At 42.9% G+C, this 70809-nt stretch overlaps 5 protein-coding genes across 6 annotated transcripts; 1 reads left to right on the top strand and 4 right to left on the bottom strand.

Moving 5' to 3' along the window:
* Positions 1-21602: 21602 nt before the first annotated feature.
* hsd11b1la (hydroxysteroid (11-beta) dehydrogenase 1-like a) lies at positions 21603-24758 on the bottom strand. The gene is made up of 6 exons (XM_076153446.1): positions 24674-24758; positions 22843-22973; positions 22483-22686; positions 22290-22383; positions 21893-22058; positions 21603-21798 (listed from the first exon to the last, which is right to left on the bottom strand). Exons 1-6 carry the CDS (start codon positions 24756-24758, stop codon positions 21615-21617), a joined length of 864 nt encoding a protein of 287 aa, XP_076009561.1. The 3' UTR covers positions 21603-21614.
* Positions 24759-25400: 642 nt separating this feature from the next.
* On the top strand, positions 25401-27786 carry micos13 (mitochondrial contact site and cristae organizing system subunit 13). The gene is made up of 4 exons (XM_076153136.1): positions 25401-25568; positions 26250-26406; positions 26640-26697; positions 27285-27786. The coding sequence occupies exons 1-4, from the start codon at positions 25540-25542 to the stop codon at positions 27380-27382; spliced, it is 342 nt and encodes a 113-aa protein (XP_076009251.1). The 5' UTR covers positions 25401-25539; the 3' UTR covers positions 27383-27786.
* A 555-nt stretch (positions 27787-28341) lies between these two features.
* On the bottom strand, positions 28342-35766 carry LOC143002791 (spindlin-1-like). Of its 2 annotated transcripts, none has more exons than XM_076153134.1 (5): positions 35624-35766; positions 34329-34368; positions 32960-33207; positions 32610-32843; positions 28342-29968 (listed from the first exon to the last, which is right to left on the bottom strand). In XM_076153134.1, exons 2-5 carry the CDS (start codon positions 34346-34348, stop codon positions 29763-29765), a joined length of 708 nt encoding a protein of 235 aa, XP_076009249.1. In that variant the 5' UTR covers positions 34349-34368; positions 35624-35766; the 3' UTR covers positions 28342-29762. The 2 variants fall into 2 exon arrangements, with proteins under 2 accessions (XP_076009249.1, XP_076009250.1); XM_076153135.1 differs by lacking the exon at positions 35624-35766 and adding an exon at positions 35489-35617.
* Positions 35767-36206: 440 nt separating this feature from the next.
* On the bottom strand, positions 36207-38641 carry LOC143002882 (serine protease 57-like). The gene is made up of 5 exons (XM_076153270.1): positions 38499-38641; positions 38127-38280; positions 37499-37628; positions 37011-37265; positions 36207-36853 (listed from the first exon to the last, which is right to left on the bottom strand). Exons 1-5 carry the CDS (start codon positions 38542-38544, stop codon positions 36689-36691), a joined length of 750 nt encoding a protein of 249 aa, XP_076009385.1. The 5' UTR covers positions 38545-38641; the 3' UTR covers positions 36207-36688.
* Positions 38642-45809: 7168 nt separating this feature from the next.
* fgf22 (fibroblast growth factor 22) lies at positions 45810-70248 on the bottom strand. The gene is made up of 3 exons (XM_076152841.1): positions 69322-70248; positions 48786-48889; positions 45810-47434 (listed from the first exon to the last, which is right to left on the bottom strand). Exons 1-3 carry the CDS (start codon positions 69692-69694, stop codon positions 47240-47242), a joined length of 672 nt encoding a protein of 223 aa, XP_076008956.1. The 5' UTR covers positions 69695-70248; the 3' UTR covers positions 45810-47239.
* Between the last annotated feature and the right edge of the window lie 561 nt (positions 70249-70809).

Genomic DNA, 70809 nt, shown 5'->3' with positions numbered 1-70809 from the left:
GGGGGAATCGCAGGCAGAGATGGTCCGGCACTGGATGGATCCCATTGTTATGTCTCCCTTTAATGCAAAAATCACTACTGAGTCATTTGTTTATTCTCTTCCTCTCCTCCCTTCCTGCTTGTTTTCTCTTTGGATCATTTTGCACTGGCATGCCTGATAGATGTCTGTCAACTCTGTCATTTATTCCTCACCCCTCCTCCCCAAACACAGCCGCAGGCCCCACACCATGACAAACAGTCCTGCAATAACTGCATGATGATGTATATACACTCCTGTACAGCACTGAATTACAGTTTAGAAGGAGCCGCATTTCCAATTTTGTGTGAGTTTTCCCTCTTCTACATTTCAGCAGTCACTTCTACTAGTGCATCTGATGGCTGTAGTCAGTTGTGTCTTTACAGATACAATCTCTTCTTCACAGCAATTTAAAAAAAAAGGTCATGTTTCAGCACGATGACAGGGTGACTTTTAAATATCATCTAATGAGTTTTGTGGTACTCGGTCGCACCAAACCAGACACATCCAAGCGGTTGGCTAGGTCCAAGATTTGTGTCTGGCGGGTGGAGCATGGGTGACATATGAGGATGGCTGTGGTTTTTCTTTACAGCGCTGTGGCATCCTGCAGTGAACCTGAAAGCATCAGAGCAGATTTTCACCCAAAAGTGACATTCACAAAGAGGTTATTTCACTTTAGACATAGTATATTCCAAAAACAGTCATTGTTTACCTTTACTATCCAAGTAAGGTGGGGGAAAAGTGTTGGCCAATTAAAAAGAAAGGGAGAAAAAAAAAGAGGAAAAAACATTCAAAACTGAAACCAACTCAAAATAGAGACATTCACCATGGATAGAAAAAACCTGAAAAAGGAGGAAAATGGTTAAAAATAAGTCAAATTAGAGACAATTACCTGAAATGGAGGCAATAAATTCAACGTGGAGGTAGCAGCCAATCTCAAGAAAGGGGCAGGGCTACGGAGCACATATATGGAGCAGAGTCAGGGCCAAAACCACCTCGTCCACAAAGAGTGAGGGGAGTGACACAGAACAGAAAAGGGAAGAAATTATATGAAATGGATGTTGAAAATGGAAAGTAGAGACAAAGAAACTGATTTAACAGGACCCACGGGTGAATCTGGCCCAGTGTGGCACAACTGAGGTAGTGAAGAAAGAAGATGTCGCAACAGGGCGAGTTACGGAAAGGAAAGAAAGGGGTCCAGGGATGACATTTGAAGCTTTATTTGCTGTTGTGTTGTTAAAGGGACAGTTACCCTGACCCTAACCTTGAACCCTATCTTAACTTTACCCGTACCTTCAGACCTCTAACCCTAACCCCTAACCTACATCCATACACCAACATGTAAATGAAATGGGCCGGAACTGACCTATATATATTTTTTTGCCTTAATCTCAGTAGGGAGGAATAATCTGCTGATTGCATGTAAACACAGTGACTCAAGCTTTTCACTCTTCCAAAATCCGATTATGATGTTCCTGATAAGACACCTGGATAGTGCTGAATAACCAACCTAAATAACATAAACCACACTTCCTCCCTGCTGAAAATTCATTTAGTTCTTGTAAAAAAATGAATAAGCAAAATAATGAGACACAGCATTTTTCCGTCCCTGGTTGTGAAAACTCAGAGGATCCAATTTCATTCATTATCTCCCTAACTCAATTTCCGCCTGAGCAGCAGATAGTTACAGCCCATAACTTTTAGGTATGATTGCTAATAACCTGTAATCAGTTTCATGTTAGTGGCTGAAAACAGGACCCGAAGGAGAGAGAAGAGAAGAGAAGGGAAGAGAAGAGAAGAGAAGAGAAGAGAAGAGAAGAGAAGAGAAGAGAAGGGAAGAGAAGAGAAGAGAAGAGGAGAGGAGAGGAGAGAAGAGAAGAGAAGAGAAGAGAAGAGAAGAGAAGAGAAGAGAAGAGAAGAGAAGAGAAGAGAAGAGAAGAGAAGAGGAGAGGAGAGAAGAGCTTCATGGACGGAATGTTAAACTGAGTTACAAACATTTGCTTCTCCTTACAGACAATCAGATTGTTTGCCTTCCTTATCTTTTTCTGATACAATAGCTTGTGTTGTCTCCACTTGGAAAATAGATAAGATTGTTTTCTGGAAGTAAATCTATTGATAAAGCAATAAATTAAACCTTCTAATGCGACTGGCTCAGGTGAAGCTGGGAGTCACTGGCTCTTACTCACTAACATTGTGACTTGGCCTCTTCTATATTTCCCATCAGCATTAGTCATGTCTCCAGGTTGAGAATGTATGTGTTAGTAATTTGGAAAACTCGGTTGTGGGGGTTGCCGGTGTCATATCCCACAATGCAATGCTGAATTCCTTTAACATGTGGCGAGCCAGGAAAGGGGTGGTTGACCTATGCCTTCCCATGAGCCCCCTGGGAACAGCCTCGCTCGGCTGCCTAAGAAATCCAGGATCACTGCACAAACTGCTGTGCTGGTTGTGACTGGAATTGTAATCACCTTATTCTACTTTCTCCCCTCCTAACACAACTTTTTACGCTTCCTCTTTCTCTCCTCGCCGGCTTAACGCCACCCCAGAATGCCTTGTTTTTCCTCTCTCTTCTCCCAGCCTGTTACGGAGTTTCCCCTCAGATTTTCTATACACAGCGCCATCTCCACACATGTAGTCCATTACGCCGGGCCGAACTGGGAGAAAGTTAGAGGAAGCTGGAGGTGAAACGTGTTGCTCTACTTACCTCTGTTTCCGGCTTCAGCAGATTTGTGCCGTCTGTGGATTCCTAAAGCGTAATATCACAACCGTACTGTACAGACCAGACGTGACTCTGTGGAGATGCTGCAGCTGGGTTTCTTTTTAAGGGTCTGCATACTAAAGAATATCTGCCTGGGATGCATTTTCTATTGATTTATACCCATAAACATTCATATCTTCAGTCCAAATTGTTGAGTAGACAGACAGATCCTTTGTTTTGTTTTTGGGAGATTTGTTTCTATGATATTTGCTGAATCATTAAACAAACTACTCAATAACTTTCAATCAAATTGTGGCTATTCTGTAAATCACTTTAGGCTCATTAAGGCTGAAACCACAAGGTGCCACATCTACTTCATTAATCAACACACCACATGCATTTCAGCTTAAACAGCCATTTGGACCTTTTTTTGTTTTTTTTTGGCAAAATTGTTTTTCCACCATTCCTCCAGTCTTTCCTCCATTTGGTACAAAATGTTTTCTGGATCTGCCAGAAATAAAGTTATTCATTTGTTTTGAAATCTTGCAGCTGTGGCCTATTTGACACAATGTGCTGTTACTGCCAATGTACTGTTTGCCAAATTTGAGCCTACGGGCGGTGCTTTGTCAACATGAGGCATTTAAATTAGTAAAATAGTCTGATACAATTGATGCCTGTATTGTCCAAAATCCTGATAGACCCACATAGGTTGTAAGTATTCCAACAAAACTCCCAAAGTCATGTTGGATTGGTCTATAACTTCAAGAAATCATTTCATAATCAAATCTGCGGATTATGCAGGATTATTAGAGGATATCTAGCAGTAGTAGATAAAGACAAATGGACTTAATGTTCAGTCTTCAGGTAACAGACATTGATCCTCTGAGAGCTGCTCATACCTTCTATTGATACATCTCCATCATATACTGCATTATACGAGCACTCTACATAATTCTGTTCCAAAGGCTTAATAATGTTCTGTTTTGTTTTCCTGGAGTCGTCTCACCACTGTCCACAGTTAGTTTTAATGGTTTCCAAATGTGAGTATCTGTGAGTCAATACTGTCCATCCACAGCAAAGGTCGAGCCAGTTTAGTCTAACTGCACTTAGATTCCCACTGTGCTCATGCTACACACACTTACAGTTATTGTATACTCTAGTAAGGGAACGGTACTGAGCGAAAGAACATCTCACCATTCACAGGAAATCCAAAGAAAACAGAAAACCCAGAATTGACTTAAATGCCTCCTAGCAATTCCGGATCGGAAAAGGTTTTCCATTTTAGTTTTCATGGCTGTGATAGCACTTTGTGTTCCTCTACGTCATCCTACAGGTGCGTTAATGGAGGCCCGTGGATCCCTAATTGGTGGAACAGCTTTTATCAAAGGGGAACCAGTAACAGATTCAGAGGTCTCGTGGATGTCAGCGAGGCCTCCAGGCGTAAGGGGGCTTGGGGTCAGGGTCATGAGAAGCATGTGTCCCGATGGCTTTATTGTGGCAGTGAAAGGGGCTGTGTTTTGGAGGATGAGGAGCGACTCTGATCTGGTCCGGTAGCGGCAGCGGTGTCGGAAGGCTGAGGAGGGAGGACGGGGGAGTGGGAGAGAGGGGGGGTCCGGGATCGCAACTAGTGGGGAGCAGAGATGGGAGAATGGGAAGTAGACAGCTGCATAGGGGTGAATAGGAGGTCCCTTTGTGTCCTGCCAACAAAAATCTGTGACCAATTATCTGTGTCTGTCTCTCAAGGGGGATTTCGGAACACTTTGGGTGGGTGTATAGAGAGAGGATGCACAAGGGGCAGTTGTGGGGAGAGAGCTTGGATGGGGGGGGGGCTGCATGCATTTGTTGCATTGGAATCTCCTCTTTTTCCATCGGCCCGAGAATGTTTTTCCCCAGGAAACAAACACTTTGCGTTGGAGGGAAAGCACACGACCCCAAACTTTATTTTGTACCCATGAAACCAAAGGATGCATCCATTAAAGAAGTCTATTTCAGGCACAGGAAAATAACAATTTGTCCTACAATTGCTGAATTACGCCTGCCTGTGACTTACCCTCGCCTCACTGAGAGTGCTTCCTATTTGTGTGGTTAGATCTCCAGCTATGTGAAAAGTGCGTCCCACACAGAGGAGGAGAAAGTGGTTTGAGAGAAGGGAAGTTGGGCCCTTGGATGGCTTGTAAGCCATGTGTTAGACATTAAAGGGCTAATTACAGTTTTAAAAGCCCCATGTTTACCGCTGAGAAAAGCCTTGTTAGGTATATTTTACTGTCTCCCCTGAAATTATTCATCCTTGACAAGCTCAATTGACATTATCATAATTACAAATGTGATTACCGCTTAATCGCTCCAACCACAATTTCATCGTTTTAAGTCTCTGCAACGGAAGTCAATAACGCTCAAGTGCTCCGCTCTGACCATTCATCAGCAGACAGGATGCAGGATACAGGAACGCCGTGTTGTTGTAATGGCAGACATGGAAAAGAAAACTCACACAGTGCTGCAGGTTCTGGCAGCAGAGAGGCGAGGAATCAACACAGGGAATAAATACTCGCTTGATTGTGTTGTTGTTGTTCTGTTTGGAATAGGACGAAGGTATGAGGAGTGTGTTGCGTGTGTGTAGAATAGCTCTGCCACCGCTGACCTTAAGGCCACCAATAGTGATGATTCGGGCTGATCGTCACCTGTCAAAGCAAAGCTCCGACTCCCAGCTTGAGGAGAGGAAAGCAAAGCAAAGCAAAGCAAAACCAAACAAGAACCACAACAACATCTCTTTGTCTCTGCCATTAAGGCCCTTAGCTTAACTGAAGAATTTACTACTAAGGAATCATTGTGTAATATATTAGAAGGTAACTTGCAAATAACGTCATAAATTGATAACGTATAGTTTGAGAGAAAGAATAACTGATGATGTAGTGCAAAGAAAACAAAAGAAAGCTGCAGTTTTGGAGATCACAAGCAGCTGTAAATTTCCTAAGGAATTCATTGGAAAGAACTGCAAAATTGGAAAAGTGGAAAAACTGACATAAACCGAGCCGGGGAGAAAAAAATTATATATTTTGGCTGAATTCCGATTATCATTTACAATGACTAAGGACGAGAGACTTTATTTTTTTTAACCTTTGCTTTGTCAGCAGAATGTCTCCAAAATGATTTCAGTGACATTTTGTGAAGAGGAGGGACGAAGATTTTGAGACGAGACAAGAACTTTAATGGCATCCATCATAAGGAAACTTCTAGTTCTGGCATGTGTAACGTTATGACGGACTATCAACAGGTGTAATAAAGCCCAGATGCAGTTATGGATTCAGATATATATTCTGAAAGAGGTCACGTATAGTTTGTCGCAGTATATTAACAAATAAATCCTGAAAGAACCGAATCAGCCAGGGAAACGCTGAATCAGCAGTATTCTTCTTTTTCTTTTTTACATATTTTCAGATACAGATCCAGAAGAGTATCATATCCACGATCTTGCTGAACAATCATTATTTTTTAGACATTTAATTTAAAGGTGATTATAGTAAAGTTTATTTTTTTGGTCTGGGAGGAAACTTGCCTCTATTTTCCTCATAATTCAAGAAATAAGAATCACTTCTGGTTTCCTCTCTGGAAGTGCTAAGGAAACTAAGAAAATAAAGTATTTCCCAAGAATCTCTCTTTTCATCAGGTGTTTCCTTATGAATCGCCTCTGTAAAGATGTCACATGTCTTCTGGGTGAATTATCTGAAAGGCCTAAACCGATTCTTTCAGCACGTTGAGCCGCTTGAAAAGAAGAAAAATGTGACAAGTCCCAATCAATCAATCGGCAGGCAGCAGGAGGTTGGCATTGTTTTGCATTTCTTCAGTTTGTTTCTTCCTGGGATTTTTCTTCTCTTGACAGGAGGTGCCGCAAGCATACCAGCAGTTGAAAGAAGAGCCACATTCTTTCGCCAAAGGTTCCTCCATCCCGCCTTTCTTCAGAGTTTTATGTTTATTTGAGGGGCTTTCCTCACCTTGAACCCTTTTTTTTTTTGCACCTAAGAACGTTTCGAAAAACCTCAGTAGCCACCCGCAAAAGCGACACTTTCATTTGCGGAATCAGAGGAAATGGTCGCTATTACGGAATAAAAACACAACAGAAGTCACTGTCTGTGGTTTCCCTTACAGTGAGGGGTTTTTGTTGTCGTGCTGTCGGGCTGCTATTGGCGTACAAGCGATGTTATTGGCTTTTCACGATTCCTCTTATCATGTGGTTTCTGTCAGAGCGAAAGCGCAATGAAAACTTTCCATGCTTGAAGGAGGAATAACTCTAGGACTTGATTAAAGCTGCTTGTCTTAAAGAGAAGCCTCCCTTCTCCTCCGTTCTGCTTGACTGTCGCCCTCCCCCCTCCCCCTCTCCCCCCTCCTGCCACCAATCTTTTCACAATTAAAAGACAAATTTGGCCCCCGGATCCTTTCCCTGGGAGCTCTATTTGTTTAAGTATTGGGGTTAAGAAAATAACGTCACGTCCTCACCTCAGTGGACCCAGGGGTCAGGGGAGTGTTAGGGGGGTGGGGGGGGGGGACATGCATGCAGCTACAGGTCATTGTTACAGTAAAAAAAAAAGAAAAGAAAGAAAGAAAGAAAGCAGCAGGGACGGTCACAAAGGAACTGTGGGGCTAAGCGACTCTGTGTGTTTGCTCACAGTCAGAGAGGATCTACAGAAAGGCTTTTTTTTCCAAACAGAGCAATGGGGGAGAATGTGGAAATGGAGGCTACCTGTTGCATGAAACAGCTCAGGCATTATGCATGCTGCCGGCCTGCCACCCTCAGGGGAGGCAGAGCGCTGGCTGCTGATGGGGACTTGGCCGCCGTTCCTAAAAGCACATCTGGTACACGTTGTGTGGACTTTTACCTTTTAAAGTGCAGATGGTCTCGAATTGTTTTTCAAAAAATCTCTCCGTTCTACAAAAAGAAAAAGAAGGAAAGAACCCAGGGGATCATTTACTTTGCCTTTTTTGGGAGGATTTATACTTGACTGGTTTGGGTTCTTTGGCTGCAGAGGGCCTGAGTGGACGTGAATACTGATAAGAGGTGCTGGGTTGCTTTGTTCTGTAGGTGGATCTTAAAGCTGGAGACGAGAATAAGAACTTTTGTGTGTGTGTGTGCTAGAAGTTAGAGAACCATATTCGGGTTGCCCATTGGCTCTGAGTGGTTATGTAATGAGCCCTATAACAGGTTGATGTATGTGCGGGCAGGACTGCTGTTGATACTGGCCACGCTCTTTCTAGAGGAATGATCTGTGCCTGTCCAGGCCTCGTAGCCCCACCTTCACTCCCTTTCTGTCCAGGTTTCGTTCACTCTCCGCAGCTCAGCTCTTGGCATTCCTCCCCCTGTTCTCAAACCACAAACCAGATACGACCAACTCGGATCAAATCAACACCAACTCCGCACTCCGGACGTTTGTGTGCGATCACAAATGACGAAAAGCAGAGCAAACAAGCGAACCGTCTTACTCGCCCCTCTGCATTAGTCAACACCACATGGAGCATTTCTGGCAGTGCCCGGTGTCTGTTGACTCACCAACATGCACCCTGCCAGCTATTCATACCTTCCTCCCTCTCTTCTTTTATTTCTCCAGCAAATCAGTCAGTTAGCCAACTAACAATCAGCCTGCCAGCAACACAGATGGGAAACTCAAGACAAAAACAACAGCTTTGCCATTGCGCACCAAAAACTCCAGTCTCCATCTATCTATCTATCTATCTATCTATCTATCTATCTATCTATCTATCTATCTATCTATCTATCTATCTATCTATCTATCTATCTATCTATCTATCTATCTATCTATCTATCTATCTATCTATCTACTCTCTCTCTCTCTCTCTCTCTCTCTCTCTCTCTCTCTCTCATATTCTGTCTCTCTGTCTCTCTTTGATATTCTCTCCCTCCTCTCTCTCTCTACCTCTCACTCTCATTAAAAATAAACATTTCTTTCAGGCAGGACCATGACTACTAAACTGATCTCTGACAGGATCCAGTAATGATGTCCTCTGATGTGTCTCTTACTGTCTCGGCACTGAGCGTCTCTGCACGCAGCTCATGGAAAAACAAAGTGCTCCTCGGCCTCTGCGGAGGGGGACAGGCTGTCCACAGATGCCTGTTACAATGGAGACGGCCCCGCGATGATGATGAAGACGATGACAGCCATGCTGACGAGAACTTTGTACATGAGTTCCCCCTGGAGAACCATGGTGGAGCAAAGATGGACCTCTCTCTCTCTCTCTCTCTCCCCCCCAAATCCCTACACACAGCCAGTCCAGGGCCCCCAGTATGAAGCCCCCTGTCTGGAATGCAATCTGCCGGCCATCTGCAGTGCTCTCTGAGTCTCTGAGGCTGTGTTTGATATTCAAACAAACACCTGTCAGAAGTCCATGTCTCATCTCACATCTTGGAAATTGGCGAAAATCTCAACTTCTTCCTCGCTCGCACCAAAACAGAGGGGAAGAGGGGCAAACCTGCTTTTTTTTTGGTGTTTTTTTTTTATTATTCCAACCATCTGCGCGTGTGTTAAATATAGATTTTTATGGAGGGCTCGCAGGACTAGTTCTACTTTCCACTAAAATGTCAAAGAATAATAGGCCATTGAAGGTGCTGCGTTCACTGAGGTGTTTGCACAATAAATTATTTCAAACTCAATTTCTTCCTTAACACCAGCTGGCAACGCAAACTGAGCTGCGGACGTACAGACACAACGTTACCATGCCAAGAGCTTTGGAGGATGTTCTCAGATGAAGGAAGAGTCATGGAGCCTTTGTATGAAATCTATCCTCCTCCTGCCTTTCCTCCTCCCACTCCCTGCTGCTTTCCACATCTCTCACTCTCCCTCCTTTCCTCTCTCTCTTTCTTCTCGCCCTCTCTCTCTCTCTCTCTCTCCCTCTCTCTCCCTCTCTCTCTCTCTCTCTCTCTCTCTCTCTTTCTCTCTCTCTGGGTTCCGCTGTAGGATGATGGGGCTCTACTTGGCAGCCATCCAGGCCCACATCTGCCCGACTGCTGTTCCTCTCTTTCTTTCCTTCTTTCTTTCTTTCTTTTTCTCCCCCCTTAGCCTCCCCAACAGTCCTCTCCCCCCTCCTCCTCCCCCCCCAACAATATTGGTTCAGTTGTCAAGCCATTTCAGGGTCTCGCTCAAGGTCTGCAGATGTGTTTCTCAGTGCAGCAATGATGGACTCTCTCAGAGATCTCATGTGTGAGTGACTAATGGTGCGGAGACATCTCTGAAGGCATTGAGGAATGAATTTATCCTGTGTCGTTTATCACGCCGGCTGTCAGTGCCAATACCAGTGGCTGATGGAAAGCACACGTTCACCTTTCAGTGGAACGGATTCGACAAAAAAATCCGAGACAGTCTAGTGTGATTCACAACATGAAATATGTAGACGAAAGAGCGTACTTCGTTTGAGATTGAAGACACGTTTAGATTGAAGAAACAAGCAGAATTGCGAGTCGTTTTGTTTTAAAGATATAAACACATTCCAACAAGAGTCCAACAATGTCAAGGCCACCTGGTTTCTCCATGTCAGCAGCCATCTGTGGAGGCTGTATAACTCTGAGCCCTGGCTTCTTTACTGCGGGAAGGGTTTTTATAGCGCGCTTGTTGCATCTGCTATCAGCAAGGTTTACACACACACCCGAGTCTCCATTGTGTCATCGTGTCGCGAGGACAACCTTGAATTATTCACTCACACACAGAGATTTATCATAAAAAGTAATGGAACGTAAAGGAACATCCCATTATTCAGCCGCCCTGAATCGAGAATAAAGGCTATTCCTCTTAGTGTGTTTACCCGCCGAGGGAGCGGAAAGTAAGCACATTTGCTCAAGTATTGCACTTAAATACAATTTAGAGGTAGTTGCACTTGTGTGTATCCATATTATGCCAGTAAATCTCACAGAGAATGAAAGTACTTTGTTCTCTACAAGTTTTATCTGGGAGCTGGCGTAAGTATTTACTTTGTAGATTCATATTTCACTTTCAACAGGAGATAAAATCATAATATACCGCTGTTGCTGGGGAAACCGTGTATCTCAGCCTTTTTGTTTGCTTTATGGTCAGATGCATTTCAGATTTTTAAACATTATCCTACAGTATCGCCTCACAGTAAGAAAGGTGGTGAGTTCAAAGACCGGGGGCCCCTCCGTGTGGCGTTTGCTTGCTCTCCAAGTGTTTGCGCGGGCGTGCCAACATTTTGTTGACACTGACATATTGTTTTAAATTCAATAAAGCTTTACGGGAAACTGTTAATGGACAAAGCCAACGGTTTTGTTCAGAGTTAACACCCACGTGGTGGCATCGTTATTTTGCAGACAGAAGACACACAGCAGGTTTCAGAGGTTCAGAAAATAACTTTTGTTACTTGAAAAACATTTGAGAAACACTTGAGAAACATTTTTCACTTGTAGTTTTAATACTTTTAGTTAACTGCTGAAACAGAGCGGTTTTCTCATCTCAATTTATGGGATGTTTCCTCCTGCTTAAACCAGATTAGAGAAAGAATAGTTTGTTCTTTGAAACGTCGAAACTAACGAGTTTTATGTAAAAGATGTAACAAGGGGCGAGGGCTAGGAAGAGAGAAAAAAGGTAACAGAATAAGGAACTGACAATTAGGGACAACTAATCACCGAGTGTGTAGCCAAGCGCATCCCCCCCACACTGGTGCCAGGGCTTGCACTGTGCTTGAACCTGCGCTGAATGCCAACGGCAGATAATTATAAACCCGCAGGGCAGGCCTCCTCTGTGCAGAGGGAGGGATGGAGCCTCAGCAAAGCCTGAACTCCTGACCTTCTTCACACACCAAGCGTCTGTTGTGGGCTTCGGGAGGTGCAAGATGGGTCACATTGAGTCGTGAGGCAACTGGGAGAGAACACGAGGGAGAGGGGAGAGGGGAGAGGGGAGAGGGGGGAGGGGGGAGAGACACAGAGCAAAAGGGGGGAGGGGGGAGGTGCACACTGAAGGGTCACTCTGTAGGCATTCTTTGGGCGACCGCTACTGGCCAATCGGAGGAGAGTTCAAACCACTTGACGAATCCGAGTGAAAGGCTCAGTTAGAGAAATGTCTTTTGTTATGCCTGTTTTGTTATCTCTCTCTCTCACTTTATCTACATTCATTAGGTGGGGAAATGCAGTCTGTGCGATCCTTTTGTGTGGAAAGTGAAGCCTTTGTTTGACCCCAATCCTCTTTTAAGTTCCCTTATCATCACACTCTCACACATAATCAACACTTTTAATTATTCAAATCCTGGATTTTCAGTAATCTGCTCTAATTAATTCCTTAAAGAAGACGATAAAAGTTAGAAGATTATTAAGATAATTTCTGATTAACTACGATGTGTTAAGAGAAATGTTTATGACCGTGATCACGTGTGTGTGTGTGTGTGTGTGTGTGTGTGTGTGTGTGAGCTGATACCAAACTGATTAAACATGGTGTATAATGGTGTATGGCCCCTAAAGCCTGGATCAACTTATCCCCTTGTTAACCCTGATGACCTTTCTAATGACATGTATATTTTGATTCAGCTGTCAATCACATGTTGCAGGATTTGTATTTATCAGGCCGTATCAATTCATTTATTTATCCACATCAAAGCCAGCGTCACTGCCACGCGTGTGAATCAGAAGAGCGAAGAAGAACGTATCTAGGCGTGTGTGGAGTGGGATCACAGTGGTGGCCGATGGTTTTCTCGTCTTCTCTGTGAAGTCAGAGACGTCTGCAGACCACCTCAGCTCATCTGGCATCATGCTCTCATCATGGAGATCTCTCTCGCTTTGCACTCTGCCAATTTCCCATGATTGAATGTAATTGGGACCAGATAACCCCCCTCTCAAACACACACACACACACACATACACCCACCAACCCCCCCTCCCCTCTCTCTCTCCTCAGCCCTCTTTGATCACTTCTGACCTGGCTCCGGCTCAACTCTGACACACTGGCAACCATTTTCTTGGGTGGTTTGTGATTGCTCGCAGGCAGAGAAGCTGAGATTTATAGCGTATTGATCTGCGAGTCCAAAGTCTTAAAAATCCCAACACGCGGCTGTGAATATTTCAATTTCGCTCTCCGGGATCGCTGGCGTTTCTGCGACCGGCTGTCTCACATCTACAACAGTGTGCGAGTTGTGTTTGTGTTGACTGGAGTGGATATGTAGAGCTGTTTATGCATGCGTGTGTGTGTGTGTGTGTGTGTGTGTGTGTGTGTGTGTGTGTGTGTGCTTCATGAGTGATTGTCTTAGAGGGAACAGGACAAGATGTGTACAGAGATTCCTAAATTCAATTCAGGAGATTTGTAAATCCCGTGCAAATTACTGTTGCTCCCCCCTCCCCCCTCCTGCCTCCCCCCTCCCCTCCACCCTCACCCTCAACCCCCCCTCTCCTCTTTGAAACTCGTCTTCTGAGTGAATCACTCCCAGATGTAGAATATTAGACGTAATCACTTCCATTTGCAGGCTCTTTTACTCTCACTGCGAGGTGACACGCCGTCTCCCACTGACATCTCCTCACAATGGACAATTACCCGGCGCTCATCAATCACTTTCAGAGAAGAACTTTGACTCTGGAAATCTGGTTGAAATCATCTCCACTTGATAACCTGGAGAGAGCTCCACAAATCTACATAGATGAACTACTTACGTACACGTTCTCTGTGTGTGTGTGTGTGTGTGTGTGTGTGTGTGTGTGTGTGCGCTGGAGTGTTTGCAGGATCAGCTGAAGCCTTTGCTACCGCGCGTTCTGACCCCCTATCAGTGTTTTTCCGTGCGGTATTTCAAAACTGTCAAAAGCATTCAGAATCACTCTCCTGCGCCCTTTGAGTAGACCGTGGAGCATATACGCTTACAGTACACGCCCAACCAGACGCGTTTGATCTAGCATTTGATACAAATATTGCGTCAAGGGCACTGGCTGAGCTTTAAAAAGACAGCCGGTGTGCTCACAGCGTTTCAATCAATCAATCAAAGCGTATTTGTAAGGGACTTTTCAAGCACTGGGGCGGCTCAAAGGGGTTTCTGTAGAGCCCGCTGACAAAATATCAGGTAGAAATGGAGTCAAGTCAAATTTATTTGTACAGCCCCGTATCACATTTAGTGACATTCTGGGGTCTCAGGGGGATTTACAGGCCGAGCAGCAGACAGATCCAGACCCTGCACAGATCAATCAGTCCATCACAATCGACTATAATGATAGAATAAGTAATAATAATAATTTTGCGAGGATTTATGCCTGGATTTTCAGCTGTCAGTCGTTCTGACGTCTTTAAAAGCGAATGGCATACCCGTGGATTTGTACCTGTCCGTCTCTCTGCTTTCACACTTTCATTTTCTCTTCCTTTATCGCCCCCACGTCTCCCTGTTTTCCATCATCGCTCCATCTTGCCCGGCCTCCCCCTTTCCTCCTCCTCCTCCTCCTCCTCCTTACCATCCCTCTGTCTCTCTCCCTCTCTGTCAATCCTAAATTCTCCCAGACAAACAATAAAGCAAGTTTTCCACGGCTGACCTGCATTTCACCCCGATACCTCCACGCCATCCCAGACCGCAGACAGAGGAGTGAGTTACAGCCCCCAGATACACTGCACTCTGGAACACACAGGCCAGATTTGGGATTCCGCGGGGCATTTTCGGCCCTTTGTGGCCAGACTGCTCCGTTCTGGACCTGCCAGGGTCATCCAGACTCCAGACATGCACGCAAAAACTCAACAACGGCGGTGCTGCTGAGGGTAAATTCCTTTGGATCTGTGAGGAATAATGAACGTGAGATAGAGGAAGAAAAAAAACAACAAATGAGAGGGAAAAGACGGAAAGAGGAAATTCTGCTTCGGCGAGAAAAACAGAGACCTGCAATTGCACTTGTGCAAATTGCGTCGGCTCGCAGGAGTCCTCTTGAGAAAGGAGCAGAGTGAATTTTGACATTCATCTCATTCCAGGCACGTGCTCCTTTCTGCTTTTCTCACGACCCTCATTTGACACAGCCACATCGCTGACCTTTACATCCGCCATTTGGGAAGAAAGAAATTATAGTTCATGTGAATCAGATGTTCCAAAGAGGAGATGGAGTGTTCCTTGCCTGACAGCACAACTAAAGCAGAAGCACCTGTTTCCAAATAAATCTCCAGATATAGACGATACACTATACTGCAGCTTTATTAGACTGAACCACTGCAAATCTGGAAATCTGACCCCTGGTGCGTGCTGGGACTTTTTTTTTCTTTTTAAACTCTTGCATGAATTTTTCATCAAATAGCAAAAGCAAATACTCTATGTTTGTCTTTTGTCTTTCCCTTATCTTTAACTTTAAATCCTGGAATGCTGGATTTAAAGCAGAGCCCAGAGTCACATGTCTTTCCAGGCTTCACCCCAGAGCGTTTTGACCTCGGGGGTCTCCAGGTTGAGGTGGAGGTCCCGGCCAGTCCTCAACTGGTGGATCTTGTCAGCTCGTGTCAGCTCTCTCCCCTCTCTTCCTCCCCTAGTCCGGCTCGGTTCCGCTCCGACAGCGCTGAACGAGAACAACATCCTAACTGGATTCATCTGCTTTATTTGCAGAAATAATAAAGAAAGGGAAGAGAATACACCAGAATAGAAAGTAGAGAGGTATTTTGTGCTTTGTTGTCATGATGTATTGGGATCTAACCCCATGAAGCCTTTCTGGAGAAAACACATATCTTGCTTCATACCACCGAAGAAGCCACTCTAACAGGGGCAACTCATCCAAAAGCAGAAGAAACAGGAGACTAGAGTCCTGGTCCCAGGAGGTCGTAAATTGTCATGGCAGACCCAGTTTAGGCAGGGAATTGTGTGCAGGCAGTAGCTCCCTTAAAGAGTCCAGGGGTCTCCATTTCTCTCAGGGTTTAACCCTCTCACCCCTCCTCACCGGCCACTCTTTTATTCAGGGGGCTGATTTATTGGAGCTCACAAGGGAGAAAAACAAGCATAACACAGCCATCGCCCTCTCCTGTGATAAATGACCTCCCTACCTTCTTCTTCTCAAGTGGGACCCACGGTTCCAGAGGATGAGAAAGGGTGTGTGTGTGTGTGCCTGTGTGTGTGTGTGTGTGCATGTGTGTGTGTGTGTGTGTGTGAGTGCATTCACATGTCCTTTTCAGTTTGTGCAAATTGGGGTCAGGTTTGTGTTGTGCTTTGGCTCATAAGGTGCTTTATATGATAGAGTGACAAAAAATTACCACTCCTGTGAGTCCATTTGTGTTTCAGACAAGTTTAAAAAAACACACAAATGCAATCAAAACAGAAATGTAAGCGTGTTGATATTATCTTTCCTCTGTGTCCCTGGTGTGGTTCTCTCTCACCAGGGTCCTGTCTCACCCTCCCTTCCCACCCGTCCCCGCTCCTGCCCCTGGCCGCCCCGGTGCAACATAGCCCCTCTCCTCCCAGAATGAAATTCTCTGGAAAGTCATTTTATATCAACCTTTGACTGTGCATTGAACTGTAAAACCACCCCTTTGGAAACAAAATAAAAGGATAGGAGAGGGGAGAGAAAGGGGGATGGGGCAAAGGAGAATTATAATTCTTTGCAGGCCTTTGGTATTAACCCAAACACCAGAGCTGTCAGCAGTTCAGAGAGGGAGGTGCGAGGGGCAAACATTCAGTGTTAATTGGCACTTTGTAAGCTCTGAGCCTTCCTTTTGTGAGGGAAGTGGACGAGCGAGAGTGAGCGAGCAAGCAGAGGGCCAAGAGAGAGAGAGAGAAAGGGAGAGAGGAGGACGGAGAGGGGTCAAAGGAGGGAGTTAGAGAGAGAGAGAGAGAGAGAGAGAGAGAGAGAGAGAGAGAGAGAGAGAGAGAAAGCCAGCTCTTGTTCTTGTAGGTTTGTTGGGCCTTGTTGAGGGTGTTTACGGTTCACTTCTTATCCTTTGTTAATTGGGCTTTCTCTCTCTCTCTCTCTCTCTCTCTCTCTCTGTCCCCCCGCCAACCCTCCACCCCCCACCACCACCCTATGAAGAATTCCGTGTGACCCCCACCCTGCCACCCATGCTCCCTGTGACTCACCCCTGCAGCCCCCATCAGAAAGAAACACATAACAGACAGATTATCCTGCCAACATCAGCAAACTATTATTCACATTCTCTACTTTTGTTCGGCTGTTTGTTTGATTGTTTCCTAGTTCAAGACACTGGATCGGTGGGAAACGTGTGTGTGTGTGTAACAGTGAATCTGTTATTGTTCGAGGGGTGCTGGAGAGTTTAGAAAGTCATATTAGTTCACTTTTGTACGAGAAGAACAGGTGCATGAATCTGAGAGAGTATGGAACTGAATCTACAGTAACACAGAGAGATCTTTAGGTCTCCTCTAATCCTCTTCCTCTCTCCCTCCACTTATGTATTTTGGTGTTATCTCAAATAATTAGAGAACAAGAGAGAGAGGGGGAGGGGGAGTAGTGGTGGATAAGGCACCTGTCTCTGAATAATGGGATGTAAGGGACGGCACGGAGACGGTTTCCTATGCTTCTGCCCCGTACACTCTCTCTCTCTCCCCGCCTCTTCCTCGCTCTCCCACCCGGACGATGTCAATAATAACAGCGGCGATGCTGAAAGGACACAGGTGTCGACCATTGTGCGGCGCTGAATGGACCTGGGGGAAGGAGGTCAAGGGGCCACCGGGGCACCTCAGCCACCTCTCTCACACCCACAGTTTTTTTGTGTGTTTTTTTTCACGCTGATGCTCCCTTTCATAGTTTTCCATCTTGTCCCTCCTCCCTTTTGTTATTACAGCTCAATGTTTTGTGAAAACTTTTCAGAGGTCATGCACAAGCTCAGTGTTTAGGAAGATTAACATTCTTTTTACACTTAAATCTGCACGCACAACACAGTCACCGGCTGCTTTAAAGAGGTAATCAATAAAGAACATATGAGGCTTTTATTCAACACGTCGGTGACAGAAATATTGTGAAACATTGATTTTCTTTACATGCATTACTATATTACATATGGATCACTTTTTATTATAGTAGTATGAGTCAGATTTGAGATTTTTATATTAATTACTGCAAGTGGATGACTTAAAATTGTCACTGAAGTATAAGTACTTCAACCAAAAGCAACATATTTAAGTACATTTGATTTAAATTGAAAGTATTTAAGAATGACCCCTAATGAATCTCCTCCATGTGTCTGGAAAGGGTTAAAGCATCCAGTATGAAGATCCCTAAAAACTGGAGATTCAGGGGTTTTCTTTCCGCGAGTTTGGGATGAAGAAAGGAAAGTTGTGGAATAAAAACGACAATGATCCACAAAATGGAAATTGCAGAATAAAACAACAAAGATCCCCAAAATGGAAATAACTATTTAACTGACCGTGTTGGGGCCAAAAGCCTTTAAATACAAGGGTTTTACCCAACAAAAGCAATATTTCATGAGTTTAATTCATCTTGGATTTAAAGACTTTAAAGCTATTAGAGTCCCATGAAATTTGTAGTGTACGAGGAAAGTACATTTCCCTCTGTTTTAGAGTGGAGTAGAGTTGCATGGTAGCACCAAATGGAAAAAGGAGGTAGATAATGGGAAAGAACAACACACACAGGAGGGTTATGAGTCCCATTCTCACCAGTTGGCCACCGGTTCTCTGTTCTCTTGGCAGTGTGAATACGTCACACACAAGCCAGTCCAGCATGCATGACAGGATCCATGTGTGTGTACCAAGGCCGGAGTCACTGACGAATGAAGCTGGATGGAGATTTGCGAGCAGTGTCCTTCGTGCTCAAACGGCCAGGACAAGAAAGAAGCATAAATCCAGAGTGATGCATGATGATGGAGGTGCGCCGTGCTGCAGTCATGGATAGGTGACCGTTTATGGTCTGAAACCTGACATTTCTGCTGCATCAGCAAACTTTGTAGGTAGATATAAAAGTGAGGACATATGCTGGAATCGGGAAATAGGTTATAGACTTATTTTACATGTCGTTTGATTTTACTAGTGTAGCGTACAGACACTGAGATGCTTTACTAATATCCAGTACATTAAAATAGAAATTCAACCGACGTACGTTCTGTATGAAAACCTCTGTGGTGAAGCATCCAATTGGCCAATCAGCCTGCCACCTCTAAAGTTTTATGTGTAGTCAGTAAAGCAGCGAGCCACAGCTTTGGACTCGGCCTTGAATGTTTGCAGTCATAATGAAAATGTTTGATCTTGATATAGGGCCCCGTCTAACAGCCTGAGGAAAACCTCCATGCTGCTGTGGAGTTTAATCTGCAGTGTGCATGGCGGTGGGCGATGACTGCGTAGGCAAAATAAATACAAGCATGGATGCATTAAGGGTTGTTTATATATTTGCATGTGTTAGTGTTTGTGTTTTTGTATTTTATGTAACGGCGGATGCTTCCCTGCATGGGTTTCATTGCTTGTTGGAGATGGAGATGCGAGAGAAGGGTGAGAGGATTTATTACCTTGCATTAGGAGCACTAATCTGTTGCAGGTGTTTCTGGCTGTTCTCCCAGGCCATGACTGCTCTCCTCCCCAGGAGGCCCCACCATATTTGTGTGTGTGTGTGTGACAGAGATAGAAAGAGAGAGAGAGAGAGAGAGAAGAGCAAGAGAAAAATAGTTTTTTCCACTGCATCTGCAGAAGGATAATACCATCTTCACAATCCTCTCAAATCATCAGGAGTCCCCTGAGGAGGATAAAAACAACACTTTTTATTCATCAGTCACTTCAGTTAAAAGACGACCAGAAGCCAGCACAGCCCACATAATGAGCTCATATATTACAGAATTAGGAGAGTCGTGTGTGTGTGTGCATCCAGTTGAAATTGCTCTTCTTTTTGTTATTCAACTTTTCAATTCACACCTTAAGGTTGAGTGTAGCAAACTCACTTCTGATATACAGCAGAAAACTGCTCTGTCAGCAGGGTACAACCTCCAGGGTGTATTACAATAGAGAAGACCACCAGGATGGATTGGACCAACAGCTTCACAGGAAGCCTGTGGTGCTTTGTGGATGAACAGAGACACAAAGGACCCCACAGAGAGAGACTTGCTCTGTAGGAAGTCTGCAGCGCCCACTGTGGCCTGCTTTGAAAAGAGGGGAAAATGAAATGAAATAGAGAAGAATGGAGATGGAGAGGAACCCGGGGGTCGCAGTGCAGCCTGGTGAAAGGAATGGGGAGAGTTAAGGTAGATAAGGTGGTGTGGCTCTGGAGAACAAGCTGGAATTTATGATCCACTGCCTGAATGACACAAGATTTAGAGTTTACCATCAGGTTGACTGAATGAAAAGGCTTGGAAAAAAAGTGAAACTTGAATTTATTTCTCTTCTGGATGAAACAGTATGGCTTCAACCCAAACAACACAACAATGTATTGAATCAAATACTTAAAACTGTGTGTATTTGTTATTTTTTGCGCTGGCTTTCATATTTTAGTGTTTGAGTTTGTGTGCCTGTTCAACTTCACTAGTTAGTCTGGATGAAAACCAATGAAAGGCTGAGGAGAAGGACAGAGATGGTCGCCCAGGCTCACTAGTTTAGCTCTACTGCCCCCTAGTGGACATTATGTGGTACTATTGATCAACATTCAATGTAAAAGCCCTTTGTTCATAAGTAGGCCACTGTATGTGCACTTGGAAAGCTTGACGGCTCATGCAGCGCCTCGTTCCTTTACAACATGAGATCATTTCAGTCTTCCTCTGTGAAACATCAGGGTCGGCGATAGTTTTCACACTGTTTCGCATATCATCACCTGATTTTATACAATTTAGTCCTTTAGAAATGGGTGATGCAAAACAGAATCGCTTTAATAGACAGCAAGTGTTCCAAGGTTCAAAGAGTGTAGAAACAGAACTGAACATTAAGTTCAAAAGATATGCCCCAATGATAACTATGAAGCATAGTTCATCTTTATAGATTGGTGGCACGATCATTTATTATCAATTGGTCAGATAATAAGCTAATATTTTGATGTGTTGTAAGAACTTGGTTGAGGTATGTTGTTCCTAATAGAGGTTCAAGCTCCAGACACGTTAGGCTTTACACTTGCTTGTACACTTCACTACCCAAACAGGGCAACACTACTTGAAACAGCTTTTTCCCACAGACCCTGAACTCCTCATGTTAAAACCGGCGCATACTGTTCACAATTTGCGCTTAGTCTTTCACTTTATGGTGATTCTGCTTTGTTCCAATGTATAAATGATATGCTAAATGTGTATCTACTTAACTGGAAACTTAATATCCATGTGTAATATGATTTTAGTATTTATTATTTGACTGCGTTCTGTCACACACTGTACCAGCAATCAATCCCACCGTCGTTGCTGTTTGGCCATAACTGAGATATGAACTGAATTTATAGATGCATCTTGTCTAATCTAGTGGTTTATGCTTTACCTTACTATCAAGTCCACATTGAGTTCTTCATGTACAATCAGTCCTAAAATGACTCAAGCGCCACATAACCCACTGCACTGTGTACTAATACGATGTTCCTGGGAGCAAACCAGGACATTGTTGACACGTCGGCCTCAAAAGATTGTCGGCATTAGTAGCTGGGTGGCCACGTTGATGGTGAACCATGAGAAATCAAGCACAAGCTAAAACCTTTATATCTCTTTTACAACTTGACCGCACCCACCAGAAAGATATTGACAAAAAAAAGCACAAGTTTCAGATTGTTCTATGCAACTGTAGAGAATTTGAGCAGTGGAATACAAGCAATACAGGCAGATTTGAGAAAAGAGCAAGTGTGTCCAATGAAAAATCAATGCCTATGAGAGAAACAGTCAAAGATTCAAGTTCAACCAGTGTTTGCATGAAGTAACCAGTTAAATGTCCATGAAGTGAACTGAAGAAGCGACTCAACTGAGAGAACCTGGATGACAGAGAGCCCTCGTAGAACCCTGAAGATGACGATGATGATGGTGATGGTAAAGGTGACAAAGACAACTGTTTTTCATGGGGTGTAACTGTAGCTGGTTCGCACAAAATAGTTTGTGATGGAAGGGAACCACTCTCTGGTCGCAGCCGCAATGTGTGTGAACCATGGGTAGAACGCCTCCGATTGCCTTGTTGCTCCTGCGACGATGATGTTCAAAGCTGCTTCCTCGGCAGGGTATGCAGGAACACTGGTGATTCCCCTGGGACACAGACACACACACAGATAAACACTCCACTCAGCTACAGCAGATGGCGTTACATGTGTGTGTATTAGAGACTGTATGTGTGACTAACCTGACTTTGTCCATAGCAGATTCAGTATCAATGAGCCCGAGTGTAACTATGGAGATGGACACGTTGCTTTTCTTCATGGCCAGCTCGTGCTGAAGGGCACCGAAGAAGCCATTCAAGGCAAATTTTGTTGAGGTATAGGGAGCAACAAAGGGGCTGGGCATTTTACCTGCAAAGATTCAGAAATGGAAAGTGAAAATGAATGGAAATGAAACCCAAAACACCTTACAATGACACGTTTTCAGTTTAGTGGACATGAGAACAGAGGTAGCAGACGAGGGCCCACAAAAGGCTCTAAACTATAACAATTATAACTTTAAGGATTGTTACAAATAACTGCTGTCACTTGCTTGATCGCTTTTCCATCAACAAAGCTATGGTGTTGAATGAGCAAACTTACCCAAAAGTGACGAAACAACCACCAGCGATCCTTTACTTTCTTCAAGGGAGGTCAATGCTTTCCAAGCCATCTGAATGTAACTGAAGAAATTCACCTTTTGGAAAGCACACACACACACACAAACACACACTTGTTAATTTAAACCAATTCCTACTAATTTGATGTGCTTATACCACCAAAAAGGTCACATTACCTTCATCAGCCACCGGGTGTGCTCTAGGTCTCCATCCCACATGCTAAAGGGACTCGAGCCAATGTGGTTGAGCACCAAGTAATCCAAACCTCCTAGTTTGTCCAAGGCAAAATTCACCACTTCGTCAGGATCTGTCTCATTAGCCATGTCTGCTGCTATGTACACAGCTTTCTGAGCTCCCAGACTCAGGCACTTTTCTGCCACCTACAGGTCAACAGTAGAAAACAGGAATTTGCAAGGCAGCGTGACAGTAGGACTGTGCATGCAGCTTTATGCTAGTTCCATCAATTCATTCCAAAGCGTGTAATAAAAGTGTATTTCTGAAGTTAAAACACAGTATGTTCTGTTAAAAGCACTGACCTGTTGTAGCACATGCTCCCTCCTTGCAGTTATAACTATCTGGGCATTTGAGCGGGCATAGTGATATGCAATTTGTTCACCGATGCCTGTGCTGGCTCCAGTCACCAAAACCCTGGCTCCTTTGAGAGATTCTGAAACTATAATATATATATAAATTAGATATACTGTATGCATAAATTACAATATTTGAGTGTAGTTAAATACATAAAACACAAAACAACTTGCACAAGATAAATCACATAAAATGTAATTACATCTCAAGTTAAATATCACAAGTTAAAGCACAAGAACACACAAGATAATTCCTTGTGATTGCTGCTCAAAGGAGCAACTGTTATGAGCAGGATAGATGGCGGCCCATGAAGTGTTACTAATAGTCTGGGTGTGTGTGTAGTTTCAGTGGTGATGTGGATCCAGGCATGATTATTATTGTGGGTTATGTCTTTGGTAATTTTCTCATCATAGATCATTATCTGATTACATTGAATCATAAGTAAAACATCAGAAATCGCACACACAACTTTGACGACAAGTATTAAAACTATGAATTATGACTTTCAAACACAGGAGAAACTTAAATAAACACTAGAGAAGTCAGTAATAGACACATGAGACGTGTAGGATAATTAGGAGAGATTTCTCTTGCTACTACAACTGGACTCTATAATATATTAACAGTAGTGCTACGGTTAAATAAAGTCAAATTCAAACATTTATTTCATTGATTTATTTTCTAATATCTTTTAAAGTGTACTTATAGTTTGACAAAGACTTTCCCTGAGGTCGTGATGTCATTGGTTGCAATACTGTTGACTCTCAAACAGAGAGAGTTTATTCATTCATCTGTGGGTGCAGTATTTCTGCTTTTGACAAAAAAAGGTTTACTGTTTCGTTTGCCTGCTGCCTGTGACATTTTTATGGTATACAAGTTGGCAATTTACAATTTCCCCAAGCCATGGGGAAATAAATGCACAAATCTGCACCAACTTCATTTGTATATATATCTTGGAATGGAGGGAGTAACATTTATAAATGATTTAGCCATTGCAAGGTCACAGTTGAGTTGCTGAGAAACCTTCAAATTGCTCGTACAGATTTTCAGAGGTTTGTGTATATGTATAGTAAGTATTCAACTATATAGTTAAGAGTATAAGGACATAACATCAGAGCCAGTTAGAAGAAACAGAAAAATGCAACGTTTACATCAGATCTTTTTAGGAAAATAGACAAATTTCGATGAATTAGATGGATCAAGAGGAAACTTCAAAGTCTGATGTACAGTATGATGTAATGTAGAGAATGCATTAACACTCTTTCCAGGTATTTCATCACTGCTGACTGGAATGTACAGTGCTTAGTATGTACAATGTAGGGTAATGGTTATCTCTTGTAATTATGGCTATCGTGAGAATAGATAAGCATATTGGATTATCGCAAGTAACCCACTGATTTCCACTTCCACATTACTCCTCCACGCCCCTGGAGAGAACACAACCTACACAGTTATTAGGTACAGCACAGAGGAACAATGTAGTGCTGCACTGCCCACACCAACAAATCATGAGACATAGGCCATATTGTATTTATTAGATACGGATGAATACTCACAATGTTCCAAAATAGTTCATCGTTTTTTTAATCTTTTGTCTTAAAAAAAAAAGTACAGTATTATATACATTATATACAGCTAAATCTGGTCAAATCCTCTCTTTTCCTACAATGTTAATTTTTCTAGGTCATCTTATTTGTCCAGAAACAGTTCAGAATTAGATTTTATGAAATATAAATGTATTTAGAAGCTTTCACAAATAAAGCATGGAACTTCCCTTACCTGCATTCAACCTGGGTGTTGTCCACTGTACAGCAAGAAAAGCAACAACTACACTTGTCAATACGAGTTTAATACTAGTTCTCATTTTACAAATAGTTTATTCTGAGTAGTTTGTATCTGGATTTTCAGTTTTCAGGCCTGTCTGACTGCTATGAGCCATGGAAGGAGCCTTATATTGTCTGTCATACTAAACTCCTCCCCAGCTGATGTTTTCCTATCAGCAAAGGGTGTTATGTTGAGTTATGGTTAGAAGTCTAGATAAGAGCCTCATTGAACTTTACCCAGATCACTCCAGTTTCTGCCTTGTAAAAAATAACCATCCTTAACTAACTAACAACTTGTACATTTTTAAGTAAATGTGACTCAATAGCCTGCAAATTTTACTTTTGCATATTACACATTTTTACCGTACTTTGGGGGCCGAAGAAGAAATAACAACAACATATTATTATCATTATTAATTTCAGTATTATTATTACTATTAGTAGTAGTAGTAGTAGTAGTAGTAGTATTGTTATTATGATGATGATGATGATGAGGATGATGATGATGATGATGATTATTATTATTATTATTATTATCATTATTATTATTATCATCATCATCATCATCCTCATCATCATCATCATTACAGGGTTAAGTGCCTCTTCTGGTGCTTAGAACCTAACAATTAAAACACAACGACAAGAACGAATCTGCGGATGGAAATAACTCGTTGGAAAATAAACTTTATTGACACAGCCCTTGAGGACAGCGTTGTGCCCTTCAGTGCCGTTAGCCGCATAGCCTCGTACTCCAGCCTCCTCCTTACACATTAAAGCGACATTACAGCTGTGCGTGATTAAACCCCCTCACCGCTGTGGATCATGGCGGCCAAGATTCTACCCATAGTCAAGTGAGTGTTTCATCTTTTCACCGTTCGTAGCCGCTTTAGGCCGGTGGCTAGACTGACTAGCCAGGTAGCTAACGGAGCTTTCCACTGTAATATTTGCTCCCCGTTATGGCTCGCTAGTTATTATATTAACGACTAACTAAAGCAGAATCCTTCTTATTGATATATATATATATATGTTATTTGGACGTGGGTCTAAATTACGCAAACATTCTTCTTGTCATAAGATAAAGAAAGGGCATGTTAGCTAAGTGACGCCGCCTAGCGAATAAGAAATAAACAAATAAATACAATTTTAAAATGGCTACTGCACTGTTTATAATCCCACATATTATGTATTTGTCCTACTCCTACTTCTACATGCTCAGATATCGTTTCACCCTCTGATATCTGCATTGGAACATTGAATTTCTGGGTCTACATGAATTATTGTTGGTCTTTACAGCCTTTTGACCTTAAAAACACTGAAAGCACAATTGCTTCAGTAATTGTCTCAGTTTTTAAGCAGTGGAACCACCAATTAGAATTAACCCATGTCAGCCTTCAAGTATAATTATTTAAATTGGAATATTTATTGTATAAGCATTCAATTTGCTTATTTCTATCTTTTCAGTCCCCTAGTTACCTGATTTGTTTTCATTGTTGGTTGCTATTTGCCTATTTCTTTCTCTCACACACACACAGGCTGGCCACCAAGGTGACCATTGCAGGAGGAGCCGTGTACGTTGCGTGTAACTCCGGCCTGTTGGGAAGCAGCGAGCAGGGCTCAGTGGCACTGGGGAAGGCCAGAGCTGCAGTGCCACCTGCCATAGAGGAGTGGATGAAGTACTTTGGCCTGGAGGTAACGCAGCAGATTAAAGAGGGCATCAAGGAAACATAGTGTCAGTGTTATAACAGTAAAGTAGTAAGGACCTCCTGTAGTCATGCAGGGTCATACCATGGTTACGTCATTACTGGGGTGTAATCTGAAATATGTAACACAAGAAATTCCTTGAATATAAACATATCTTACAACGTTATTGCTTAAAGTGACAATTTTGTCTGCTGATTCTAAGTGACCATCCTTCTCCTCAGGCTCAGCTTCCAACAATGCCTCAGATTGAGTTCTCCCCTGTTCAATCGTGGAATTCTGGTAAGACGTTTTATCAAGATCTATGCAACGATTTGTCTCAGTAGTGACACACTGGGCACGATTCACAGCTGCAGTCTGCATGAATCCTGTGGTGCCTCTTATCATGTCAGAGAACAGGCAAATGCTGTACGTGCTTCCTGCCACCCTGTGGTGGCAAACACAAGCACTTTCTCATCAATCAAGGAGGGATGGATGTAGCCTGAAATGGAACGCTCCCCATGCGGAATCACAATTTATCGTCCGTCGTACATTTATCTGTCCGTGACTGATGAGAACAGCAAATTCTGTAGTGTCTAAATGCTTACTTTAAATAATTTAGGAGCCACGTACAGAAAATAAAAAATTATATTTAAGTAAAGGTCATTACATTGGCATTTAAGTAGCAGCAGTGTCAGCTTTCAACAGTATAAAGTTGTCTTTGACTGCAGCCAGCATTGACATTACAGTAGCCTTGACTTGTGAAGGCTATTCTCAAAGATTAAGTTATGCAGTAATCAATCTCAGCATCACTATTATGTTTTTTGTTCTACGTTTTCTACTTGTTTCAGTCGATTCAATGTCTACATATGTGTTCTTATTTCCTGCAGGAGTACGGTGGACAGTCTCATCTCTTTCAGACGCTCCAACAAAAGCAACCGCATACACAACCCAGGGCCTGCAGTATCTTAAAGACCTCACCAAGTGAACGCAAACACTGCGGAGCAACTCGGCATTTACTCACCTAATGACTTTTGCACCTGAACGTTGACATTACTTCTCCAAAGATTGTAGCCCCTTACAGGAAAAGAAGAAAGGCCTAACTGTCAGATTGATTTGTAAAATGGAAATCTCATCTCAGAGTAATTTAACGTCTCCTGAAGGGAACCGCTGTAGGAGCTACTCATAATGCAAGAATAACAATTAATCATTCTTTGTATTCCACTTTTTATTTCTGCATCTATTATACAGTATTTTGCTCCTGTTGGCATTGACCCAAGTCTTCAGACCATCCAGACCATGTGTTCAGTGAATGTTTGTTGTATATATGCAATATCACCATTTATGACTATATAATACATCATCTTACACACGTCTGGAGTTTGATTTTTTTCTTTTTTCAGACAAAATATGCACTACATGTTGATCATCCCAGTACATTGAAACAATAAGATTCAGACCAAGCAAATGTGCAGAAGATCCATGAGAATATTGAGACAAAATTGCTACAAATTAAGAGCGGGAGGTGATGAGGCGGACGACGATGAGCTCACAGAATCATTTGGAATTCCACTTCCACTCCACACAACAGCGCGCCTGTCTGGTGTTCAGGGTTTTTTTTTGGTAATTTTTTTTTATGTAGAAATGTTACAGAATGTCTGAAATTTTCCACTGCTCTATCAAGTCTCCAGGCACTCCAATGACGCATGCAAACTTGACAGCCTTACAGCACGAAAATCAAAATTTACCAAGAAAATTAGCGAGTTATATCGAGTTGGTCAAAAAAGGCAGAAAAGAGAGAGCGAGAGCTAAAACAAGTAACACGGCCGGATCCAGATTTGAGCTTTAGTCAGTGTTGTGCCAATGTATTCCACTTTCGATCCATGACATTTTCTACTAAAAGCTAGTTGTGTTTTGATGATTTTGATATAAATGAGGGCAATCACAACAGGCAACATTACAATGTATTTTACATAACCTTAACAAATTAAATACTGTAAATTGAATGTATTACAACAAATGACTTTTACAGGGTTTTTTTTCTCCATGCAAGATAAAGCTAAAGCTGTCACAGTTGCTCTGAAGGAAAAAAGCATTTTGAAGAAAATGCGTACCATAACCTAAACATATAAATTTTATACAATATATTAAATGCTCCCCAACAATAACACCAACAGTGAGATTATACAACCGATGATGATGTAGGTATAACTTTAGAACATGGTCATACTGCATTAAGAGCAAAACACAGCACTAATATAAAGTGATGGTTCTAAAACGTTCCTCAAGCTGTCAAGTCACAATTTTTTGTTGGAACATTGCAGTTATTAATGCACACTGACGACCAAACAATGGCCCTCATAAACAATAGCAGATTAAGTGCGGATTATCAGATATATACAATATTGCAACACGATAAGCCTGAAGGCACTTTATGAATCGTGTGGGTGGGAATTTGGATGAAAATTTAGCTAATTTTGTTTGAATTTTCTTTGTGCTGTTAAAATCGGGGTAGAAACCTGCGGTCAAGAGCAGAGGAAGAGCCCAGAATTCCTCACATACTTTATTATGGATCAATCTGTTAGTCATTAATGCTGTAATACTAAATACAGTGCAAGGTGGTCGCTGCAGGAGTACATTTCAAAATCTTAATGGATGGTTCCATTTTCAGGTGTTTGTTTTATCCAAGCTGCATTCCTTTCAAACCCTCCAACACTAACCTAGACAAGATACATACCTTAAGCTGTCTTCAATTCAATAAATACCTCTATAGCAAATGTGGAACACAACGTGTTTATATATATATAAGGTGTCTAACGTGTATAACTCTTCATGTACCTGCACATGAATCAGCAGCTTTGTGCAGTAACACCCCATATCTCTAATATGGAGCTATAGACTGATACTCAAACTGACAGGTTTGGTCTACAAAGGGCTTATTCGGTGTATCACGTTGTTAGCTGTGAGGTGATGCAGAGAGATGTGGCTTCAGAGGCCGGTTCTGGCAGACTTTTTGCCATAGGAGAATTACTTAAAACGTCACAACATTTTGATGAGTTTCTAAGGGATGACGATGCAAATATAGCAACGACTGCACTTTGCATCTGTCGAGACGATGCAGCCACAGCCTACCCAAACAGAAACTATACAGTTGAGCAGCAGCAACAGGTTGACTCTCCTTCCTCGTAATGGTCAAGCATACTGGTGCTACAGTTCTGCTTTGCATACCAAAAACAGATTGCATGTTCTTCTGAACAATGAAGAAAACTATTCGTTAAACCCTGCAAGGCGTCGGATGACAGATTATGATGAATGAAACGTAAGCGGACAAACAGAGGCTGGAGAGTGAGATAAAGTGCCCACTACGTCTAGGTGGTTTTGACCAGGTCATAGACGTGGATGTGAAAGTCATCGTCGTATTTGATATAGTAGACAGAGGGCTTGGCTGGGACCTGGTAGATGACCAGGCCTGTTCTCTTCACGCCCTTGTCAGTAACATACTCCACTTGTTTCCCCACCAAACTCTCCGTCTCTTCTCCCGGCTTCCTGTCTGCAGGCAACAGGTGCTTGTTTTCTGAGGGGAGCAGAGTGAGACAGGGTCAGTTTATTTTAGGTTGCAGGCAGATCACAGATTATTGTTCCGTTATCTTGTACCAAATGGTCGGCGGCACCTATAGAAGTCCAATGTGTCCAATATGTCCTTCATTTTCTGAAATGCAGCCACAGACAGCAAATTCACAAGGTGGTGTATACAAAAGCATGACTGACTCAAATACTTAATGTAGCAATGACCGTGATAGCAGCTGCAATGCAGAGATACACTTGGGCCCAACCACGCAGTGAGGGCTCATGGGGGCAAACTGTACTGGGCACATTCAAAAGTTACGATCGGCTGAAAAACTTTCAAAGGCATGAGAGTTCTATTCAGTACAAACTGTCTGCATAATGTGTGAGAAAAGCCTGCTCAGGGAACAACTGAAGCATTGCATCAATCATCTGACACTACATTTTCTAAATATTTTAGAAACCTGTTTAAGGAAGTAGATATGAACTATGAAGGGATAGTTCTAACTCAGCTGAGAAATGTATCCACTCAAAAACACAAATTTCTCTCATTTTCAGCAATAAGCCTGAGTTCTCCTCACTGCGTGTCAGACTATAATATGACACTTATTGCAAGGAAACTAATGAAGAGCATTGTCATTTATTTACAAGGCATAAAGAAACACTCCCACAGAAAACCAAAAAAGGAAATGAATAGATTTGAGGATGAACTTGGCCAAATTGATATGATTGGATTTATAAGCACAATTCATAGAATTAACGAAGAATTCACAAAACCATTGAGAGCAAACACATTAAGAATAATCGACCTTGGTTTTAATGAGCACCTGAGGGATTTGATGAAAAACGCATCTTTGCTTTTAAAACAGCACTCAGGTCCAGATCAAGTAACGACGGACAATTTTTTAGTAGTAGTGAATACATTTAGAAAAGCCAAGGCCAGCTTATCTACATTCCATCAAGGAGGGAAAAGAGACAGCAAATTGATAGAGAAGAAGATAAATCAATTAGCAAAGACCGAATGTAAGGAGAATCAGGGAAAGGGTCATGAACTTAAAATAGAGGGAGTCTCAACACATGATCCTGACCAGACTGCCGCCACATTTAACAAATACTTTATTGATGCAGTGCAGTGCAGTCTGACAAACAACTTTGGTGCAAGAATCAACAAACCCCTAAATCTTACAAAACTGAATCAATAAGGTATTTGTTAGACTTGGAAACAGTTTGGTGAGCTAACTTATAGGCTGGTCCAGTGATAAGTTGAAGCTTTATTAGACTTGGTTTCAAATCGATTATGCATTTCATGGAGACGAGACAGCTGATGTAAAAGGCGAACAGGGGACAGACTCGTTGCCACACAGGCAGTTAAAGTGTGTGGGCACGTTAGTAGCCAACACAGCTACGAGCTCCTGACTGAACTGTTATACAGGTGGAACACTCGTCTCCTCGTGACGTGCCACAGTACCCTTGTCTGCTGTTTTAAGCGTGTCTCTTTAATACAGCTGTAATTTGAATTGTGCGCCAATATTTACGATTACTTTGCTGCAAGTGTTGTAACAGCTGTACAAAACATCCACTCCAGACCGAGGAGGGCTCCAGGACAAAATCAGATGAAGTCAGTGCTTGTTGAAAGCTATCAAATGGCATAGTAAAGCCATTATGGTTGAATAGTTTGAATATGTTTTCATGGTTTGATGTGGCATATATTTATATCTATATACGGTATACTACTTTATTTGAGTCAATATTCAGTTGTATTTGGCTATGATGTCATACTTTTCCGTGCACAGAAACAGTTCAGTAGGAAAACAAAGACACAGTCATAAGAGAAGCACCTTAGACAGATGTGTTCATAGGCCAATAAGGATAAACGGTGTGAGCCAGGGCAGGTGGCTTCACATTATGATGTCATACTTCTGTTTTCACTTCAGAGCCCTTTGGAGCTTCAGGGCTATATTATCTTTTCAGGGAACCACTTTCCACTGTCGTTCATTCAGGAGACTTGTTATTTCAGGCCAGAAAATGTCAAACATTTGTAAGATTCTTTATGTGTAAGCAGGTTGCAACAGTTTTCATTAATGTTGAAAGTAACGCTCAACTTTTCATGACACTGTCTGAAAACTGATTTAAATGTGAAGCCTTGACTTGTGACTTGACTTTGAGACTTGAAGTATAAGAGTCGCCTTGTTTGTGACTTGCGCGTGTGTCCTGCTCCCAACTCTGGTGGTCGGTTTTGCGTATTATAAATATTCCGGCAATAACACAACTCATTGCATGATGTTTCAGTGAAATCACAAACTGCAAGGACATCTAAGTTCACCAAATCAAGCCAATTCTGAACAACAGAAACCTTGTCTCCTTAGTACAGACAGAAAATGCTGTCATCTCCTTTGAAGCTTTCCTACAGCTCTTTTATCAGGAAACGACAATTTTGTTACTTCTCAGCGCTCGCTCTCTCTCTCTCTCTTTCTAACTTTCTATAGATAACAATAATCCAGTACACCAGACCTCGTTTTTTTCTTCTCCTAACCACAGTGGAATGTTCAGAATTCTCCACCTCAGTCTTCATCTCACTGAAGTGTAAAGAGAGAATTACGAAAGGGAACATATGAAAGTCAACTACAGATTTGACGAATGACCAGAATTACCTGCTTCTGGCAAAATCCTGAGATCCCCATCAGCGTAGTCGTCCCACAGCTGGTACATATAAAGCACTGGGTCCTTCTCATAAGTGATATAATACCAATTGGTCATGATTGGGGCTCTGGAGAGAACCATGCCCCTCCATTCATTCTTCTCTCCATCCTCCTTTTCAAAAAGATGCTCCACTGCTTTGCCCACCAGCTCCTCCGCCCCCGGAGGTATCCTAATCTTGTTGTTCACTGCGGAGACAAAGGCGCAGATAAATGAAAAAATTTAAAACAAGGCATGGTTGCTTTAGTGTAGCTCATGTTTGGGAAACAAAAGCAACAATTGGCAAACAGAAGCGTGTACCCACCAACTTTTTCTGAAAGGACTTGTAGGTTGGACACTCTCTCGTCTTTAAACAGCTCGATGCCGTAAACACAGTCGAAGCCGTCATACTTCACCATGAACAGTGAAGGGTTGACACTGAGCCTGTCAAGCACTGTCCCCTTCCATTTGCTCTGATTCCCTTTCTCACGCCAGTTATGCTGAATACGGACTCCCAGAATGCAGTTGGGGTCAGGGGTCACTGTATCACTCAGTTCCCCACTACTCCGCTTCCTGTAAAGGGGATGGATATACACATATGGTTTAGGCTTAAAGATAAATATGCAACTTACATAGAGCAGCTTTGTCAATCAGGCTAGCATTAACATTTCAAGCATTTCTGGTAAGTAGATGTGGACTCGGAGCTCTGGTATTGTGCATATTGCCTCACTAGTATAACTATGTAGTATGACACAAGTATGTATCTATGTCAATAAAACAAACACCATTCCTCCTGTTGCCTCCAAACCTGCCACAAACATTGTAGAGAGCTCCAGTATGTGCCTAGGCTGCTTTTCATTTCTTTTACTTTTTTTACTCTTTTTTATTTGCATGTCCAAATTATAGAATTGAGAGCTAGGAGATATGAATAGAATCATAAATGATGTCACAGTTGTTGTGTTGTTGTTGTTGTAGTTAATAGCATCATGAATGATGTCACAACATGAAGCAAACAAAAAGCCCTATTTCTTTACAAAGCGAAACCGTTGGCATCATACCGAGGACGCTGTCGGCAAGCCACAAAGTGAAGCCCCAGAGATCGGCTCGATTGAACAGATCTCCAAAAAGTCAGGTAACAATGACCTAATGTTTACGCTGCCAGGCTGGGGTGAGGGGTAATGGGTAAGGCTTGGGCTGAAGGAGGTGAAATATCAGAGGGTAGGTGTTACAGGAGGGTGAGGAAGAGGCCGCTTTTGCAGTAACCATTTACAAAGGTCAAGGGTCAAACTAGTGAGCCAGTTGGCATCTACCTTCCTCAGCCTGCGCTCACTTACGGCAGCTCTGCACAGCCCCCTCAAGGGGAACGAACGCCGTCATTGAAGGTGACGACTAAAACTCCTTTGGGCAATTTGCTCTTGATTAGATACACCTGTGCTTTTCCTGCTGTGACAAGCCTTGTTGTCTAATTCAAGTCTGTACATCAGCCAAACATATTTGAATATTAAAACCTTCAATGTAAATGACTATTCAAAGCTGGCATTCAAGCTATTTTGTCATATATTCACATGATTGCGGAAACAAACGCCATCTTTATTGTAGTATTAGGATACTGGACTATTCCAAGATCAAGATTCTATACTAACCATTTCTTGGTGTGGCTATAATGTTTTTACTGTAATATAGAGACACCATACCTGCCCCTTTTCTTGGACATGCCTCCAGAAATTGAAAAGTCTGTAGAGTGAGAGAAAGACAAGGGTAAAGCTGAGTTATTTGAGTGAGTATGACCGGTGTTACAGCCCATAAATAGTGTATAGCCACAGAGAAAGAAAGGCCTGTGCTCCAGCTGGAAGCTTTAGCCTGCTGGAAGACAACTGTGACACACCAAACGGACAACTCCTACAGCCAATGACTCCTTAGCGTGGCTGAATAACTTCCTGGTTGCACTTTTACACAGACATGGAGGTCACAGTCTGGAATATGCGATAGAATATTTCCGTTTAAGCGAGCGTATACACTTAACTGACCGCAGAAGTCACGAATTTAGGGTTTAAAGGAGAATATCCGGCCGAGAGTATGTCAAAAGATGACGGCCGCTATCTCTGTAGCTGTCAAGTTACAGTGTGTAACGTAGCCGGTGTTCTGGTGTGCCGAGTGACCACGTTAACTGGTGACTTTAGCGGGAATGGGTCGCTAGTTGCTTTAGCTGTACTATAGTTGTTGGGAAAATGTCATTTAGTTGTCCCTACGAACGGCTTGCTTACTCTAGTCCTTTATTTAGTTTGATTTAATTTTACAAATTTATATGAAAAGACCGGTTTGACTCGAGCGAAAGGAGCAAAGCAGATACGTTAACATTACACACACATTTAAGACGTAACAATATCAGGTTTGCCAGAGGTACAACTATAAAACATTATATTAGGGTAAGCAAACGCAAATACATAGTACATCACCATTGTTTGGCTGTCATAGACTTTGAAGACCTCATACTTAAATTATCATATTTAAATGAACCAACGGCAATTTTCAAAATGTCAGGAATAAGGTTAACAGTTATCCCATTTCCGCTGCCAAATGTTAAATTTCTGTTTCCAATACTGATGTCAGTACAAGCAGCCGACGCATTCATAGTGAAGTCACCAGATAAAACGGTCACTGCTTACGGCAATACACCCGTGAGATAATTCCGCACCCAACTTAGACATTAGCTACGTGTTGTCGGCAACTATGATGAGTAGTTCACTGGTTAACCCGCAGCCCACCCGTGCAGGACCAAAGCCACCACACAAACGCATACACTGTTTGATAGAAACAACATGTTATCAATAATACAAGGCTGTCCCCTCTCTACCTCAATGCAGATGTTTAAGGAAGTGGACGCGGCTACATCCGTTTCTCGGTGCCCCCAGTGGTAACCACACCACACATTCATGGAACCACGCTGACCACAACAGCTGTATCTACCTTCACGGACCCATTGAATTACCTTTACGCGGTTTTCATATCAGTATTGTTCGCCTCGTCTGTCAGAGAAATGCTGCCACACACAACCCGCCCACGAAAATCTCGCGAAACCTTTGCAAAATGGGAGAATGGCGGCGAAAACTACGATTCCCAACAAGGTGGCGGTCACGACAAGAGAAGAGAATGACCAAACGAGCGCCCGGTGCATGCTGGGAAATCGAGTTCCTACCAGAGTGACGTAGAGTTTTAACTATCAGGTTGAGCCGATGTTGTTGGAGATCTTGTTGCAGTCTAGAAATAGCACAACTATGACATAGGACACAAGGTAACTCAAGCAAAGTGACGTCTCTACGCAAATCTTTATACTTCAGATTTGACTGTATGTTTAACATTGAATGTAAGAGTTGAACTTTGGATTTGAATTTTGGCAGAGATTTGAATTGTAATCCTTTGCTTGTTTGTTTGTAGCCTACTCCCAGTCTTTGAAAAACTCAAATCTTATGACAGCTTTTCAAACATAGGCTTTTGATAGATTGACAAACACAAATTACAATCACAAACCACAAAAATGTAACTGATGAACCATGAAATAAAATAAAATAAAATATTTTGTTATGCTTGCATTCATGTATTAATCGAGGTCAGATATCAATTAAATGTTTTAACATATTTATTATTGCCTAATTGCAACTGAACACATGAAGGCTACAGGCATCTTCAGTGTCTTTATGTCTCACAGACCAGCCACACTGTACCACTATCACCAGCACATACTGTCCCGGCAATATTATGTAAAAGTACTTATAGTGCAGAGGAACACTATCTACATGTTACACTCTATAACTGTAACGCACACCATGTGTTTACTGAAGCAGAGATCCAGCCAACTAAACCAGCTGCTATTTACTCCAGCTTGAGTTGCAGTCCGGTGAATACCAGAGCTTCTGTTTATTTATGTACGACAGCAAAAATTGGGATACTATGAAATCAAATGTGTCCTCGTAACATTTTATTTAATACATAATCTCAGACCAATAGCAATGATTAAAACAACAATTTTATGTATGTATTCTTGCACAGTCAGTCATTATAATTTGGGTTTATTTCTTCTCAGTACATTTCCAATCCATCCCCTGTAGAACGATGTGCTCATGTAGACATCAGGGGTCCTGGGGTCTCCACAACGGCGACCAGAGAAGGAGACAACTCCTGCTGCTGCTCCATCACACACCAACGGACCGCCTGAATCACCCTTGAACAGAGCAGGTAAGAAACTTTGAATGTAGGTGTAGTTTTAGTTCTTATATATTAGACCGCACACCTTTATTCATCAATGGAATGGAGACAATGGAAACAAAGTTTTGAAGTTTGGTTTGTCTGATCTGTCATGGTCTGGTGTGTTTTCATACCGCACAAAAGCCTTGTGAAGTCCGTGATCCAGTGGCACAAATCATCGCCCTGGTAATAGGAACGTCCCCCCATCTTCTTTGACAGGTCCTCATTGACAGGATGGTTACGTTGACCTCCTGAAGCGTAGTTGCTACAGTGTTGTTATCGCCTACATCTCCCCAGCCGGCTGTGATGCACTGACTTGACCTTCTCACCCTGCCCCTCTGCAGAGCGATCAGCTGCACTGCTGATGTCAGGTTGGCCCTCCCATCCAGCTGAGAGGCAGAGAATGATGATAGAGAAAATATTTAGTAAGTGCCAAATGTTTTCTACTGGACGCCGGGTGCTTTTATCTCATCTTAACCCCAGGTTTTATAGTATAGACTATATTCAAACTAGAAATAATACAGGGTTAGGGTTAGGGTTAGGGTTAGGGTTAGAGAAAAGGAGATTAGGCTTGTTTGGTTAAACATTACATTTTTATATAATTATTTTAAACACTTCTAACCTTCAGAAGCATGACATCATTTTCATGTCCATCATACTGGGGATGTTGAAAGGATCTGAGAGCTGTGAACTCCTGTTTTGTGGACTCATTTGCTGCCAGGGCATCAACTCCAAGCACAACTGTGTACATTCTAGAAATTGAAATTAAACAATGACTGGGTTAAACATGCTGACTGGTGATATTGTTGACGGAAACAAGATCTCTGACATCCATCACTTGAGATCAGCTGCCATTTATTTCGGCAATTAGGCTGCATTCAGACCTGTGGTTTGTTTGATTTGTGTCGGGTAATAATGTTCACAATCACACATGAACATTTACTGTTGGCTGTCCAGAATTTGTCAACAAACGCCACGCGCTTGCAAACTGTTTTGTGATTGGTCAGATTTGAGCAGGAAGTGAACCCCTTACCTGGAAAAAGTTTCCTACTTCGCCCGGACAAAATCACAAACACAATTACAAATGGAGCATCAGTAACATGTATGCATCATTGTTTTGTCGCTATTGCCTCGTTGATTTAACAAAGCGAGGTACATCGACAATAGGCCAATTTTGAGAGAATCAAGGCTACAAACACAAAAACAATGTGTGGATGCAGTCAAGTCACCACCTGATAATAATAACTTACTGAGGTATCCTACAATGAGCGGCTGTGAGCACAAAGTCCTCCCTCAGCAGAACCCCTCCACAGCGGTTACGACCTCTGAACTGCAGCGATGCCATGTAGGGGCGGGAGTGGGGGGGAGCATCTTTGCCTCCAACAATATGAGAACAATCAGCTCCTGAGACAGAAAATATGCACTTTATTATTCACTGGATTCTATTTAAGCTAACAGTGCTGTCACGTGTATGCTGTAATCTTTGCTTAAGATCACCAAAAGCAGAAAATGAAACATTAAGCTTGGATAAATAAAATAAAGCAATATTTGATCCTTTGATGAAGAAAATAATGCAGTTTGTTATTAAATGAATGGAATTGACCAAATAGACTGCAGCTTACCATGTAGAGCAATGAATAGCAGCAGCAGCACACAGGTGATGGCCATGGTGTGTGTGTTTGCTCAGATGCACCTTCCCCTGTTGGTCTTATGAATATTGGAGAACAAAGGTTGTTTGGTTAGTTTGTGGTCCTCATTGCCTCATTGAATTTGCTAAATTAGTGGTGTGAATTTGTTGGGGATTGCGCTGGGGTTACAAAAGACGTCTTTTCAAAACAGGGTTTCATAATTTTGACTTCCTCTTGGTTATGATGGAGGTATATTATCTTTTTTCTACTGCTATGATTGGAGATGTATGCTCTAGTTCAGTAAGTAAATGAGGGCAAATGTATATACAGACACAAATGTCAAACATGTTTCCAAGAGCCAGAGAGAGAAGGGAAAAGGAATTGGGGATTGGAGTGAATGAGAATAAGACTAATGTAGTATACGTTATCATTAACCTTTATGTATCTTATTTACAATTACATTAAAATTTCTTGAATTAAAAAGATCTAAATTTCATCTCTAACACATGTTGAAAAGAACCGTTGCAGCAGTTGTTTAACTTTCCTGTTACTTAAGGATTGTGCCAACGATCGTGTTTGAAAAAGGAAGTGTTATAACTTATTGCAGCCTCTAACAGCTCTTTAGTCACGCTCCAAAATATTGCTGCTGCTCAGCGGTGAAAAGTGAACACGAACAGACAGTCAAGTTTTTTTCAGGTTTGAACACCAGATTTGATTCCCCTTTTTGTCTGTACATAGAGAGGATGTGTAAGAGGGAATGGAAGCAGACTCTTTGTAAGCTGTGGTGATAAAAGGCTGCAGACTGAAGGTGTGCAGACTGTCCTTCCTCTCTAAAGTAAAGTACCTGTCCACCTGTAAAGAGTGGACAGAGTGGGAGAGAGAGCGGTGTTTTAACCTCAACCTTAATACCACGAGTATTACATTTTGCAAAGGTCGCAAATATACCTAATTGCACACAAACACATTCCATTTTGTGCAATGTACATGTTTCTTTCTTTCTTTGTAATGTTATTCTGTATGTAGCCTGGAAAGCGTTCAGTATATCAGAGCTGAGCTGAAACTGAGCTTGAATTTGCTATAGCATATAATGTATAACTATAGATCATACTGTGGAGTCATCAGACTTAAATACATAAATGCCTTTATTGTACAGTGAGCCACAGCTTCACTGTCCAATGCCAGAAGGACATGGAATTTAAAACAGAAATCCTCTGTCTTGGTATGCCAGAAGCACTCCAATAACATAGAAAGACACTGTGAAAAACATGCAAACTTTGACATCGATTGAGGTTGGACAGAATGCTGCGGGTTTCAATTGAATTTTGCTATTAAACATTCTGGCATAGAGTGTGTGACTAGTTCATCTGTGGTTTCAGGCGTTATATAGTTGGACGTTTATGTGAAATACTGAGTTCCTCTTGTGTTCATTCATAATGAAGCACTGTTGCTTGAGTAAATATATCACATGTACAAGTGTTTCTGTTGGTTCAGAAGTAATTATGACTTGAAAAAACCCATTTAGCTTACAGTGATGGATATGTTTCTCTGTGGAAAAGCTTATGTCCTCCATGTTGTATGATGCATAAAGCCAATTAATAAATTAAAACATTTACAAGCTGGAAGCCCTAATGACTAATGGTTATGAAGTGTAAGGGAAGCTCACATATTAAGAGTTCACATTTGAAAATCTAACTTATGTTCCCACCAACAACAGCTCTACAGGACATCCCTGCAGTCAGCATGCCAACTGCATGATCTCTTAACCCTTGAGGCATCTGTGTCATGGTGATGAATAATAAAAACTCAACACGTGGGTGGCCTGCTATTGATCCCATCACATGAACAACTGTGTAGTGATCATGGCTTTTACTCAGCATCTTGATACGCCACACCTGTGCAGGAGATGGATTATCTTGAGGAAGTGCAAACAAAATGCAGGCTAAATTGTCAGTTAATGAATGATACCACTCATTCCTAACTATAATATTATCTATTTTACATCAATAGAATGCCAGTATACAGTATTAGCTTTGTATAGATGTGATACTGCTGCCTGTTACTGTCAGGTTAGTAATGAATTAGTAATGATCAGACTGAATACGTTTCAAGTTCTGACCATAAGAGGGCGCAACATCTCCATTGTTGCAGACAAAGCTGTCAAATTAACCTGCAAGCAGCATTCTTCGTTATCTTCTTGCTTTCTGCAATGCAAGAGAACGAGTGCAGAGAATTATTTTGATGATATGCAAGCAAGACCAAGTCCAAGCTGATGCTAGAATTCCGATAATATCATCAGTCTGACACCATGTAATGCAACCTTGCAGCTTCTCCACATGCAATAGAACTGTGGACATTGGTTAGACATACCAGAGCAGTGCGGCTCCATGCAATCACTGTGGTTATGTGGCATGTTTACCTTATTAGGATGGAAAATCCTAATAATCCAATAATAATCAAAAACAACAGGATTATTGTGTACATGATGATAGAAAATGCATGAAGAACAGTTTTCCCTTTTATTTTTACTTTTCTGAATTCCCTTTTCTAATTTTTCTAGTTTTCATTACAGATGTCATACCATTGGTACTTATACTGTGTAATCTATGCACCTGATAAATGTGTTTACATCTGCACCTGCTTATGCGCTTTGTGTTCTCTGACATTAAAATAAAATAAAATTGAATTGAACTGAACAGTGGAAAATCCTTAAACAATTGGCACCAAATATGACGATGAGTGTTATCTTGGGCCGTGATCCAACTCCATACTGCTGCCACTTTATGTTCCCAAATCCTTGTTAGAGGGAGGATAAAGAATGAGGGCATATACAGTTTCAGCAGCAGTAAAGACCTAGTTCGTACATCCTTACATGTTCAAGACGTATATGTAATGCCCAGAGATATTGAATCGGAAAGAGTTTGTTATTGATACTTTGAGCCCTAGTTTTACCTACAGGTGACCCATGTCTAGACCATGTCTCACCCGCATCTGCTCAGTCTGTCTGCATACAGTAGGAATCAAGGGTAAATCCCCAGATTTATCCAGGGATTTCTGTGGAAAATTGACTCAAGTGTTTGTAACATATTTCAGTGTTCCAGCCTGTGTTCATTTCTCTTCAGTCTCTCCAACAACATGATGGCACACACAGTACCTTGACTGGAGAAAGTGCCACGTGCTGCTCATGGTTTTTGTCTGAAAGAAACCACAGAGTTCTAATCCAATAAAAACTGTCTCACCTGCTTTATTTTAACTTTCTTTGGGAAAATGAAGCTAATTTTAAACTTAACACACTGAAAGAAATACACTTTTTTTTCGGGAGAACATCCACCTGTTAACTTTGAAGTGAAGGAGCATAGAGTGAGCTATTTGAGGCTGTTGTGTTGAAACATCACCGTGCACAAAGTGACAAAACACAGAGTCTGTCTAGCTTGACTGGCATAGAGAATGACTTCACACACAGTGGGGTTTGAGGGGCAGGGTGGATCGGCTTTGGCACGGCTCAGACTTTGCATGAAGCCGCTCTGACTTTGGTCTTTTCCAGTCATTAACAGCCAAAGACAACCTCATGATGTTGACTGGGACAGTGGCCAACATGTGGCTGGCCTGCCTCAGCTATATGCAAGGAGACTAGTTTGTGCCCCTTTAGCCCCCCTGCCCCCCTCTCTTCTCAGCAATATTATTTTACTTTTTTACTTATAAAATCTCAATTGTCTTTTGATTGCTTACATTTGGGCTATATTCTTGAATTTTGTTGGCTTTACCAGGCCTGTAAACACCTGTATGTGTCATTGAAGCAAATCTGCTCAGTGACACTGGACATAACCTGATCTGTGTTTCCATTCCAGTCTGCAGCGCATGTGGAAGCAAGTCTGCTCTCCATCCCATAATGTCTCTCTGACGCGTAGAGACAGTATTCTCTGGATGAGACAGAGTGCATTGCATAACATAGACAAACACTGATGATCATATCAGAGGAAAATCATTCCACCACAGGAGCAGCTTTAAATCAAGCAACCTTCCTTCCTATTTTATTATATTTACTTTCCTCTATTTTACTATAACTCCAATCACACAATCATCCCTCTTTCCCCTTGGTCCTGCTGTGTCTGGCATCGCTGCAGGCATCCAGGGAATGCCCGACATGGGTTTGGCGGGTCGACACCACATACCTGCGGCACGGCGTGACAGGGCTTTAGGGGTAATGTGGCGCATGTGCCACTCAGCAGCTCTGTCTAATGTCCAGTAAGTGGGTTCAGACATGAACACTAATCCACTCAGTGATGAGAAGGCCTCCGTCTGATGGCTCTGCTGCACGTTGCCAAGACTCTCCCAGAGCAGCCCCAGAGCTGCCCCCGGAAGACTCAGACAGAGCACAGTGGGAGCAAACCGGCTTCCAAGGGAATTATTGTAACCTTAATTAAATTTCACCTCCTTTTGCAGGTATTGTTCTGCGATATATCAATTTGTTTTTGTTTTTGCTCCTTTGAAATATTTATTTTCACAGGAACACACAGCATATGCCTTCAGTCTTTGATCTCTCTGTGTGCGTATGTGTGTTTTGGTTCACACACACACGGCTGTGATTCAGTAGTCATGTTCACGTCTTCTTTTTTTACATCTCTCGTATTGTAACTACCCCATTAGTTGAAACACAGGTGAAAGCAGATTTAACTGCTCCATTTTGTTTTGATAGTTGAGCAGACAGGACACGTGAGGAGAGAGAAAGTAATGATGTCATGCAAGAAAGCAAACCTATAGGTGCAATCAGTGGTGTCTTTATACATAGAGGATAAGACAATGCAGTATAATATAGACACATACAGTATTTGTAATATTGATCCACTGAACTTTCCCAGTAAAGTGTAAGCACTTATGCTTACACCTGTAATTACAGCCAAAGGTGAGGTCAGAGTGTCCTGAACACGCCCTCAGTGTGATTCAACATCACTGCAGCATGATGACATCTTACACCACCAGAGATCAGGGAAAACAAGATTTTCAGCTTTTACTCATTAGTTTGCTTTACAAACGTACTTAGAGTTAGAGTTTATGAAATGCGAAAAATTATTCATTTATAATTATCATAAACATAGTCTCTACCTAATGAGCAACACACACAGATATGCTCACAAACGTGCATACACACACACACACACACTCACACACACATCCATCGTCTGCTCTTTAGTCCATCTATTCAGCATTACAACATGGGCTGTTTTTGTAACAAAACAAGGCCTAATCCTAAATTCTGGGAGCTGTGAATGCGCCTCAACAAATGGCAGACAAATGAGAAGGATTAGCGACGGCCTGTGAAAGAGTGAAAGGTTTGCCATTGATCTACGGTGGTCCTGTTCTCTTTCAGGGCCACTCAGTTTGAAAACCCCACTGAGTAAGAGCATACAGGGCCACTCCAGAGCCCCCTAGGCCACCGAGAGACACACAACAGCCACAATTAGTCTCAGGAGCTGTAATGGCAATTCAATAAGCGCTTTAAAATTGTGCCTTAGTCCTTCTGCCACCCCCCAACCCCTCCTATTCCTCCCATTTTCGTCTACATACATAAGATTGGTATTATGAGTGGTGAGGGGCTCTTTTTTTCTTTCCCACCCACCACAGTTCTTTTCAGTCACTGTGAGAGAAAATGACCACACAGGGTTTCAAAGGTTTCAGAGGCTGTGGTTTGTTGTTGCTGAAGCAGCATGACTTGTGCCCCTGTAGACTTTGGCTAAAGCCCTCAAAATGAGCTTCTATTATTACTTTTTTCTGTCACTCAGCTGCAAATTAATTTTGAAGCATTCAAAGTAACCTTCTCCATAAAAGCTATTTTTGCTGGGTCATGCATACAACGCTTCCAAGTTCTTATGTCATGGCGTTTTGTGAAGCTCGTAATTAAATCATAGGGGTGTACGTAAGGTGTTTGGATGTGCAGAAATGTACTGTAATTTATGACATTTTAGAACATGAAATCATCAAAATTGGAGTGAACGGGCCTTTGTGGGAATGTGAACATCCTTTGCAGTCTAGGTGCTGCCTATTTTTGGAAACTTGAGCAACAACAATATTGGCATGACTTATGGTTTGAGAAGAAACACCTGTGCTCCTGACATGAACACATCAGCGCAGAGGAGGAGCTGAGGATGCTTTGTGGATGGCTGTCATGTCCATTCTCCTTGCACTGTCTTTGGGACATTCCAAGTTGATTTTGCGCAGTGTTTAGGTTTTTCCTTTTGCTTCACGATCAAAGGCCAAAGCTTTTGATCAGGACTTCCAAAGGATCCCTCTTGTTTTGCTGGCGAGCACACTGACAGGACAGTGGTGGAGCAATGATAATTACAGCTCCCATTTGGTGTCCCTGGAACTGGCAACAGCGGCTCCCCCTCAGGCTGAAAAGGAGGGAGAGATTCTTGGACTGCGAGAAAAAAAAAAAAAAGGAGTGGAGAGGAGAGGTAGAGGAGAAGCGATGGAAGGCGCCGACAAAGAGGCGAATCAATTAAGAGAACGGGCAGAAATTCATCACAGAGCTTCACATGTTCAGAAACACCTGTACAACTATCATACAGTTCTTAAACAGGAACATCAAAACACACAAGTTCTTTATTCAAGTGTAGTCTTGTACAAAATCCTGTAAATTCTACCCTGTAAATAATAATCAAATTTCCAAATTGCAGTATTTCACAGTTTAAATATTGATAACTTTTAAATAAGTAGTGTTCAAACTGTAACCCCCTGAGGGTGCAAACTGGAGTACAAAGACATTTGCATGCAAACAGTTTTGCCAGACCCCCCATACTGATATTTGTGTGCCGAACCCAGACGTTTGGAGCTGAACTACAGTGTGACTTCAGACCATTCTGACCAGACATGTACCCCGTCACAGTAATCTCACATTATGACAGGCTGAAAGGTTGGCCTTTATTCACCCCAAACAGCCACTATTCATCCCGACTCTCCTTTCTGTTCAGTGAAAGGACCGAGTGGCCTCCTGTGCTACTGGAGGGCCAGTCTGTGTGTAAATTACCTTGATGCTCCATTGGATAGTTCATAAGCGCAGACCTTTCATCAGACAGGGGAGGTCCTCCACATCAACACCTCTCCTGCTGTGAGTTTTGTCATGATTATGATGAGGAGGGGGGATTAAGTTGGAGGGCTCTGATGGAGATGTTACCAACAGTTAACAATCACAGCCATGCAGCAGACAGAAGCAGAATGCAATCATTTATGCCATTTAAACATTTTGCAACAGTTTGAAACACTGGCTCTTTGGGATGAGAGAGTCAGTCGTAATCTTCAAATGTATCCACTTTTTTATTGAAGTTTACCAAAATGAGCATGGACAAAGGCACTCAAATGATTTTATTTAGCTGAAATGTATGTAAGGATGTTTTCAGACACCTGCCCCAATACACAACCTGCTGTTAGGTGAAAGCTGCTTATGATGGACCAACATCTTACAATACCAGTTGAATATGGACAGTGAATACAACGCTTACAATACAATGCTTTCCCTTCTTTTTTTTTAAAACAGTGTGACTATAATCCACCACAAAAAAGTCAACATATAAACATCAATTTCAGAGTACAAAATGTTTTAAATATATTAAATGTTCTATTTGCAACAGCCATATTATCAGAGAAATAAAAACGTTAGCAAGACCTGACAGAGATGTGATATGTAGTAACTATATTACTGCTGTGTACAATTTAATCAATGGAGTTGCGGCTATGTGACATCTGGTGGATCTAAAAGAAAAGAAAAGAAACTCTAAAATGCTTCTTACATCACAAAATACTCACAAAATGATTATTAGTTATTTCACTACTGAATTATGGACCAAGAATCAGAGACTTTTTGTAGAATTTGCTGAAATCCTCTTTACATCCCGATTGCAAGCTCTCTGTGAAACGTCTCATGTCTCTGCGCCTCTTTACTGATGGAATCTGACTTTTGGAAGAAAAAAAAACCTTTGAGCCCGTTTACTACAAGGGGACTCACTACTTCAGCTGTCAATCATGTCTCATGTCCTCAGGTTGGAGGAGATATGTCAATCTTACAGACTGCTGCTTGAAGTTTATTGGCCGGTATAGAATCTATCTGACAGACACATCCTCACACAGACACACATAGTTAATCTCAGGAAATCCAGCATATTTATCCCAGTAGTTGTGTTCTTGTCATACAGACGGCTGCTTGACATCTGCCAATGTATTCATCTGCAGTAAGAGTTCAGTTTCATCTGTACAAAGTTCGTTCAGGTGCACGTCGTCGCCCCTTATCCAGTGGTGTCCCAAGCAACAGTGAGGATGTAGACGCAGACGTCGGAGCTTTCTCAGTGTTGTTCCGTTGTGTGTTATTTCAGACTGATAAATATCACTTACACGTGCTCTCCCACACACTTCCATTTTTTTTACAATGATTAATTAACATCTATGATAAGCTACAGTGTCCATTATTCCCAGTTTCTTGACGCCAAGCCTTGCTCTCCCTTTTCAGTCCTCTAACATCTGGTTAAAGTCGCCCCAAACACAGCTTCACCTGTAGCTCTACTGTACTGGACTGCATTACAGGGACACCATTACAAAGAAGAATGGAGGAAAATAACTTAAAAGTACATATTATTCTAAATCTACAAATGTTACAAACCCCAACAAATGTACATTGATGTGACAGGAGGATGGATTAATAAAAATAATTATACGCCCCAATTGCCAGTCAGGAGTTGGGGCTCGGGCAGCTAGGAGGGAAGCATGGGCAGGAAATGAGTGGACGGGTGTCTTCGCCGGGCCTTGTGACCTCGCCGAGGCTTTCCTCGCCCGTTCAGCGAAACAAACATCTGCCTCCCGCCGTACTTCCAGCGGAGGGAGGCGTACGTGTTGTAGCCGTTCTCCTCGATGCGCTCCTTGAATTTGCAGCTCGGGTTGTACTTCACCTGGCAATAGAGAGACAGACGTTTAGACGTAAAGGTCAATGTAGAGGCCACAGTAGAACATTTTTAAACTTTTAACTTTCTTTTAGAGGTCAACTTGCTATGCTTTAATGAGAACAAACACATGGCTCCAGCTCTGTTCTCCCTTGCTGTAGCTCTGCTGTGCACACTGAGTAATGACAACATGTTCCCCTTATGCACTAACCTTGTTTTGGGTGTGTAAGCAAGTAACTGATTGGTGTAAACATGTTCCAGAAGTAAAGGATTCATCAGTAACTAAGCTTGCAGGACAGCTTGCACCTCCAAAGGCATTAAAGATTGACACTGTTCAACCACACCCTACTATATTATACTATAAAAATAAGCATGAAGTGTCCTCTTTGAATGTAGAAATTTGAAGTAACGCGCTCATAATAATCAAAAATAACATCATTACAAAATAAGACATTGCATCTTCCAGTCAACATTTTGGTCAGAGTCCTTTTTATCTCCCTTCTAATCCCGTTTTTAATTCAAGTGACAAGCTTTTATCCACAGATATGCTGATCTGCGAAGGTAATCAAACAATCAACAGCCAGCAAAGCCACTTTTCCATGGGTGGTTGCCACTTCTTATCAGCTATTCAAAGAGTCTTGAAAGATATTGTAGTGACAAGAGGTTCTGCTGCATTCCCTGCTCCTGATTGTTATCGTGCCTCCATAATGAGTCTCTCTCTGTGATAGCATCAGGATAGTATGAGCCTGGCACGATTCACCTGCCCCTTTTTGGAGATTATGAGAGGAGGAAGGTCTGGCTTCTCTTTGGGTCTGGGTCTATATGTGTGCTGTTTACCGTCTAGCTGGCTGAAGCCGCTCATCTTATCACTACTCGCTGACTGATTACCTGTCCTTGATTTCTCTTTTTCTAAAAACTTAAAAACATGTGCTAGACACCACACACCTTAGGTCTGCTGTGTGTCTGATTTTTTACAAAGAGAGGTGATTGCTTCAGAGAGCTTGCTGTGCGAACAACAATTGGCAGAAGGCATGCGAAGACTTCTAAAGGAGCCCAGCTGGCTCTTTGTCACCGCTGGTTGGCTTTCTGTTCTCGATCTATTTTGACAGTGGAACAAGTTACCTCAAGCTGCAGGTATCCTTCGTCCTGGCCCAGGTGTACAGCCATGATTGATAGTAGCACTCTGACCTTTCTCTGGACTTTCTTACAAAAGATTCCTGAGATTTCCCTTCACTTCAGGAGAATCCAACATGTCTGGGTATAGGCACTCATTTGGGGACCCCTATACATGCATCCACCCCCCCTCCCAAGGCCCCCCATCTTGACCTCCAAAAACAATGTTACCAGGTTGTATACGCACCGATCCAAAGAGTGTGCCTTTCTTGGACATAGCTAAGTACAGCCCAGTGCTGACAGATTTGATGGCAACAACTCCCACACTGACAGATCGGATTTCCATCAGGCCTGGAAAATAAAAGAGGGAACAAGAGTCTGGGTTAGAAACATCAAGCTATGGGAGTTTCCCCATCAAAAGCCACTCTATCATTAGCGATTAGGATACCAGACGGCCATATGCTCTGTGGAGAGAGAGAGAGAGAGAGAGAGAGAGAGAGAGAGAGAGAGAGAGAGAGAGAGAGAGAGAGAGAGAGAGAGAGAGAGAGAGAGAGAGAGAGAGAGAGAGAGAGAGAGAGAGAGAGAGAGAGAGAGAGAGAGAGAGAGAGAGAGAGAGAGAGAGAGAGAGAGAGAGAGTGAGGGAGAGCCCAAGACAAGAGAAAAAAACACACAGAGGACACACACAATGGCCTATTTGAGAGATCTCCCTTTGTGAGGAGACCAGTCGAGCTCTTAAAAGTCCGAACAGACGGAACAAGTGGTTGAAGTTTGATCGTGTCAGGAAAACAAGGACACATTTATTATTATTGATCGTATCATTATTTTTGATAAATATTTTGTTGAGCTTCATTAGATATCCACAGACAACTTGGTGAGCTAGACACGATTTTCCATTGTCACTTGCGTGCGTGCAGCCAGACTCTCACAGCGTCACACACACACTTGTGCAGCACACACACTTACAGTACGCTGTCTGAGCCTGCCCAGTCACACGTCTATAAAAGTCTCCCAGCTCCAGATGTGACACTCCTGTCCTGATGATACACAGTGTTGTTTACTGAGGGACACACAACCCGTGTCTGATGGCCACTTAAGCAGCCTCTCTAACTCACTTCACCCCATGAAAAAGCTGGCAAGCTCAAGGGCTAATTGTTTCCTCTGGGCACTGATTGCAAACAAGTCCCATGTGGCTCACTCTTGATCTGGTTTTTGTCTGCATACAAAAATAAAGGCACACACCCATTGTCATGACTACAAGAGGGAGAAATGTTTTGGAGATGACCTGAAGGCTGAAAAGAAACTAATTGCTGGAGATGAAGCTCCGTTTTGAATGACTTTGCTTGTCTTTATTTGCCCTGTTTCACCTTCAAACACACCTGGTGTGGCCTGCTATCTGATCACAGCATGAAACCTTCTTTTAGCACCCTTGGAAACCAAAGCTAAGCTGAGGAAATATCTTGAGGAGTATGTAATCTTTATACACAGTAGTTTCTTCATTTTGTAAAGTAGAGGCGTAGCTGCATATTTGGCCAAATGGCGTGTTGGCTTTGGCCAGATCAAGTAAACAGAGCAACACATCAAGGTGCTGGAGGACAAGGGGTGACCAGAAGCTTTTAGGAAATGACGGAGTCATAAAAGCAGCAGGGACTTTGTGGCCAACAGGCTGACCGGCTGACCAGCCTCCAGCAGCTCAGGCGCAACGACCAAGTCCTGGCCTGGCAGTGAGTGAGTCCCTGAGCAGAATTAAAGGTCGAAGCCACCCAGAAATGAAAAATAAATGTTCACACCCGGGGTTGAGCAGGTGCTGCTCTCCCTGTGCTGCCATTTGTCCTCCCTGTTTATATGTGAAAACACACATTTTGAGCACAAGGCTTGCGCACAGGCTTGAGCTAACATGTTTGTGGATCAACAATATTTCAAAAAATGCTCGGATAGTTAAGGGTTAAATCTGTTCTTGACATTTTTCATTGTAATCAGTGAAGTAGGTGCTACAGTTCTTGTGCGTGATATTGCACCGTTGAGACAAATGAGGCTTTACGGCTTCATGACTATGAAATCTAACTAAAGAAGCTTGAAATCTTTAGTCTTCAAATTCAGCTCATCAATGCTTCAACGTCTTGATTGTTTAACTTTTACCATTTCTGCTGAGCCTTTGAACAACAAACAATGTCATTGTGAAGATGACAACCAAGTGTGAAAGAACCTTCTTGAATGTTGTTCATTTTTGAACCCGGCACTCATTTCATCAGTTTCGCCTGATTCTTGAAATGAAACCCTCTCTAATTTGTGAACATCCTTAGACTAGCACTGCTGCTTTCTCAGAGACCATTTGCACGACTCAAAAAATAGAAAAAAATACACACATATCAAATTATATACCTCCTAATTTTCCTGAGCTGCCCCTGAACATGGCTAGCCGTGCCCACCATGTGAGGTCATCTACATTAAGCACAGACAAAAAAGAACAAAGAGGAGAAGGAGGTAGAAGGTAAACAAACACAAACTCCTGTTGAGTGTCTTTCTTCTCTGACAGGAGCGTGCAAATGAAGCCCCTCTCTGCTCCTCACAGCTGCAGGAAAGGAAGGAGCGCCCCAGTCGAGTTCATCCAGGTATGAGCCCAGCTGCGCCCCCATCATTCCTCCTTTGCTTCTGATCCTCCGAGGAAACATTAACACTTTGATGGCAGCCTCCTCTTTACGAGCTGTGTGTACAAACACCGGGTGTGCTATGGTGGCACCTGGAGCGTGCGAGGGACTCATAAGCAATTAGCTGAGGCTCGGCTGGTGATTGGAGCTCTGCAAGGATTTATGGGGGATTAGTCCAGGCCAATGAAAACCGCTGGTGCCTGAAAGTGCTGCCAGCAGTAATTGCCTTTATTTTTAAGTTGGAGTTCCAGACACAGTAGGTGTGTTGGAAGCATGTGTTGTCCCATCTGAGACATTGCGAGGAGTGGGGACATCCACAGTGACATCCTAACATAAAGGAATTAGATCATAACTCAAAATCAGATGTAGATCCAAATAGGTGAGATCATGATCAGCAAGAGATGGAGACATTTCATTTGACGACATTTTGGAGTTTTGAAAATACCAATATTATCAATCATGGTAAAAGGCACTTAAACTAACCTTCTTTAAACACTTTATTCTATGCACACATGTGGGTGCAGCAGCCGGCGTGCACAAAAGGTCCAACATGAAGCAGGGATTTCACGTTGTTTAAAGGAATCACTTGGACTCTGGACGCTTGACCACACATCTATAAAGACCTGTTAGATCCATATAGCCCATAGTCCCCCCTTTGAAAAGTCACTCCATTGTATTCAAAGCCTGAGAAATCAGAGCGAGGCATTAAACTATTAGACAGTTTTCTGTTCTACTGGAATACAAAGGTCACTGTATTGGAAGATTTTTTTTTTTAAACAAAGCTTAATAGTGAAGAGGTATGTGAGTGTCTTTAAACAAGTTTTTACAAGAATTGTGTCCCAGATGGTAATTTGCTTTCAACTTTTCTGAAAAATTGTGAAATTTTATTTAAAAAATAAAAGCTTCAATCCTTTTTATTCAAGAACCCCTTCTGGAAAAAACAAGAAAATAATGAAAACAATGGAAACAAATTAACTCTTTCCTCAGCTGCCGTGGAAACTGAAGGTCACTTCTGTGCTATATTCTGCTGCACAAGTATCAACTGGTGGTCCTATTGAGCGGATGAATAAGGTACTTTTGGCTTCCCACTTGCAATTGGCAAGATCTCTTAACCTTTGACATGTTTTGGCTGGGACTGTCAATAAGTTCAAGCTGCCATTACAAGCAAATCCTGGACTATACATGTCTAGTCAACTGTGGACTTGCCATTTATTTCTCCTCTATGGGATTTTTAAAAGCATAGAAAAAGTCTTTTACCCAGTCTTTTTTTACTCTTTCTTTTCTTCCCGTTCCCCATTTTTTGGAAGTTAGCCCATCGTCAGATCATTCAAGCCTTTTCTGACCTTGAAAAAAAAAGGCAGAAAGAAAAGAGAGAGAGAGACACTCTCACGGGGTTCCCTTTTGTCAGACTTATGGTTTGGGGGGAGGAGTGAGGGGAGGCAGTACAGAATGAAGGTGCTGGTTATAAGATGGGGGGTTTTGCTGGTGGGGGCAGGCGCTTCCCAATGGCTGCTCCCTCCAGTAAGTCTTTGTTACTCACCTGTGAGGTGAAGAGCCAGACAAGATCTTATTAATGGCAGAGCGGTATGAATGGAGCTCTGCAACAAGTGGAAAAACGTTTCTTTCCATCGCAAATTTAAAGCAGAAAAGAGTGAAAGACTGAGCAAAGAGACAGTGAGAAAAGGAGATTTTTGAGCTCCTTTCCTCCTGTCTTCTTTTTGTTCCTTTCCCTGGTCTTTAATTTCTTAGGTTGCCCCCTTGAGCAGCCCTCCATGGCTCAGTGCTTGACCAGAGCAGAGCCTGGGAATCTCAGAGTTCCCGCTGTGCTCCTGCTCTTGATTGACATACCTTTTCAATTATTTCACAGTTTGCTTGCTTTTTAAACGAAGAGGGCCCTGTTGTTTTTTTCCTTCTGCCCTCCTTTTCAAAACACAAGCTTTTCATGTCGGGTCTCCACTGCTGGGCCTAATGGCTGTGACCAGCACCTTTGATCTGCCATGACCCCCTCGAAAGGCCTGGTACTGCGCGAAGCAACCGTCTGTGTGTATCGGCACAGACAAAGGCATCACTCACTATTGCTTTAAACACCTTGAGAGATTACCATGAGAACAGGCACTCTGGCGGAGGCCTTCACAGGTGGTGTGAGACGGAAACACATTAACCCTTGAATGTACAGTAAAACTGCTTTTTGATTAGCAACAACCACTCTGGTTTTTGTAGTCAAAAGAAACACAGATTGACTAGCAGCCATACACCATAATGATGAACTGTCTTAGGGGCAAGTCTTCCCTCACAACATAATGCTGAGTCACACAAAACTGTGATTATTGCCTCCAGCATGTCAGAGATCAAATCCAAGAAATTAGTCATCACAATGATGACACAGGGAGCAGGAGATGAGCGATACTCCTCCGTCTGAGCCAGAAGTGATGTAATACATTTTTTAGATACAGTTTAGAAATACAATTTAGTGTTTAGACGTAGTGAAGTAAATGTGACCACAATTACATTCAGAGGTTGCATTTTTTTTAAACCAGAAATGCCACCCATAGAGATGCTAAACTCACTGCATATGTTTTGCAAGTTCATTGTGGCAGTTCAGAGGTTAGTGTTAATTTCCCTGTTGTTGGTATAGCGCCACCATCAGGTCATAAGTCAGGCATATGCAAATGTGCACAAACAGTAGGTACATTAGGTCCATACAGTAGATTCATTACAGTAGATTTTTGTAGGATGGGCCACCCCCAATCAACTTTGATTTGATTTGGTGAAATCATAGGGAATATTGAAAAACAAAGTTACAACTTTTATCCAGCTTGTGTTCAAGCATTCTATGACCTACAGTTTAAAATATGTCAAAAAGGTTCAACATTTAAGTGGAAACAAATAAAAATGTTGAAAAGTGCAGACTCCAACCAATCTGACAAATCAGATAGCGACTGTCGATGTTGTCGCCATGACAGACAGACAGGCAGACACCAGAGAGTGTGATTCCGTTCCACTAACACTGGCTTTCTGTGAATAAAATAAGAACAGTTGCTTGTATTGATTAGTCGATTACTCTCACATGAAGGAACGTCTTGTCAGGTCCTCGTAATGGGAGTTTGCTATTTCTGCTGTGCGGCATGTGATACATTCTCAATGATGACCTCATGGCAATGTGTGGCTGATATGAAAACTGATCTTCCATTTGTTTGAAATATGCACATGACAATGCTTCTGGGGCAGAGAGAGAGAGAGATCCAGAGAGAGTGAGCTCATTTAAATGATTTACAGCATGATGGGAGGTATCTGCTTAAATAGTTTGCAGATTGTAGTATGCCCTGTTGTGAAGATACACTGAAACAGTATAAGGCTCCCGAACTACAACAGCCTTCTTTTGTTTTGAGGTGTGTTTGCAGAAAGGGCAGATTTCTGTTGTCATGATGTCATGACTATGTCTGGGACCAAGTCACTCAAAAGCCAGGGGGGAGGAAGGCTGTCTTTATGTTTGCTGAGCATGGGGACATTAAGGACCTTGTCTTATTTTAGGGGGACCTTTTGCATTATATTAAACACCTTTAGCTTTGCTTTCTCATTTTCAACAAACTACTGGTTTGGTAGAAAGGCCCAGATCTCACAACCAGGATGGACCAATCCTTTACAAACCCACACGCCTAAGTGGAACACGTACATGTATCCAGATACCCTCTACTTGAGTGAGAGGCAAGAGTTAAATACAGCTCCCTGATGAACCATGACTTGAGGGCTGATTGAGAATAACTACTGGTATACTTTATCAACTAAAATACTGACCTCTAGGTCAAATCCACCAAGCACACAAGCCCTTGATTAGCAGATGGTAAGGAATTCCCCGAGAGCTACTTCCAGTGCTAAAGAGGCCAGAAGAGTTCACATTGTAAAAAAAAGAGTAGTTGGTGGGAAAATAACATTTTAATATGTGAACTCCCCAAAATCATGACTTTATCTGCAGGAAAATTATTTATTTTCTTTCTTCTTTACATCTGCTTTGTGTTGCATTTATTTAGTTTGCAGTTTGTGTCTGTGCTTTGTGTGCAAATTCAATTCTAAAACATAAACAGTGAGACAAACAGTGCATACACAATGTTCTAAAAGCACTATAAAGCAAAAATGGAACACAAACAAACACCCGAAGTGTGTTAGATGTGTGCATCTATACATGACTTTCCTTCTATCATTGCAACCTGGGAAGCTTCTTCGTAGCTTCTCTGTACCGGTACCATTAGTAGCAGAGACGAGCTGTCTTCCATCTGTTGTTGCCATTGATGTGCTAACTCTAACCCTGCTCGACATCAATATTACACTAAAATGATAAAATGCCACTTATGTCTGCTGCACATGCAAAGCGCAATTAACAGCCACAAATAAAGCCGCTAACACATAAGAAGTGGAACATTTGTGCCACGCTGGGCGGCTCATTGTTTGCTATGAAGCTAAGCAGCTACTCAACCTTGCTACATTGCTACTTACAGCAATCAAAGTTTGATTAAATTCAACTCTGACTCTTCTGCTGTTGACCTTTCTAATGATGGAACAGAAGAGAGGCTCTTGAACTGAATAGTTGTTAGAAGTCATACAGCCTAAGCTTAAAATTGACATGTTATGTTAGCAGCTAGTAATGATTAGCCGCTAACAGAGTTTGTTAGTCTGGATTTGGCCTTTTTTGTCTGTTTTACCGTGTGCGAATGTGTTGTGGTCATTGGGGCTTGCAGCTTGTATATGTTTTAATTTATTACCCTGCTTAATGCATCATATTACATGGCATTTTCTAGAAACATATCAATCACTGTAAGCTAAATGGGTTTTATCATGTTATAATTAGTATTGAAACAACAGAAACACACATGTGACACATTTGCTCAAGCAATTCAGCAAGCAAGAGGAACTCAGTATTTGACATAAACGTCCAACTATATCACGCCTGAAACCACAGGTGAACAAGTTACACACTGTATGCGAGAATGTTTAATGGCAGAATTCTATTGAAACCTGCAGCAGTCTATCCAACCTTAATCGATGTCAAAGCTCACATGTTTTTCACAGTGACTTCCTATGTTATTGGACTGCTTCAGGCATATCAAGAAAGGGGATCTTTAAATTCCATGTCCTTCAGTGAAGCTGTGGGTCACTGTACAATAAAGGCATTACTGTATGTCCAAGTCTGATGACTCCACAGTATCTATAGTTTACGTCATACCAAACTGAAGGTCAGTTTCAGTTCAGTTCAGTTCAGTTTAGCTCGGAGATGCTCTACACTTTCCTGGCCATATACAATATATAATACAGTTACATTACAAACACCAAGAAAGCTAGTTTTCAATGTATAATACATGAAATTAAGTGTCATAATTTTGGACGACATCATTAGAAAAAATTCTCTTAACCAACAATAATATTTCTGCTTCATTTTTTGCTTTGTTTTGGTTGTATGGTTGGATTGTAGAGTTTAGTATAAAGTAATCATTCATATTTTGAATATTCTTGGGATTTGGGTTTTACTCCTGTGTTCTACTCTGGTTGAGCTCAGGCGACACAAAATGTTTCATACACTATGATGGCCTGTGATATAGGTCAATATCGATATGGTGCAATGCCCTCATTGGTTTAATGGACTCAGTAGAATAAGACAGCAATGTCAGATTTACAGTCTCCTTAACAGGTCCTGTGGTAGCCACTCTGAGTGCTCTACTGGCCCAGAAATGACGATTCGTGCATTAGTGTGAGTGTGTGTGTTGTACTTGGATCCTACACATTTCCCCATCATGCAGATTATCCCATCTATGTGCGTTATCTAACTGTCTCCTCCCAATCATCTTCACTTTTCGTTTTCTCCCTCTTTGCTTCCTCTCTCTTTCTCTCTTTTTCTCTTGATCTTTTTTCGAGCTTGGGTCACTTGTCTCTCCCTTCCTTCTGGCCTGACATTCATCATGCCTATTAATTCCCACAGGAGTGGAGTGATTTATTCATCCCATACTAACAGCTATACTCTGACACACACACACACACAAACACACACACACACACACACACACACACACACACACAAACGTAGTTTCTTCAACTGATTCTCTCTCTCTCTCTCTCTCTCTCTCTCTCTCTCTCTCTCTCTCTCTCTCTCTCTCTCTCGCACACACACACACACATATTGTTTCTACCTGTCTGTCAATATTCAGCACAGTTATTATCATTATGATTATTATGAATGTTAATTTAGTAATAATATATGCAATGCAATCTCCCCAAGAGAATTACACATCCTACAGAGCAAATACAACTCAATTTATTATTATGAAGTCCATTTTCATGAGGTTGAGTGTGGGTTTGTACAGTGCTTCATCCCTGCCAGATTGAGCCACTGAGGGAGGTGTAAAGCAGAGACAAGCTACCTCTGGACAATCCTGGGAGCAGTTTCCGAGCCTGTGAACAAGCCACATGGTGGTGATCTGCTGAAAGCCGACTCCAACACTCCCTCGGCCCTAGCCCCGGCCGCGAGGGGTGACATTCTCTCACACACAATCCAAAAGGGCCGGTCCTCTTTCAGGACTCGCACTCGGCCCTGTTACCCCCACCCTTTCATGCGGTGCTGCTGGGAGAGGTACTCCTGGGATTAGCCCAGCCAGGTCTTTCAAAGGCCATTAGAGCAAATTACAGGTATCCTGTTACCAGTGCGCTGGAACAGGCCAGGTGAGGGGCGCAGAGGCCAGGCGGGAGAGCAGGGGTCAGCTTGGGACAAAAAGACAAGGCCACCCTGGGCCCCACTCTATCGGAGTGTCTCCCTGGCTCCACGAACTGGTAGACCTACATCTATGAATGGCTCACTTGATGGGACCTCAGAGACATTGTCCCACCACCGTAACTTTAGCCTTTTTTTCTTAATACCCCCCACCCCCACACCTCACTCTACCCACCCTGGTTTTCTTGTCTTTCTATTGATGTGGGTATGGCTTTGCCCATATAAATGATTCTGTGTTAAGACTGTAAAACCTTAACAAAATAGAATAAAATATAATGTGACAGCGTATCTGTACCTTCTAACCTTGATGAATCCAGACTTTGGTATTGTGAGTATATCCGTAAACACTCCGTAACATCCAGTAATGTCCCAGCTACACTAACAGTATACAGCCCTCCCTTTGGCCAAGGATTTTCTTCAAATTACATTAACCATTTCTACTTAAAAGCTAAATTTGAATAGCAATGGCGACCACAAACCCATTAATGTGTGCTCTGTCAATGTATCAGTATGCTGCGGGCGACATGAGACTGATGCTGTTGATAAAGTTGTGGAGATGACCACAGGGAGTTCCGCTTCCTGCCATTTTCTCTGGAGTACTCGCAAACACACACAGGCACATAGACACATGTTCGCTAGCACAAAAATGCCTTTTGGCCCCCTTGTACCAGACACTCAAAACAACACATGTATGCACACACTTGCCTCACCCAATCCCAACCAGTGGATGACAATCTAGTGGAGGGGTTGCGGAAGTGTTTCATTAGCCAATTACCGCTAGTAGATAAAGCCTGCGTTCCCACAGTCCACAAGGCCGGGGGTCAAATGTGACCAATTACCCTCCATCCCCTCGCAGGACAGATTAGCCTGTCTGATTTATCCCCAGACAGACTGACCCAATCCCTCAGAATCACCGTCCACATCTGGGTGTGTGTGTGTATCTATGCGTGCGGGGGGTAGTTGTATATGACTGTGTGTTTGAAGAATTCCACTGTAAAAAAGGCATGAATCATGAATAAATAGACGTCTGTGGAACGACAAACACTGTCCATAATTCAACTTGACTGTCATTGTTAACGATTTGAAGCGGAGCGTGGCGCTGTTCTGTGACATGAAAATATACACCCACCATCATACAGTAATGAGTGTAGCTACGTGTCCTGTCAGCATGCACTCCATGGTCGTTATACAACTGAACACAAACCTCCACGGACATCCTAAACTGTGATTATATGTAATGGAACATCAGTGAGTTCATTAAGGACCTCCAAGATGCTGAATCAGAGGGCAAAGGCCCGGCTGCCACTGATCAACCCCGTAGACCTACATGCACGGTGGGGGGCAGGCCAGCCAGCAGACGGCTCGTGGTGAGTTGGAGTGCTGGAGTAGTGAGGCTGAGGGACATGAGAGGTGAAAAAGGTTAACGAAGCACACAGTGTGGGCTCTTCCTGGTTGTCTGCGTGTGTGTGGTACCGAGGGGCCGCAATCTTACCGACCGAGGAACCTTCTTTAATCAAGGAGAGAGAAACTACCTCCAAATCATGCATCACATCCGTAACAAGCAAAAGGCAAGCTATCAAAGGCTTCACAGATAGTTACGAGCAGATTTGCCTGCCAAGAGCTTTGTGACTCACGGCTTCTGCAGTTTCCTGCACTTTGGTACTGTGGGAGGGGAGGGGCGGCATGGCGGGATCCACATTAGACTGAGGTCATTCCCCTGTGCCACGAAATTTCAGTAAACTGTTGTGTTGCATCTGCAGCTGGTTTGGTTGAATGTCCAGACCAGACTCAACCACCCTGACTGGAAACATAATCAGGAGAAAACAAAGGCCTTGTTTACAGTTTCCTACCTTCATCGTCATTATTAGAAAAATCTACACCCAGTTACCACATCTGAATAGACCCAGGATTGGGTTGGCTCAGATCTTAAAAATTACAGAGTAACAAGTAGATGCTGTTATAAGCATTTCCTGGACGTACCTATCTTGCAGTTGACAAACATGTGTTAGGCAGACGCGCAATCAATTACAATTTGAGAAAGAAGTCCTGTATTTGGCTTTGGTTGCCATCAAACCTGTCAGCATGTTAGCATACGCAATCAGATATTATGCACATTTCCAAAAAGTCTGCTCTTGTAGCTTGTGTTGTGAAAATAAGATAAGGTGATAATTAGATATCATAAGTAGTGCAAGTTGTAATTTTGCTATGTCTACAGCAGAAGCACTGCTTATTTTAAAAATCTGTTAACATTCATTTGCATGGTCCAGTCTATATACTGACTCTTAAATATCTTAATGATCTTGAATCTCTGGAATCAACCAACCTCAGTCTCACTCATCAGAACTCATCACATTGTATCTATGTGACAGTAAAGCGGTGGCCTGAGTGTGAGCATGTGCAGCTAAGGTGTGCCGTGTGCACATGCGACGCTCCACTGGCTGAGCAGCAGGACACAAAATATTCTCCATGCCCCGAGCTTGCCCCATATTTACATTATTAAAATGAGATGGACGTTCAGGAAGATGACAGAAAGCACAACAGTGAAATCGGGCCCTGTCAGAGCTGTCACTTGCTCCAGTGGTCAAAGGGCCGTGACCCCAATCCTATCCACTGCAGGGGAGGAGAGGGGGGGTGGAGACAGCAGGAGAGAGAGAGAGAGAGAGAGAGAGAGGTGGTGGTAGGTGGAGAGGAGTGGACAGACACAAAGAAAGAGACAGTGAATTATGTGTGCATATTAACATAGAGCTGCTTTGTGATTTGATATATAATGTCCACTTTAATGGTTATTATCTGGTGATACATTTACACCATCAGGTACAACTGACACAGTTCCAACACTTATCTGATTTGTGTTGAGAGCATGTGAACAGATGATGACTGACGTTTTGGCAGAAAACATAGATGCCTAAAGCTGCAACAAGTGCTTTAATCCTTCTTCTCCAACTCAAATATAACAGAAATGTTGCAGGGCTGTCTCTGTGACCTTTATGGCTTTTTACTTATCTCTGTTTTGAATGTTAAAACGTCTTTTGCATATTTAAACATTAAAGAAAAAGCAAAAAACACATACAGGCAAACAAAATCTACATTGGGCATCAAGACCTGTAATGTAAATGTGTTTTAAGTTAGAAATAAAAGATGATGTTGCAGTCAGAGAGCAACAAGCTGTTTCTCAGGACAAAGATCTCAGTGTTATTATGGGAGTGGCCTGATGTAAGATGTGGACTGTACTGTTTCAGCTATAATGCCACAATGCTCTGTGCCACCCTGTGCGTTCAAATGAGGAGCGCGGCCCTCCAGACAAGACAAACACCCACATGCACACACACATGCGAGCATCTGAATTGAGTGCAAGGTAAGGTCTGGTTCATATTAGCCATTAGGGAAAGGAAATGCACATCTTTTTCAGTTTAGAGTCCACTTCATGCTGCTGCAATGGCACAAGTATAAACACAGGCACATGCATTCTGAATGTACACACACACACACACACACACACACACACACACACACACACACACACACACACATTCAAAGTGCTCACAGAGCGCTCCGACACGACACTCACATCCTGCTCATGTTCGTTTAGCTAAATGGCCTCAGAGATAAAAAGCAGGTACGGGTGGATGTGTGTAATGTGGTTGGGCAGACGAAGCTGCATGGTCTCAACCTGTTGGTATGTGTGGACCTGCGCTGCAGTCGTTTTTTGCCTTCCACATTTGCATTAATTATCCTACTTCTACTTTCAGGAAATGCTTTTGCAGAAAAGGGTTTATTCACTCCAGACAGCGATTTCTCCTGCTCCGCTCTTCAAGGCAAAAGAGATTTTTATCAGTTTGTTGACTTTGAAACATTGGTGATTTGTTTCTCTTTATTCAAAGGTCATCTACAGGCTAGAGGAAAGGTTAAAATACAATTAGTGATTAGTGTTTAAATCGTAAATTCATCGGTTCAGCATCAATTAAAACCAAATGTTAAGTCCACATGGTCCTGCTGTCGTGACCCATATATATATATAAATGCACACAGTCCATATTCAAATGTGGACTATGTAGCCTTTATGGGTCATAACTGGAATGCAGACATCGTGGAGTTCATCACACACCAGTCACAGATTAGGACTACACACTCAGATACTTTGGACCAGAAATGCACCGTGACAGTCAAAGTCATTAATGCTGCACTCATCTCATATCACCTATTATCATGATCTCACACTGTCAGGTAAGCATTCACGAATTCTCTTATATAAGCTACACAGTGATAAGCACACAAATGAGAAGTGTAATATCTGTCTGATAAGTAATGATCTGATGGAGAAACCCAATAAATTGTGGGTCCAGTTCTGGATCCAAGTGCAAGGGAATAATCTCTTCGAAGTAAAACCAAATGTGACAATAACACAGGTATAATTATCACGTGATAAACAGCTCACATATCAATAGGTGCACTTTGGTCCAGATCCATATAAGGAATGCGGATCAGGCAGAGTATAGTATATGCTTGGAAGGCAGAACAGTAATGGGATCGCTGTACAATAACAAACTTGACTTGACACAGCTTTTCTGCCCTTAGTCCATTATCTACTGAGCTCCCCTCTGCTCATTGTAAGCAGCACCTCTTCCCCGTACAGAGGTGTGATACTCTATGTCTGTTAGCGCAACCAGGAGCTGTAAACTTGATTTCGACGACTTGATTGCCTGACAGCAAGTCAATATTTAGCCACAAAGAGTCATTGACAGACAGGTTGCTGTCACTGTGTGCGCGTGTGTGGGTGTGCATCCACATCTACTGAAAGTCCAGAGAGTTTCCACGTGCTTCTGGGGCTTATAGCTGTGCAGAAAAAGGGTGGAGAGCTCAAGATAACCCTGAATGTCAGATGAGAGAGGAATCCAGCACCTGTTTTTACTGCCTCTTGCTGCTTCCTTTATGATAATGACCAAATCATACAGGGAGGGTTGCTTGCTGTTACTGTTCCATTCTGATTTTAGGTCAAGGTTTTCTCACCTTCAAACTAAATAAGCCAGTGAGCCAAGGCTGTGTTTAAGGATGCCAAAGGTGTTTCTATTCCCCCGTCTGCAGCAGGAGATCTGTTCCAGTTGCCTTTATTTGAGGGCCAATGGTTAAACACCTTCCAGGACATGATGTCTGGAGAGAAGCCTTATTGGAAGGGTCAAAACAAAACCATTAGCCTGTCTTGGTCTACCTAAGGGAGAGGCTATCCTGTCTCCCCAGATTCAATGGGCTGATTATGTGTGTGCACGTGTACATTCATCTGTGCTCGTCTGCGGTTCGAGATGTGCTTGGTGGCTGTTCCTCGCTCAGTGTTTCCTTTGGCAGATTATTTCGAACATGTGGTTCGGCATGAGTAAGAGTAGCCGGCTGGCGGCTCCCTACTGATCTAATTAATACTCATTTTACGCCCAAAAATACACATGGTAACAGTGCTAATAGTCGCTCATTGAGGAAAAGGCCAAACTTCATTCCCATTTTAAAAAGTTACTGCTCAGCTTGCAGGCCACCTACAATAATGCACTGCCTGACTGTACTGAATTGTAACTCATTACAATGGTGCATAAAGAACCTAAATCATTGACAGAGTCATTTTTGGACAGTCAAAGATGTGAAACTAAGATGGAAAAAGAAGCAATTAAAACCATCTTTATGAGCCACAATGAATATTTTAATCTCAGTATATTTCCCTGCATAATTGTGTTCTCGTGCCGTTAGATAATTTCCTCCTGAATGCATTTAGAAAGTGATATATTTGCTTGTTAAATTCAGTGTCGTTCTGTGCTTTCACAAGACTTTGAGAACATCACTGCAAACATCTTTCATCTGTGGGCTCTAGGATGTGAGCGGCTTGTTACTGGCACTGTGAAGTCTCGTCTTTTGTGTCCCCTTCACACCCACAGGATGTCCCGAGCTGTGGGACGTTATAAAGGAATTGGCTGCTGGAGCCACAGTCAGACTCTATAAACCTGCTGATGAACCCAGTAAATCCCAGAGAGGAGCCAGAGCCGCGCTACTCAAGGTTGTTAGCTACTAATTGCTACATTTCCAGAGCCTATTCATGATATCAAACCCTGGTGGCAGAAACCAGGGGTGTCAGGCTAATTAGAGTGACACCGACACTCCAGGCCTTTAATGTTCCCAGGACAGTGTGTGTGTGTGTGTCTGTGAGTGTGTGTGAGTGACCATGCATGTTCAGCCTGCCTGCAGTCTGTCGCTAATGCTTTATTTAACATTCTGCTTCTCCATGCCAAGCAACAGCTGGCAAAGGGTCGATTTTCGCTTGTCTCCCACCGGCTCAGGCCACTGTCCGTACTGGGAAGGGTAATAAAGGCAGGATTCGTGGGATTTTACCCCTGTGTTGGCATCTGCATGTCCGCACAGCCCCTGTCTGGTGAGACAACCCAGGGGAAACCTCGCATAAGGCCTAATGAGGAACGGGAAACGCTCCAGCACTCCTCTAGCCTTTAATTTCCACCTCAATACTGAGCAGAGCACGCCCCGGCCCTTCTCCGAGCCTCATTAACATGTGTATTCTCCTGATTCTAAACACCAAAGCACTTCCTCTGGCCAGGTGCTTCCCTCCTTTAGCCCCTCCAGCTCTGGTGCTGTTGATCCAGTCACACGTCCCTGTCTGAGCTCCCTACCAGAATTAATGGTGAGTCATGATCGGTAGGTAGAACGGTCAGGACGGGGTAAACTTTCTCACGCCTTCAAAATGGCAGTCACCGCCGAGTAGACATTTTCTAATGTCTGCTGTAACGGCCTGTGGATGTCATTGTGCCTAAATTGCCGTCTGGATGAATCACAAAGGGGCCGATTTTCTATTTATTTGAAAAAGTGTCTACATGGGAACACAGCTAATTCGATTTTAGTTTGATTACCCTTTTGTTTTCTGTTTAAATATGTTTCAGTGTGTTATGATGTGTGACTCTGCTGCACGAGCGCCATCTAACATTACCCTATTAAGAAGCTGTGACAAAAAATTGCTATTTTCACTCTCTGCTTCATGGATTACAAATGATTAAGCAACACGCCAACATTTCTTAGCTCTCACTGCCATGTTCGTTTTGCTGTACACACATTGTCACGAAACCCCCGTCAAAGAGATCAAAGCGTTTGGAGGATATAGTCATCTGTCTGAAGCACTCATCCTGTCTTTTCACATTTTCAAATTCACCTCTCTCCTCGGCAACTGACAGTCCTCCCCCCCCCCTTCCATCTTTGAATAATTTCCACAACATATTTGAAACAGGGTGGAAGATTTTTCTTCCCGTGGGCTCCGTCCAAGTAAAATACACTCGTGAACTCGGAAAACTGTCGCATCAAACGGGTGAGATGTTGCAAAGTGAGGGAAATGTGGTAAACACAACACACACACACCCTGGCTGTGAGAGCGGCAGAGGGCAGAATGAGGCTCGTCTAGCTGCGGCGGCTCCTACGATTACAGCCGTGCGGTGAGGTGACCTTATTTCCGTCACTACCTGGAGCCTGCACAAGTGTTTGATGCCTTTAGCCACACACACACACAGAATTGAACCGCCCATCCACAGATGAAACCAAAAGACCTCAGAGTTTATAATAAAAAGAGAGACATAAATAGAATACAGGATTGTAATTATAGCCACGCAATTGCGATCATTCGACGCGTGTTTTGATTCGTCCTCTTACCTTCAGATCTGCCGTTGCGATCGATCATTGGCTGGTTGTTGGGTGTGTCTGCGCAGCTGTTGCGCTGCAGCACTGTCTAATTAGCAGTGTATGACCGATGACCCAGGACAGGATATGATGCGTACCTGCCTCTGGAGCTTTTGTAAACACTTGGGTGTGTTTTTCCTCTCCATCATTTTCTGCTCTAGCGTAGGTCAAAACACACACTCTGAGGCCCTCTCTCCTCCCGCGCTGCACGCTGCCTCTGCTTGTTGCTATTTTAACAGGTTATTTTTAGCCGCTTCTCTTATCCAGCGACTTGCAATCATAAGCAGACCTATACGTAGAATGTGTTCTTATCTTGTCTCGTTTCTGATTTGATTAACGAAGAGATCAGGACGATTGTTACAACACACTTCAGGAATTGATACGTGTGTGTGTGTGTGTGTGTGTGCGTGCGTGCGTGTTTGTGTGAGTGTGTGTGTGGGTGTGGGTGTGTGTGTGCGTTCGTAGAGGTTCATACATCAAGTGTGGCCAGACAAGGCAGGAAATGTAACAGATACTCAGTCAGCCTGTCTTGTCCTTCGCTGATGAAAGTGTTGCGTTTCATCACTTAGCAGAAGGAGGATCAAGTGAGCTCTTGTCTGATCATTAATAACACCTGTAAGATGGAAAGGCATTAAGTGGGTTTACGTTAGAGTATGATTTGAAGTACTAAACGTTGTATTTTATGCATTCATTATCTCAAGACCTCTGGAAAGGAAAAGAGGTTAAAATGCTTGAATGAAATGAAATATTTGGGGGTTTTTTCATTGTTTTTTTTAAACCAAAACCTAAATGTAAAGATACAAAGCCAGTCACACTGTTTACTATGCCTGCTGAAAGGCAACTCCACCTTATTCTCATTGTTTGGTGATAAAGATGAGTCACCAGAGTCACACTGTATGATTTTGGCCATAAATCTTTGACTGCCTTCCCTCTCAAGAGCGTTAAATCTGTCACACTGCCATCTATGACCACTGTTGGATCGGTCGTCAAAGCTAAACTAATGGTTAATTGCTGCATACATACATGGAAAACCAAGAGTGACATGCAAAGGTGCTCTCTCTTGCGATGTGTCTTTTGCATTCTATGTCAACTCTGTCCACCTTTCTCATCCCTTTCACGTGCCATCCCTCTCTCTCTCCCGCTCTCTCACTCCCTCCCGCCGCTCCCCTCAGCTGTTCCATGCTCCCGCTCCACTGGGATTGATACAATATTTTCCAACCTCAATTAGCAGCGAGCAGCCTGTTGACTAATTCCAACTGTTTTTGCACCTGAGAGGGAGTTGGGAGTTGGGGCTGGAAAAACTGAGTGGGGTGGAGGTGAGGGCTGGGGCTTGGGTGTAGCAGGCAGAGCTGTCGGGACACCAGAGCTGTTTCGACATGAGTGTGAGGGCAACAGGGAGGACAGAGGAGGGGTCGGCCAGACTGCTGAGCGGCGGAGAGAGAGCATTCATCTTCCACTGGCACAATGGAATCATGAGGTTAATGATGCTGGAAATAACAGCACTTTGTGTGTGTGTGGGTGTGTGTGTGTGTGGGTGGTATCCAAGTATATTAGCACGATACATCAGAATACATTGAGCTTCAAATCCGATCCAAGTAAGTTTGGTATGTGTTTTTATTCCTGCAGTCATACTGATATTGCTCTGTTGTATCTGTGTCACCGCTCTCGTCATTAAATATGTACAACTTCCTGCCCGGCCCTCCCTCTATAATCTATATAGCATGGCCTCCTTATGTATCCTCACAGAGAGCCAGTGAAACCTCAAAATGGCCTTAAAACCAGATCTGCCCCATCATGAGGTGCGACCACAGCTTGACCACAGGGTCCATTTTGTTAATTTTGAGGCAAAGCCTACATGACCGCCGGCTTGGCTCCGTGCTGAGCTCAGGGTGCACTGCACACACCCTCACTCTCTGTGAGCATAGAGAGAATCGTTCTTTCCACCAAAGGAAATGAGAGGATGATGGCTAAAGTGTATGAGGACATTACTTTTAAAGGGGACTGCACTTTTTCACGGAGAGCCACTGCAAACCCTTGTAAGCATTACTAACATCACCAAGGCAAGGCAATGATTTTCAATTTGCCTGGGCATCACTTTTGCTACTTTCCAAAGGCTACGGACACTTACTGATTTTCTTACATGTTGCCAGTGTGCTACCCGTCTTACAAGCTGAATTATGAAGTGCCAAATTGGAGCAAAGTTGGGATAATATTTTGTCATGGGGGATGATGCTATTATAAAAATATAAATCCCATACTTGGAGAGGCACACAGTAATAATTCACCTCGACTTGAGCTTTTCTAGGCGCTGTGTGTGGCTCTCAGAGATTGTGCCAGGTGAGTAATCTAGACAGGTTAACAAATGTCACCCAGTCTGCAGCTCGGACTTGGCCTGTTGTGCTGCTCCCGTATGGAAAAAATCTGACTCACCCACTTATGTAAAAACACATTAATGACCAAATACATAAATATTACCGTCAAAGCCATAAACATCTCTGAGAGCCATCCAGCCACTAAGTGACTAATGGAGAGGGAGGTATTCTCATGGCCAGAGTTGGCTCCTCTGACCTGGTCAAGCATGTGAGAGATGAAGGCATTGATGGAGAGGCTGAAGTGGCATCGTTGCTCTGTGAACAAGCTCTCTTGAGGTGTGACTTATGGACACACACACACAAACATATTACAGCTTTATTGGTGTAATCATTAGATCCGACCTGATAATGAACACCTACTTTCCTGGAATGGAAGGTTGAGCCGGTCTGACAGATAGTGAAATGAAACTCACATTCACCACTGATGGAAAGTAACTATCTGCATTTACTAAGTATTGTACTCAAGTAACTTTTTGAGATATTTTACTCGAGTATTTCCACTTACTACACATTTCAGAGGGAAATTTTACTATTTTTAAAACACATTTATCTGCCAGTTGTAGTTACTATTCACTATTTTACATTCAACATGAGACAAAATTGTAACTTGATGGGTAAAAAAACATTGCATGAAGTTATTACACTTATTCATTTTAATACTTAATTCTAAAAAGCTACCAGTGATTTTTGCTGACCTTTGTAATTTCTCATCATTTAACACTGATAACCTTCACAATGAGTCGTGCTGCTTGAGTAGAATATTCTAAGCAGGGTTTTGGCTGTGATTATAGATTTCCTTCCATCCCTGGCATGCACACACAGCACCGCATGAGCACCCTCACTTCAACGGTACAACTCCACTGCATCCAGGATTGTAGATTTGTAAGAAAAATCTGTTTATATTTACATCTGCCCCTTTCATCTGATGTGCTCTCAACACTTTTGACAAGTTAATCCCCGTTGAAATTAAATCTTTTTTCCAAGCCGAGTTTGCGCGGCCAACTGATGCACAATGTCTTTCCTCGAGTCAGCGTTCTTCTAAAGTGCCAACTGTCCCACGAGGAGCCTAAATCCACACTGGGGCATTCCCTCCTTACCTAGCAACGGGCTTCTCCTGCTCTAAACACAACACAAATAGCTCAGCACTGATATAACCACAGGATTCCCTATGAGCAGCTATAAAAGTACACTGATAAGAAAGTCCAACCATAAAAAATAACATTGAAAACGTCACAGGCAGTGCCCTCCATTCTTTCAGACTGCACCCACATTCAAGATACGGCTCTGAGATCTGACACTTACTGTCTGCGTAGTTTTTCCGCCGTGTGCCGTCCACCTTTCCAGTTTTGTCAATACAGAGGAAGAACTTGTTGGCGGAGTAAAGTCGCCGTAGTCGAACGTCGCCCTCCAGGTGATTGTAACTGCGAGTGTGTCTTTCCAAAGTCCAAGAGCAGTTGATGCCACTCGCAAGCAGCTGAAGAGGCTCATGCCCGACCCCGGGAGGACAGGCTCCAGCTGCAGTGCCAGCAGTGACCAGGAGCAGGGTGAAGCATGCCAGGCAGAGAGAGGCCGCGCTGGGCAGGGGGAGAAGTCGCCCGGTGGCGGCTGCGGCGCTGGCAATGCCAAGGGCAGGTTCAGGACAGAGCTGAGCTACGGACCGCGTCCATCTGCACATGGTGGGTCAGACTCCCGAGATGCACCTTGCGCAAGCTGCAGGCATGCTGATGATCTGGAGATGCCCCAGTGAGAGGGATGACAAAAGGGTGGGAGCCCTGGAGAGAGGGGAGAGAGGGAAATGACACACAAAGTAGGTCTTCTGGATGTCACCGGTGATGAAGATCCACTTTAGGGTACATGTGCTGACAACAGGCCTTCCTGCTGAAACAAGCTGGTCAAAGTTTCTTCGGTTGGTGATATGATTTCCTTGTCATCTTCTGTCCATTTCTGACTGCATTCCTCCTCTCGTGTCATGAAACATACTGATATTATGAATCCACTTTCAAAAAGTTGTAAGTTCTCCTTGTTTGTTCTCCTCCTTAGTCAGAGGTCTTCTCTCCTGGTCCACAGATAAAGTCCTGGTGTGTATGTGCATGTGTGTGTTTGTCTATGTGTGCGTGTTCCTCTAAGTTTGTGAAGTATGTGTGTGTGTGTCTGTGTGTAAGTGTGCACCTTGCGTTGCTCTCCTCTTCCCAGCTGGAGAGGAATAAGGTGCCTGTCTGAGCTGCTGACCCGTGGCTGAGAGGGAGTTGAATGAGGGTTTGGTGACTGGCAGTGGTGTGTGTATGTGTGAGTGTGTGATACAGAGGAGCAGCAGAGAGGGAGAGAGAGAGAGAGAGAGAGGGAGAGTGGAGAAAGAGAGGGAGTGAGTGAGTATGGGAGGGAGAGAGCCGGTGTATGTGTGTGTGTGTGTGTATGTGTGTGTGTGTCAGAGTGAGTGTGTGTCAGCTCGTATGGGGCAGTGAAGCAGCAAGTGAACGGCCTCGTGCTTGGCTGTGTGCAGTCAGTCAGTCAGTCAGTCAGTCAGTCCCCTCTTCTGTGGGAGCGGCTGCTGAGTTTTTCTGCAGCATCTCGGGGGTAGAGCGGAGACGTGAGGGGGGGGGGCAGGGGGGGGGGGGCCTCCGCACTCATTCATAACCATTTCAAACAAAGTAGAACGCCTGCATCGGCCAGCGTCCCCTTTCTCCTCTCTCCCTGCACTTCCAACTCATTTGCTTTCTCTACCTGAGGATTTCATTCTCCTCTTTTCTTTCCCCCAGACACCTGGAAAGACTTACATTACATCCCCGTCCT

Source organism: Genypterus blacodes, unplaced genomic scaffold, assembly GCF_046128005.1.
Source record: "Genypterus blacodes isolate CSIRO-AG114 ecotype Tasmania unplaced genomic scaffold, CSIRO-AGI_Gbla_v1 ptg000058l_1, whole genome shotgun sequence".
Lineage (NCBI taxonomy): Eukaryota > Metazoa > Chordata > Actinopteri > Ophidiiformes > Ophidiidae > Genypterus > Genypterus blacodes.
This window is presented reverse-complemented; position numbering and strand designations above follow the sequence as displayed.

Coding starts and splice junctions, on each gene's coding strand:
- hsd11b1la (XM_076153446.1), bottom strand. CDS start 24,758: ATGAGAACTAGTATTAAACTCGTATTGACAAGTGTAGTTGTTGCTTTT. Junction 22,059..22,289: donor GGTTGTTTCGTCACTTTTGG/GTAAGTTTGCTC, acceptor GAATCTTTGCAG/GTAAAATGCCCAGCCCCTTT. Junction 21,799..21,892: donor TCTGCTATGGACAAAGTCAG/GTTAGTCACACA, acceptor TCTGTGTCCCAG/GGGAATCACCAGTGTTCCTG.
- fgf22 (XM_076152841.1), bottom strand. CDS start 69,694: ATGTGCAGATGGACGCGGTCCGTAGCTCAGCTCTGTCCTGAACCTGCC. Junction 48,890..69,321: donor GCGGAAAAACTACGCAGACA/GTAAGTGTCAGA, acceptor TTTATTTTCCAG/GCCTGATGGAAATCCGATCT. Junction 47,435..48,785: donor AAGGCACACTCTTTGGATCG/GTGCGTATACAA, acceptor CTCTATTGCCAG/GTGAAGTACAACCCGAGCTG.
- LOC143002791 (XM_076153134.1), bottom strand. CDS start 34,348: ATGTCCAAGAAAAGGGGCAG. Junction 33,208..34,328: donor ATGTCCAAGAAAAGGGGCAG/GTATGGTGTCTC, acceptor TCCCCTTTACAG/GAAGCGGAGTAGTGGGGAAC. Junction 32,844..32,959: donor AGTCCTTTCAGAAAAAGTTG/GTGGGTACACGC, acceptor TTGTCTCCGCAG/TGAACAACAAGATTAGGATA.
- micos13 (XM_076153136.1), top strand. CDS start 25,540: ATGGCGGCCAAGATTCTACCCATAGTCAA. Junction 25,569..26,249: donor AAGATTCTACCCATAGTCAA/GTGAGTGTTTCA, acceptor ACACACACACAG/GCTGGCCACCAAGGTGACCA. Junction 26,407..26,639: donor TGAAGTACTTTGGCCTGGAG/GTAACGCAGCAG, acceptor CCTTCTCCTCAG/GCTCAGCTTCCAACAATGCC.
- LOC143002882 (XM_076153270.1), bottom strand. CDS start 38,544: ATGGCCATCACCTGTGTGCTGCTGCTGCTATTCATTGCTCTACATG. Junction 38,281..38,498: donor GCTATTCATTGCTCTACATG/GTAAGCTGCAGT, acceptor TTTCTGTCTCAG/GAGCTGATTGTTCTCATATT. Junction 37,629..38,126: donor GCTCATTGTAGGATACCTCA/GTAAGTTATTAT, acceptor TTCAATTTCTAG/AATGTACACAGTTGTGCTTG.